The 66,331-nt window shown below is 38.3% G+C and overlaps 1 protein-coding gene across 1 annotated transcript; it reads left to right on the forward strand.

The window, feature by feature from the left end:
* Nucleotides 1-32,931: 32,931 nt before the first annotated feature.
* Nucleotides 32,932-40,285, forward strand: LOC131237385 (uncharacterized). Its single transcript, XM_058235116.1, has 4 exons — nt 32,932-33,317; nt 34,117-34,235; nt 36,115-36,495; nt 39,771-40,285. The coding sequence occupies exons 1-4, from the start codon at nt 33,188-33,190 to the stop codon at nt 39,846-39,848; spliced, it is 708 nt and encodes a 235-aa protein (XP_058091099.1). The 5' UTR covers nt 32,932-33,187; the 3' UTR covers nt 39,849-40,285.
* The last annotated feature ends 26,046 nt before the right edge of the window (nt 40,286-66,331 follow it).

Here is a 66,331-nt window from a genome sequence, read left to right on the forward strand (position 1 = left end):
AAGGGCTCCTCGATATCCTCAGAATTCAAATCTCAATGATATCGGTAGACCTTCGATGATATTAGATTGGGACACAAATCTATCCGCCAGCAAGTTTTTTAGGTTAATCCTTCTCGGATCGAGGATCACTTGATAAAATTGATATTCAAATATTGATCATATCGAGGCTAGGTCGATGTCATCGAAATAGGACATAAATTGTCTAGCAAGCTGATGGAAAAATTCTTTCGGATTATCAATGAATCAACACTGTCATCGATATTCAAATTTCGATGATATCGAGTGATGCTTGATCATATCTTATACCTGATTTGTTTCAAAGGCAAGCGCTCTCACATTTTCAAATGTTGAGGAATCGAACCTCGTGTTAATGAAATCGGAGTTCAAATTCTAATGATATCGAGTGATGCTTGATCATATCTTATACCTGATTTGTTTCAAAGGCAAGCGCTCTCACATTTTCAAATGTCGAGGAATCGAACCTCGTGTCGATGAAATTGGAATTCAAAATCCGATGACATCAAAGCCTGTTAGATTTTCTCGACCAATTGGCAAAAAGTTTTAAAAGCATTTGACAGTTGAGTTCATACCATCGAGTGGACAGTCGATGTTATTGAGAGTATATGCTTGATGATATCGACACTACTCGATGATATTGAACTCTGTCAAAAATGTGACCATTTTATATCCGTTGGAACCTTTTGTCTATTTAATGAGATCTTGCCTTTGGTTGTTGGTAGAGAAAATAGAGAGTACTTTTAAGTGCTTAACCCCGAATCATATACCCTAAGCCATTTCTCTCATGGGAGTTCATCCTCCAATCTACCCTCATCATTGATATTTAATAAAGTGGATTGGGGAATGAACTTCCGCATTCAAGAATCCTACAGCCACCATCTTAATGGCAAATCATTAAGCTGGGATGCCTTGAATACATAGATGATTGGAATCGCTCTATCTCCTTTATAGGAAAACATTTAATAGAGTAGGATTCCATCATAACCATGACCCAACCCGTCACCTTATATTGGTAAATCATCTGAGTTGCGGTTCAAGGGAGCTGAAGATTCTTCGTTATCAAAGGAAGAGATCTTTATCAATGTGCTTAATGGGGCTCCTTTACTTATCTGTAAGTCATCAGAGTCTAGAGGACCCTTGTGATCATTCTTTTATAGGATTGGGTCTAAGGTGTTTCTCACCTCTTTCAAGCCCTCATAGGAGGCCTCCGATAGGAGTGTACGTGGTGGGAGCTTTGTGTTGACCCTTGCTCTATGAAGAGAATAAACTCTTAGGTCCTTGTGTAGGTCCTTGACCTGTGTGGTCTAAAAGTTGGGTACTGTGTGTTGAACCTTGCTCATGGGAGCATAAATTGGTAAGGTTCCTTGTGTGGATCCTTGGCCTAAAATTTGGGTGTTGTGTGTTGACCCTTGCTCCTGTGTGGGGCATAAACTTGTGTCGTGTAGACACGTTAGAGTCAGCCTAGAGTAGGTTGTACTGGTTTAAGGTGAACCTGATTTGAAACCTCCGGTATGAAGTGAACTTGTTGTGAAACCTCCGTTAGTGAGATCCGGTACACTCAAGGGTTGAGTGTGTCCACCGGAAGTGGAGTAGACAAGTAGTCAAACCACTATAAAAACAATTGTGTTTGAGATTGACATTTTCTTCTATTGCTTGTGTGATTTCCCTAAATGTTTTCATATTTGATTATCTGAGATCACACCTCACATACAGTCACATCCTTCATAAACTATGATTTACATCTTGTTTATCTTTTAAATAGTTTTATGACTAGATCCTCTATTTTGGCTTGGAAGCCATTAGAGTTACTTTGAAGAAATCCTGATATATGCATATTTTCTCAGGATAATATTGATAGGATTTTAAATTACCATAAAAATCTAAAAAGTCTTATTCACCCCCCTCTAGGACATATTGGCATATTCTCACTTCAACTAAAGCGGTCATTACCGTAATTTCATATCCAAATCCAAGGGCAAGGGCAAAAGAAAATTAAAGAGCTGGAACTATGGGATTTTTGGACACATGAGAAAGGATTGTAAAAATCCTAAAGTGAAGAAAGAAAATTCAGCGGCTTCTTTCAAGGAGGCAATGTTGTCACATATGATAAAGAAATAAGTGGTGGTGATATTTTGTCTATTTCCATGATTGGTCACTTACACGATAATTATAAAGACAAGTGGATACTTAACACAAGGGCATCATATCACATGACTCCTCATCGGAGTTAACTCGCCAATTACAAGGAATGCGATGGTGGACAGAACAATGCCTATAATGTTGTGGCTATTGGTACGGTGAGCATCAAGATATTTGGTGGGATGGAGCGTACCTTGACTGATGTCAGGTATGTTCCTGATATGAAGAAAAGTCTAATTTCTCTCGATACACTTGAGGCTATAGGGTGTAAGTTCACTGGTGTTGATGGTGTCCTTAAAGTTTTAAAAGGGGCACTTGTGGTTATGAGAGCGTAAAGGCACGAAAACCTTTACAGGTTGATCAGGAGCACTTCAGCAGGAGGAACGGCAGAAACTATTACAGATTCCACGTCTGTACATATGTGGCATGCTCGTCTGGGTCACACGAGCTAGCGGGGCATGAAGATACTATCTGATCATTGTTTCAATCCAGCTTTTAAAAATTCTAATTTAGATATATGCGAGTATTATATATATGGCAAACAATCTAGATGATCTTTTAAAACTGGAAAACATGTATGTAAGGAAGTGCTTGATTATGTGCACTCTAACGTATGGGGACCATCGCCGGAGCTTTCCATTAGGGGATCGTCATAGTTTGTTTCATTCAATGACGACTACTCCAGGAAATTTTAGGTTTACTTCATGAAATGTAAATTCAAAGTTTTCACCATATTCAAATAATGGAAGGCAATGGTGGAAAAACAATCATGGCAAAAAATAAAGGTTTTAAGGACTGACAATGATGGAGAATTTACTTCCACTGAATTTAATGAATATTGTAAGGATGAAAGGATCATTAGGCACAACACAGTGCACCACCCGCCAAAACAAAATGGTGTGGCTGAGCGAATGAATCGAACTCTCTTGGAGAGAGTCAGATGCATGTTAAGTAATGCTGTATTAAGCAAAGACCTATGGATAGAGGCCGTTAACACAACCTGCTATTTAGTAAACCGGTCCCCTTCTATAATAATTGAATGTAAAATCCCAGAGAAAGTATGAAGTAGTCATAAGATCAACTACTCAGATCTACGCATATTTGGTTGTGAGGCTTACTCTCATGTACTGTCAGTTGAGAAAGATAAGCTAGACCATAGAGCCAAAAAGTATATTTTTGTTGGCTATAGTATTGGTGTGAAAAGTTAAAGGTTATTCAACAAGGTCGAACGCAAAGTCATCACTAGCCGTGACGTCAGGTTTGATGAAAGCTCCCTATTCCACAAGAATGATCAAGAGGAGCAAGAGGAAGAAGAAAGGTTAACCGTAGATATCCAAGTTGACACAGATGATACTTAGGTAGAGACAGATGCGCAGATAGAGGTACAAGATCAGGTGGAGCAGCCACTTGTGAGAAGAAACCCACTGCGTGATCGTAAACTACCGGTAAAATACAGAGATGAATCTAATATTGCATATGCCCTCATTACAAATGAAGAGAACCTATCTACTATTTAGGAGGCTCTTGATGAGCCTGATGCAAAAAAGTGAAAGGTGGATATGGATGATGAGATAGACTCGTTGCACAAAAATCACACATGGGAGCTGGTGGTGCTACTGGTGGGCTGAAAAGCGATTGGATGCAAGTGGTTATTTAAAAGGAAACAGGATAGATACAAAGCAAAGTTAGTAGTGAAGGGTTATGCTAAGAGAAAGGAATTGACTTCACAGAGATATTCACGTTAATGGTTAAGCAGGTGTCTATCAGATTCGTGTTGGCGCTGGTTGCCCAATACGATCTCAAGCTTGAACAGATGGATGTTAAGACTGCATTCTTACACGGGGAGTTAGAAGAGCAGATCCACATGAAACTACCAGAGGACAACAAAGTTAAAGGGGCAGAGAAAAATGTTTGCAGGTTAATGAGGCCGTTGTACGGCCTGAAATAGTCGCCTAGGCAGTGGTATAAAAAATTTAATTCTTTCATGTTGAGTCAGAAATTTACTCGGGGTGAATACGATCACTGGGTCTATTCACTGAGTAATGGCATATTCATCATCACTACGTGAAAAATAGAAAAAAAAAAAAGGATGGATTTAGAGATGGTTCTGGACCGTCTCTAAAATTGCTTGGTTTAAAGACGCTTTAGAGACAGCCGTAAACCGTCTCCAAAATTTTAGACAGCCCCTAACCATCCTTAATATTGTCTTAAAAATTTAAACATCCACAAATCATTTAAGACAGTCATTGACCGTCTTATATGGGTCATCTGAGACGGTCATTGGCCATCTGCATTAGAGACGGTCCTTGACTGTCTTATATGCGGTCATTAGCCGTCTTTTACTTGCAATCTGAGATTGTCAAAGACCATCTCTATTAGAGACGGTCCTTAGCCGTCTTACAGCCCTGTCAAAGACCGTCTCTATTAGAGACCATCAAAGACCGTCTCTATTAGAGATGGTCAAGGACCGTCTCTATAAGAGACGGCCCTATACCGTCTCTATTAGAGACTGTCAAGGACCGTCTCTATTAGGGACGGTCCTAAACCGTCTTATAGCCCTGTCAAAGACCATCTCTATCAGAGACTGTCAAAGACCGTCTCTATTAGAGACTGTCAAAGACCATCTCTATTAGAGACGGTCCTAAACCGTCTCTAATGCTCAGGTCAAAAATGAAAAAGCTCAAAAAAATTATGAATTTCGAAAAAAAAATAGTTGAGAAGCTTAGAAAAATAATTAACAATGTTTAAGAAAAATTTAAAATTTGAAAAAAAAAACTATAATTTTATAAAAATCTAGATTTTGAAAAAAAAAAATAAGAACTTTGAATAATGTTGAGAATTTTGAAAAAGAAAACTTCGATAAAAATATGATATTTTGAAAAAGAAAATTTAAAACATTAAACAAAATTGTGAAAAAATTGATAAAATGTAAAAAAATATATTTTTAAAAAAAGAAAACTAGATTTTGTATTTTGACAAAAAAAATTGAAAAGTTATATAACAAAAGTGAGATTAAAAAAATGATATTTTGAAAAAGAAAATTTAAGAAATTAAACAAAATTGTGAAAAATTTTACAAAACTAGATTTTAATGATTTAAAAAAATATATATTTTAAAAAAGAAAACTAGATTTTGTATTTTGACAAGAAAAATTGAAAAGTTAGATAACAAAAGTGAGATTTTGATGATGTGTTGTATATCCTTGCCGCCCATACGTTTCTCCAACCCATTTTTGGGCTGGGAATAAAAAATTATGTAGATTTAAATCTTAAGTGGACCACACCATTGGAAAGAATGATAATATAGTACCTCACCATTAAAAATTATAAAGAGCCCATCGTAAGGTTTTAGTGATGTTTATTTGTAATCCAACTTGTTGATAATGTAAAGGAGATCTAGATGAAGGTAAACTACAAAGATCAAATTGATCCAAAACTTTTGTGGCCTTCAAAAGGTTTTTAATGGTTATTCATCATTGTTTTGATTGGAATGGCCCACCTGAGATTATTGAGTTCTTGTGATTTAAAATCACATCCTAAAATATGATGGAAAAATATATGGACGGTGTCGATATACATAAAATATATCAAGGTGGGCCCTACACGGTTAGAGTAACACCCATGAAGGAGTTACCTAAATAGTGAAATGGTACTATAAGGTCACCTCATGGGAACTTCCCGTGAGGTTTATCTGTGTGGGCCCCACCATGATGTGTGTAGAACATCAACACCATGCATTTGATGTGTCCCCTTCAAGTCCAAAAATCAGTCATATAAAAGACTTAGGTGGGCCATGACATCTAAAACTATGTGAAGACATCCCTAAAACATATAAAAGCATTTGGTGGGGCCCACATGAGTTTTGGATGTGTATGAAACTTGGTCCGACTCCTCATCCAAGTGGGACACACATAATGAATGGACTGGATCTATGAACCACATCTAGGTGGGCCCAATAAATGATTATGAATGTTTTAATGAGAGGGTAAATCTCTTAACTATAGTATGTGGTGTGGCCCACCCAAGTCATGGATTAACTTTATTTTTAAGCTCGTGGCCTACCATGGAATGGTGCATCTGATTGACAGGGCATATCCAAAGTTCAAGTGGACCCACCATAGAAAAGAGTGGGACAGTGACACCCACTATTGAAACCTTCTTAGGGCCCACCACGATGTTTATTTGAGATCCAATCTGTTTATAAGTTAATACAGACATGGATGCGGTTGAAACTTGGTCTGATCCCTCATCCAAGTGGGACACACATAATGAGTGGGTTGGATATGTGAATCACATTTAGGCAGGCCCAATATATGATTATAAATGTTTTAAGGAAACCCTTCTCTACTACATTTAGGTGAGTTACTCATTACCCTTACCAGAGTAAACTCTGTGGGGTCCACTATTATTTATTTATTTTATCCACTCCATTCATCCATGTTAACAAATAATTTGAGGTCTAAAGAACAAAAAGGAAGCATATCCAAAGCTCAAGTGGACCACACCACAGGAAATAGTGTGATTGAACCTCTACCATTTAAAATTTCTTATAGGCCATAGAAGTTTTCGATCAAGCTGATGTTTGTGTTTTTTATTCATTCATATATTTTTGATATTATGAACAACCTTTAACCATTTTTGGACAATCTAATCAGTCCAGATTGAAGAGTAATAACTTGAGATGTTTAAATCAAAATTCACTCAAATTGTTGATCAATCTTGTTTGCCCAATATCTTTCTTATATGTAACATGATCGGGGCGAGTAACTAGTCAATTTGAGGGTAATGATCCGTAAAATAGAGTGAATGGACCAGACATGTAAAATGGGTTAAATATTCTAGTCAAAATTGTGACCCAACTTATTGACACCCTGAGACTCTAAGAATTAATGTTAGTAAGTTTTGTGGGGCCTATCATGATGTGTGTCCAACATCAACACCGTGCATTTGATAGAAGTTTTGGATCAAGCTGATGTTTGTGTTTTTGCTTCATTCATATCTTTTTGATATTATGAACATGTTGGATGGAAAATAAACATTATTGTGGGCCCAAGGAAGGTATCAATGGTGGAAATCATTATTCCACACTATTTTGTGTGGCATGGTCCACTTGAGTTTTGGATTTACCGAAAACTTGGGATCAACACACATCATTCATCCATTTTTCGAGATCATTTTATAGAATTATCTAAAAAATGAATCATATCCAAAGATTAAATGAACCACACCACAAATAAGGGGAATAGATTGGCTACTCCCCCTAGACCATCCAATGGCTGGTGGTTGGTGCTGTGTGGGCCCCACTATAATGTATGGCCCCACAAACCATTTTTTTTTATTTTTTTGCTTTTGAACCAGTTAGATTTCAAATAAACATTACGATGGGTCTTAGGATAGTTTCAACGGTGGGAATCACCCTCCCGTTGTTTTCTGCGATGGGGTACACTACAGATTTTTATCTGTCTCATTCTTTTGCTCGTGACTTAAAATGATATCTCAAAATGGATGGACGATGTGGATATAACAAATACATCATAGGTTTTTATATTTTTTAAATATTATATATATATGGAAAAGGTTTTATATGTCAAGCTCATGGGAACTCCCCATGAGGTCGAGCTGTGTGGGCCCCACCATGACATGTGTCAAAAATCAACACCGTGCATTTGATGGGTCCCCTTTAAATTATGGGATATCCCTAAAATCAGCCGTATACAGAACTCTGATGGGCCATACCATCTAAAATCATGTGAAGACATGCCTAAAATATATAAAAGCACATGGTGGGGCCCCACCTGAAATTTGGATGCGTCTGAAACTTGGTATGACCCCTCATCCAAGTGGCAACACATAATGGATGGGCTAGATTTTTAATGGTGGATGTCCAATCACTATTGCTTTCGCATTGTGTCGTCCACCCAAGTTTTAATTCACGCTCATTTTTTGGGATCGATGATAAAATTATGTTGAGAAATGGATGGACGGCATGGATGAAACAAATCGATCATGGTGGGGCCACAAAGCTATACTAGATCCAAAGCTTAACTTACATTTTCATTTTTCTGTTTTTCACCGTGAGTTTTGTATTTAATGTAAAATAGTGGTGACTTATACATAACAATAGTGGCTAAGATATAGAGTTATCCAGACCATCCAAAAAATTGGTATAGTTCTAAATGGTAAATATTTATACATTTTTAGTATATAATACAATCTTAACCATCCAGAAATCGGTCCCATACATGTATGACCGTTAATAAAGTTTGTGTTATTATTTAGTGGAAAACTCACATCCTAAAACCTAAATGTATTCTCAAATTCCTAAACCTAGACCTACACCTAATCCTAATCTCAACTCCCTAACCTAAACCTAAACCTTAACCTATTCTCAATTCCCTAACCCTTAACCTATAACCTAACATAAACCTAAACCTATAACCTACACTTATAACCTAAACCTATAACCTAAACCTAAACCTAAAACCTAAACCTAAACCTAAAACCGAAATGTATTCTCAAATCCTTAAACCTAAACCTACACCTAATCCTAATCTCAACTCCCTAACGTAAACTTAAACCTAAACTTGAAAACCCAAACCTAAACCCGATCCCGAACCTAAACCCGATTTCCTAAACCTAAACCTTAACCTATTCTCAATTCCCTAAAGCTATAACCTATATACTATAACCTATAACCCAAACCTAAACCTTAACCTAAACCTATAACCTAAACCTAAACCTTAACCTAAACCTAAACCAAAACCTATAACCTAAACCTTAACCTATAACCTAAACTTATTACTTATAACCTAACCTTAACCTGAACTAAAAACCTAAACCTATAACCTATAACCTAAACCTAAACCTAAAACCTAAATGTATTCTCAAATCCCTAAACCTAGTGTAACGCCCTAAAATTCGGGGGTCGAGCATAACTCAACTCCCGAGTTTCAAAACATCACTTATGCAACATATTGAATGATGGATGTATGTTGTCTGTATGAGTGCATAAAACATGGAATAAATTAAGCCAAACTGCAAACATAATTCAAGGATAAGTGAAAGACGCAAGCGGAAGACTTAAAGAAACATATGTGTACATGAGCAAGTCCCTGAAATACGTATACTCTGCCAGGTCATAATTACAAGTGTTGATTTCAAAAATATAAGTATCGAAATAACATCATCTATTACAATTACATAGAAAACCCAGAATTTTCGCATATCAGGACATGGCTCACATGAACCCGCCTGAGAACTGCATAAAAGAAAACGCGTCATCATCATCCTCATACTCCTGCTCTACCTCAGGGGTCGCATCATCATTTGCATCTAAGACAGTCTAGTTGGTGTTGAAACACCGTCCCAGAATGTAGGAGTGAGTGATCAACTCAGTAGAACTATACAGTAAAAGTTAACATGCTATCAAATCAATCAAGCAGTAATGATAAGGTAATACAATCAACCACGTCCTAACTATTCTTGTTAATGTAAGGATGTATGTAGGAATGATGCATGCTCTCGCCTGCACTCCCTCAGCGTCTTCATCTTACGGTACGCATGACAACCTCCCGCAGTGCCAACAACTCCAACGCACATGCAATGCGGTACATGAACATGATTACCAAGTTGTTATTAGTCCTTTTCATACAGCAGGATTGGGAAGCTAAGGTACCTTCCTCATATCACTTTCCAAACAGCGATCCATTCTAGGGTCGTCAGTCCTAGACAATCTCATATGATCATATGGTTTTAGGTCGCTGCAAAGGCTCGTCACCAATCAATGCATGCCTATCATACCTTAGTTACTACCCTAAGGCTCGTCGTCTCAATGCAGTAGCAAGGTATGCTCGAGGTCACTACAAAGGGCTCGTCACCAATCAATGTAAGCTGACAGCACGAATATAGTGTCTTATACCACCATAATCGGCTCACAAGTTTGGTGTGCTCACTGGTCACTACGGGGAGGCTCGTCACCCCAGCGTAGGCCGACAGCTCCACCACGGTGTCCCATACCACCATGCCCAGCTCATGAGTCTTAGCGGATCAAGGTACAATGGTTAACGGGATTGCATTGGTAAGTTGGGCACCCTAGATTCAAGCAATAGTGTCCATACATGGTGTACATCCACCGGGACAATCGGGTTACTTGACGAACTCGACTAGCACGAGCGCACGTTGAGTTGAACGACATAGAGTGCGCAAACACTCCGTGTGGCCAAACCACTGTCGAAAACCCTAATACGACTCGGTTTCGTCAAACATGTCTTACGTGGCGAAAACGACCTCGGCCATGAACTCAAGGATTGTTACCTATTTCCTGGACTATTCCATAGTCCCAAACATGTTTAATTATAACAGAGATTCATAATAACAATTTAGAACAGTAATGGAACAACAATTCTAATCATACAATATGGAAGCATGTGATGAATATCAACTTAGCATGAATTACACATAAGTAGTGCTTGAAGTTAAACAACAAAGAATGTGAATTGCATGTAGGAAATCATACACATCCATAGGGCAGTTGAGAATCTCTTCTCAACGCTCATAATAGGTTAATATATTACACACTTAACCATTCAGACATTTCTACAAACACTTAGACTACATAGTCCAACATACATGATGTATGTTGGTGATAACACACATTTGGACAATTCCTTTCGCCAAGGAGTTGACACACATACAACTAGCACAAGTACACGACAATTAATCATGGCAAATACATGTTCATATTTTATACGTATACGATACTTCCTACATATACATAGAATACACAAATCACAATATAACACATACATATCAGGAACGCAAAATAAACATCATAGTTGGCATGTGAAATTTCATCCATAACAATAATAAACCATTATCCAACATTGAAAGCCTTGAAAACCATAACCTATACAAATAGTCTGCACCTTAAACCAGAAAAGTACAATAGATCTGATTCAGATGATAAGTCTTCGTCAACGGCGACTAGAAAACCTAAGGCATGAATAGAAATGAGCTACATCAACACTTAGACAAGTCTAAGCTCTAGAACAGACTAGGGTTTGATTAACTTATCCAAGAATAAACTTAGAATCGCCGGATTAACAATTCAAAAGTGATGGTTTAGGTATGCAGAATAACAAGAAAGAATCTCAAGATGATTCACCAACTTCTCTCTCACTTTCTCTCTCTTTTCCTCTCTCTTTCTTAGTTAGGGTTAGAAAATTTGTATGGAATAGAGAGTAAGGGTTTTAAGGTCTTTATATAGGCCTAAAATAGATGAAAATAGCCCCAGGGCCAAGGTATACTTAAGTTATAACCAAATCAGGTCTATTCCGATCAAACGGAACACTTCTGGTGGTCCTTTCTCCACGTGCGGTTGGACTTAAGCTCACTGACCATGGATCTAGGTCAAGCTGAGTTTTCGTACCGATTGGCTTTACAGATCAACCGTGGCGGACCACACTCAATTCAACGGTCACCGAAACTCGATCAGGTCCACCGACACTTGGACATGTCTGGGCCATCTTCCCTGATCCGAGGGTGAAATTGGGTCAAAATCCAACGGTCAGAAAGCTTAGAATCGACGCGCAAGCGACACGACTCAGATTTCATAAATTATATTTAATTTCTCAGCTTTCTCACACTCTTTACTCCGGACTCAAGCAAATCGACCCAGGACATCATCTGGACTTGATTTTTGAGGTGATAGTCAAGCCCAACAAGATGACCAAAATTGTCTAAGATCGACACTATCGGTCTTTCGACGTGCGGTCCAGGTCAGATACAAAGTTTCCAAGTACTCCTAAGAACAACTGGATTTAGCATTGAATCCTAGATTTCGAGGTAACATAGTGTTAACGATTCTACAGGTTTTGAGTCCTGCAGATCAAATTTAAAGTGATTGATACTAATTTCACAAGCAATTGAGTTTAACGCTAATTAACCCACACATAGCTTCTAAGGAATTCGAGGTGGCACTCGAGTCTTTGCACGAAATTTTTCGAGTCATTACACTTAGACCTACACCTAATCCTAATCTCAACTCCTTAACTTAAACCTAAACCTAAAGTTGAAAACCCAAACCTAAACCCGATCCCGATCCCGAACCTGATTACTGTAATAATGTAGCCCAATCACATGGCAACAAACAAGAATATATCCCTTTTAACATATGCCCCTTTTTACAAAGCTTTAATTTTTATTATTGTTTCTATTAACTTGAATTGAAACACTTTTTTGTATTATTTTCTTACATTAGTTTTATTTTAATGATCAGTTTTATTTTTAAAAAGTGCCCACTTTTTATGAAGAACTTTCTGCAATTCTTCATGATTCTGAATTATAATGTTTTGTTGGTTAAATATTTTTTTATTAGATGAAAGACACAAAAAGAAAATTGTTGCTGATTTTTTTCCTTTTTTTAATTTATGATGTTAAACTTATATGTATTTTGTGTGGATAAATGTAATGTGGATATAAGATTGTTTGTGTTTGGATGGATGTAGTTTATGTTTGGATGAATGTAGTTTATGATTGGATGAATGTAGTTTATGTTTCGATGGATTTACGTAGTTTGGGTTTAGATGGATGTGAATGTGAATATAATGAATATATTATATAACAGGCGTAATGAAATATATTGTAACAGGTGTATATTGACCGTCTTAAATTTGAAAATGTTCTTTGAAGGCTCATAAGAGACAGTCCATAGCAGTCCTTTTTAAGGATGGTCTATGGCCATCCTTTGAAGGCTCATAAGAGACGGTCCATGGCAGTCCTTTTTAAAGACGGTCCATGGCCGTCCTTTGAAGGCTCATAAGAGACGGTCCATGGCGGTCCTTTGGACCGTCCTTTTAAAGGATGGTCCATGGCCGTCCTTTGAAGGCTCATAAGAGACGGTCCATGGCAGTCCTTTTTAAGGACGGTCCATGGTCGTCTTTGTAAGCTCATAAGAGACGGTCCGTGGCAGTCCTTTTTAAGGACGGTCTATGGCCATCCTTTTTTCGTCAATAAGAATGACGATTTTCAACCGTCCTTTAAGTAATACAACATGTCAAAATATGACGGCCCATGCGACGGTCTATGACCATCCTTTTTGGTCATTTAAGACGGTTTTGGACCATCCTTTTTTTGCTGTTTTGGTGTAGTGCATCCTAGTATTGTATGTTGATGATATGTTGATTGACAGTCATTATATGTCTGAAATCAACATACTGAAGAGTCAGTTATCAAGGACATTCAAGATAAAAGATCTGGGGGTGGCAAAGAAGGTTCTCGACATAGATATTCATAGAGACATGAAGAGGAGCGTGCTTTGATTATGACAAGCAGAATACCTTGAAAAGGTGTTGATTAAGTATGGGATGGACTAGGTAAAGCCAGTGAACGTTCCCCACGTAGCTTACTTTAAGCTTTCCTTATAACAATATCCTAAATTGAATGAGGAGAAGTAGGTTATGTTTCATGTGCCTTATTCGAATGCGGTTGGCAGTTTAATATATGTCATGGTCTGTACGAGACCAGATATTTCACAGATAGTCAGTGTTGTGAGCAGATACATGTCAAACTCCAGTAAGCAACATTGGGAAGTAGTGAAATGGGTACTTCGATACATTCGAGGTACGAAAGACTACGTCTTAACTTTTGAGAAAACAGACAAAATTGGTAGGGTATGTGGATTCTGACTACGAAGGCAATATGAATTTTATAAAGTCTACTTCATGATATTTGTTTGTACTAGTGGGTGGAGCAATTAGTTAGATGTCGAAGCTTCAATCCGTGGTGGCTCTTTGCACAACCAAGGCAGAGTATATGGCAATGATGGAAGCATTTAAGGAAGGTATTTGGTTAAGAGGCATGATAAATCATTTGGAACTTCACCAGGAGGCGTGCCAGTTAACTGTGATAGCGAGAGCGCTATCAATTTGGCTTAAAATTCTATTTATCACTCACGAACTAAACACATTGATGTTCCTCACCACTTTATCCAACAGGTGCTTAAGGAAGGAGGCGTAACACTGAAAAAGATTCACACCAGCGTGAATACAACAGACATACTCACCAGGGTCGTTCCTAAAGAGAAGTTCAAGTCCTGTGCAACTTCTCTAGGCTTGGTAATAATGTAAAAGAAGGACAGAGTATGCATGAGAAGTGTTGATTGAAGCTATGATGTGATGCAGAGATAAGAGAAGAGGGCAAGAAGATACATGTTTGAAGATTGAAGACATGGTGGAGATTGTTATTAAACTAATGTCTTAAATCTTGAGTCCGAGATCCTCGACCAGTCGAGGGACCGGCTCGACTAGTTAAAGGTCCCTCCAACTAGTCAAAGCCTTCCTTTGACTAGTCGAAGGTTACGCAGACTGCGCATGAACTGCATAAATTTGAGTCGGTTTCCGGACTTTTCCAAAGTCAGTGCATAAATGGAGTTTTCTAAACTATAAATAGGGGTCCCTAGTGCCTTTCTAATGCATGTTAAGGCTTTCTAAAGCATTCTAAAGGGTTTTTAAAAGGGTTATAGGGTTATCAAAGGGTGTAGCAAGGGTGAGATTCAAAGTTGTTCGAATCGGGTAAGTCGTCCCTCTTTGTAATTTCTATTTTCATAGTGGATTTCTGTTGCTTTGTGTCGTGGTTTTTTCCCAAATGGGTTTTCCACGTTAAATATTTGTGTTCTCTTGTGATTGCTTTGTGCTCTTGGATTGCCATCCTAGATCCATATCTATGTGATTCCGTAGCACAAACCCCAACAATATGGTGTGATAAATTTAAGTATGTGGTGTGATAGAGCCATGGAATGCCATTAGCCAATAACATGTATGCTGATTTGGAACCTTAGATAATTTCATGCATCATTAAAATGTCTTAAATCTCTCAATGTTGATTATGCATTTGAGTTGAAAATTTTAGTTGTTTTAAACAATTTATAGCAATGGCATTTGAGATGAATCTTGAAAGTAAAATACAAGTAGTGAGATGCCAAGGTTCTTCTTTGGAATCATTGAGTTCCAAGGGAGTATGTTTAACACATAAGCACTCTAAGAGGTAGATAAATTTCCATTGCATATTTTTTCCAAGTTTATTTTTTATAGTTTCAGTCCATCATTTTAACATAATGTGAGGATTTCATTAAACAAGACAACCATTTTGCTCGGTTCTGTTCTCCTAAGGTTTCTGATTTTATTTTGTAATGATAGTTTCCAGACAAGAAACCTAGTGAAGATTATTTGGGTAGTTCCAGTCAAGATCTTCATCGTCTGAAGTATTCCTTGGCCTGCTAGTTTATATATGGTAAGATTTATTTTTATTTTTATTTTTACATATATTTTTATTTTTACATATACAATAGAACTTCTTGTACAAGATTGGGAATACTAATTAATTTTTTTTTTCAGGTTGTAGGCAAAGATAGATTGAGCTAAATGGAGGAATCTTTTTTTTTCTTTTTTTGTTATTTTTGAAAAACTGCTTTCATTTTGATAACATGTATACAATTTAGGTACAATTGGTAGATTTACTTGACTCATAGGTTTTTTTGACTATATAAATTGTTTTGATTATCAGTGGATGGTCTTTTCTTGTTTGACAGGGAACTTTATTGGCACAAGGATCTCTAGAAACATGTGCTCCCAATCTGACCTACAATCAGATTGTAGCACACTTTTTTCCCTTATATTTGTCATCCCCTGCTCAATAAATTGTTTTCTGTATTAGAAGCCTCACTAAATTCTAGTTATAAATGCAGTTGCAAAGAGACTACGAGTGTGTGTATTCCCCTTTTTTTTAAAAAAAATCTAAAATGGGTCTCATTCATTTTCTCACAAGTCCTCTCAAGAGTAAGCAAAACATAAAAATGCCCCATTTCGGATTTTTTTTCTTTTTGAAATGAATGGTCTTTTTTTGGGTGAGAATGCAGCTTGTTAGTCTTTTCTGTTATGCATCATCTTAAACAAACTTGCATTTACTTGATACATTGGTCTGGGTATCAACCTTGCCACTACAGATGTTTATTAGGGATTCGTGCTGCGGAATCACACAAATTTGGATCTAGGATAGCAATCCAATGGTCACGAAGCAAACACAAGAGAACATAAAGATTTAACGTGAAAAAACCCTTGTAGGAAAAAACACAGCACAAAGCGACAGATCTTCACTATGAAAATAGAAATTACAAAGAGAGAGGACTTACCCGATTCGAACAATCTCGAATCTCACCCTTGCTACACCCTTTAATAACCCTAGAACCCTTTTAAAAATCCTTAGAATACCTTTATGAAGCCTTAGAATACTTTAGAAAGGCCCTAGGGACTCCTATTTATAGATGGGGAAACCCCACTTACGCTCCTCCCTAGAAATTGCCTCAAATTTACGCAGTCCATGCACAAACCGCTTACCGTCTACGTAACCCTTGACTAGTCAAGCCTAGGCTTCGACTAGTCGAAGGACCCCTTTGACTGGTCGAGCCTGTCCCTCGAATGGTCGAGCATCATAGAAATCTCAAATATATTGTCGCTGGACTTCGAGTCGAGCGGGCTTTGACCAGTTGAAGGGACCTTCGACTAATCAAGCCAGTCCCTCGACTGGTCGATCAACGCGGTGAATAAGATTTAAGACATCTGTTTTACAACAATCTCTACCATGTCTTCAATCTTTAACTGTGTAGCTTCTTGATCTCTTCTCTTATCTCTACATCGTATCATAGCTTCAATCAACACTTCTCGTACACACTCCGTCCTTCTTTTACACCATCGCCAAGCCCAGAGAAGTTGTACAGAACTTGAACTTCTCTACAGGAACAACTTTGGTGATCATGTCTTACGGATTCACATTGGTATGAATCTTCTCCAGTGTTATGCCTCCTTCCTCAAGCACCTGTCGGATAAGATGAACATCCAACTAATTACTCCACCCGCTAGTACAAACGAGTAACCTAAAGTTGACTTTCTAAAATCCACACTGCCTACGTAATCTGAATCCACATGCCCTTCTAACTTTGTTCCTGTCTTCTCAAAAGATAAGATGTAGTCTTCTTACCATCTCACCATCATCCAATGTTGTTTACCGGGGTATTTGCTTACAACACCGATAGCCTGTAAAATAATTGGTCTAATACAGACCATAACATACACTGCCAACCGCATTCGAATAAGGCTCATGAGATATATTTTATTTTTCCTCATCTGTTTTGGGACATGTCCTGAGAAAAACTTGAAGAGAGACACATAGGGAACGCTTTCCGGTTTTGCCTAGTCCATCACATACTTGATAAATACCTACCCAAGGTATTCTACGTGAGATAACCAAAGCCTACTTCTGTTTTAGTCTCAATGCCGAGAACCATCTTTGCAGCCCCCGATCCTTCATCTTAAATGTCCCACTTAACCGAGTCTTAAGTACATTGATTTCAGACATGACATGATTAGCGATCTACATATAATCAACATATAATTCCTAACTCACCACGAAGGAATCAAATTATAAACCACTGCCTAGGCGACATGTCATGTAATGACCTCATGCAAACTTTTTTCTCAGCCCCTTTAAACTTCAAACCACTCTGGTTGCTTCATATAAATCTGCTCTTCCAATTTCCTTTGCAGAAGTTCAGACTCTACATCTATCTTTCCAGCTCGAGATTGCATTAGCCAACCAGCGCTAATCACGGATCTAATAAACACCAATTATATCATCGGCGTGAATATCTCTGAGAAGTTAATCCCTTCTCTCTGAATATAACCTTTCACTACCAACCTCACTCTGTATCTATGGTGTATCCTCTTGAAGATGTACCTGCATCTAACCACTTTTCGGCCCACTGGAAGCTCCACCAGCTCTTATGTGTCGATCTGGTATAACGAGTCCATCACATTGCTTATAGTCATTTTCCACTTCTCAGCACCAGGCTCACCTAGAGCCATCTGAATAAAAGACGAATCCCCTGTGATATTGGAGTCCATGTACCTCGTCAATATCCTACGATTATGATGTGTGATTCTTCTCACAGGTGGCTGCTCTATCTACTCTGTATCTTTGTCCGCCCGCCTTAGCCTTCATGCATTGCCCACTCATGTAGCCGTGCCCAACATGCCACACACGTGCAGAGGTGGAATCCACTACAGTCACTACAGCTCCACCTGTTGAAGTGCTCCCGATCAACCTGTAAACATTATCGAGTCATCGCTTTTATAATTACCCGTGCACCCTTAGATACTTTAAGGGCACCATCATTACTTGTGAACTTATACCCTATAACCAAGAGTACACTAAGAGAAATCAGGTTCTTCTTCATGTCAGGAACGTTCCTCACCCCAGTCAAGGTATGCTTTGTCCTATCAAACATCTTAACATGCACCGTACCAACAGCCACAACATTACAGGTACTATCATTACCCATAAATACATGTCCACCATCGCACTCCCTGCAGTTGGTGAACCAACTCCGATGAGGAGTCATGTGAAAGGATACCCTTGTGTCTAGAATCCACTCACCCTTACGATCATTGTATGGGCATCTGATCGTAAACACAGATAAAACATTACCATCACATCCACTTGATCCATCGGATGTGATAGCATTGGCCTCCCTGTCTGAGACCTCAGATTCTTCTCTCTTAGATTTAGGATTTGTACAATCTTTCTTCACATGTCCTTCCATCCTATAGTTCTAGCACTTTACCTTTCCTTTGCCCTTACCCTTGGATTTGAATCTAGAACCTGTACCTTATTTAGAATTTCTACTCCTTGAAAGCAATGCATCAGAAGATATCCTCATGTCGACATTAAGCTTTCTCATAGCCTTTCCTTGAAGGGCTGAGATAACGGTGTTAACACTCATGGTTTTATTCGTGGTGCACATTGTTTCCTTAAATGACTCATGGATGCCGGAAGAGAATTCAGCAACATATATGCTTGTTCCTCATCTTTCATCATTTCCTACATATCCAGTAATTTGCAAACCAATTTATTAAAGTAGCTAATATGAGCCCCCAGATCTCTACCCTTTGCCATCTTGAAGTTATAACACTGCCGCTTCAAGTGTAGGCGATTTTTAGAGGATTTTTTCACATAGATATCATCTAACTTTGCCCATAACTTGGCTGCAGTTTTCTCCCTCATGACATTGTAGATAACCTCATCCGTGAGACATAAACAGATCGATGATAAGGCCTTCTTATCAAGAGTATTCTAATCATCATCAGTCATAATAGACTTTCACTCCTCAAGAGCACCATCTTCGCCTTGCTTGATTAAGGAACTGATCATCTTGATCTTCTATAACTCAAAGTTATTTTTCCTTGAGTACTTCTCAATATCATACCTAGTGCTTACCATTATTGATAATCCTGCAAATTCAGATTTGTGCCCCAATAATTGCTCTGATACCACTTGTTAGGGATTTGTGTTGCGAAATTACACAGATTTGGATCTAGCATAGCAATCCAATGGCATGAAGCAAACACAAAAGAACACAAAGATTTAACATGGAAAAATCCTTGCGAGAAAAAATCACAACACAAAGCAACAGATCTTCACTATGAAAATAGAAATTACAAAGAGAAAGGACTTACCCGATTCGAACAATCTTGAATCTCACCCTTGCTACACCCTTTGATAACCCTAGAACCCTTATGAAAACCCTTAGAATACTTTTAGGAAGCCTTGGAATACTTTAGAAAGACCCTAGGGACTACTATTTATAGATGGGGAAACCCCACTTATGCTCCTCCTTAAAAATCGCTTCAAATTTACGCAGTCCGTGCACCATCTGCATAACCCTCGACTAGTCGAGCATGGGCTTCGACTGGTCGAAGGACCCCTTCGACTAGTCAATCCTTTCCCTCGACTGGTCGAGCATCCTAGAAATCTCAAATACACTGTCACTGGACTTCGAGTCGTGCAGGCTTCAACTAGTCGAAGGGACCTTTGACTAGTTGAGCCAGTCCCTCGACTGGTCGAGCAGCGCGGTGAACAAGATTTAAGACATTTGTTTTACAAAAATGTTGTCATTCTCTGTGATAGTGATGGGTACGTTTTCCATGCTGCTTTGCTGATAGCATTTTAAATTGGTATTTTTGATACGTTTTCCATTCCGCTTTGCTGATAGCATTTTAAATTGGTATTTTTTATTGTCTGGGATTCATCTCTCTTATGTATATGCCATTTTTTCTAGGTTGAGAGAAAAATCAATTTGGTTTATGGTGGTGGAAGGAAGTGTAGGTTAATGGGTCTAATTTCTCATACTGTTTTTAATGGTGGATGACATATTCTTGGGTATGCATATTTTCCATTGATTTCCTTTTTTGTAGAACAATAATGCAGCCTGGATGCCTAGTGGTGTTGATAATAATCGGGCTATAGACCTTTATCCTATATATGCATTGACATATGCATGTGAAAAGTTTGGAGATCTATTATGAGCATCATTTCTTTGATTTCTATTTTCTTCCTAGAATTTTCAGGAGGCATTTGTTGTTATTGTCAGGGCTCAAAGGAGAATATATATTCCTTATAACAACAAAACAAGGAAAATTACCAAAGCTATGCCAAGAAACTATGGTAACATCCATAGATAGTTGTTCTTTTCATAATGGGCATGTGAGGAATTCCATCCCTTTGAAACGGAGAAATGCAATCTCTCTTGTCATAATAAGCCTGTTTCAAATTGCTTAAGATGAAAGCCTTTAAGAAGCTCTGATTTCGTTCTTGTTTCTCCTTCTTCTTTTTTTTTCTTATCAACTTGGTCTTGTTTTAATGAAAATGTAAGGCTCCATGTGGACTTTATGGCATTGGGTTTGGATTACAAAACTGATAATTCCACACCCATTTTTAAATGCACTTGGCTTTTTTTTTTTTTCAAAAAAATATTTTTCATTCCTGAAGATGATAACCTTTACAGAGCAGAGCACAAAGGAAGTTTTTGGGCCCCCTCCCTAACAAAAATAAGAGAGGGGACTTATTGTAAGAGGACGACCGTCCACCTATTAACAAAAGGCCATAAAAGGAGAGAAAAACTAATTACAAGATCTGATCATTCCTAGCCCGACCCTGTCCAAGACGATCATACCGCAGACTTGAGCAGGAAGGGACCTCGGATTGAGGAGGATCGTAGATTGTTGAAGGGTGCTACCTTGACGAGCCATGGCATCCGCAGGTCCGTTACCTTCCCTAAAAGTGTGAGTGAAAGAGAAGAGTCCTAAACGACATAAACGATTAATTCTAGCAATCCACGGTTTCCATTTCCAAGGACAATTTGACTGAGATGAGAGGCTATCAATCAAAAATGCACTAGGTTGACTTCACTCCGAAGGAGCTTCATACTTGAAACCGTTCAATAAATCTCAAAGTATGTGAGGCCCTTCTCATTTTTTTTTTCCATATATATATCATTTATATAGAATATTTGGATTTTCTTGAGTTGAAATGATCTGAATGCAAGAATCATTACTTGTTCATTTACAATGTATATGATGAGTTAATAAAGATAAAAATTGGAGAATCTATATTTCTAAACTTAAAATAGGAGGCCTATTTCAGTTTAACATCCATATTGGTTAAATGGCCAGTAATGAATATGAAGTGTTACAACTTACAAAAGATTTTCTGATTATATATATATATATATATTAATGGGTATTGGTTGTGTCTATAGGAGTTGAAGCAACACTCTAGGTCCCGTGCATGAGACCATGGCTTGCGCCTTTTATGATTTATTTGTGCTGGACTCCATTCTTTTCTAAAGATGATTAAAATAGATGTTTGAGGTACCACTTCTATATCAATTTTTTAATGTATTACAATTTTTTAATGTGTAACTGCTACAGTAGGTTTGAGTGTAGATTCCCACATATGTGGTATTCAAGCACTGCCATGGAGACCATCCAAACTGTGAGACGCAGTTTGTTTGGAGAGTATCTTTAAAATCAGGCTGATCTAACAACCTGACATCCAATTGATAGTTATCAAATGAATCGTTATAAAATAGTGAGAGATCCAATTTCCAAGGACAAAATCAGATGGTAACTATCATTTCTTAGACTAATGATTTGTATTGCAGTATAGCCATGCTAGATGTACAGTTGAAGAGTTGCAATGATTCGTAAAATGATGGTGTATCAACCTAGGTACACTGCACTTCCTCCACAAGCTTGCGAAGGATGTAGCCCACAAACTAGAACATTCAAAGCTATGGTATGAAGTCGAGTACCTAACATATAAACTGCCACATAGGATGGTATCCTCTCAGTTTAGCATAGATTGGGTGGTGATGAATTATGGATTGAAATGGAGTTATCTAGCTCGATCGTAATTCATAACCATGAAATTTTAGCGAATCTGGAACTTTGGTTGGTCAACCTTAACTGCAGGCTGTGAATAAACTTATCGATTTTGGTAAATATGGCGAAGACTTTATTGAGTACAACTAAGCTCTTGCTTCAGAAAGGACATTGAAATTTACTTTGATTTACCACTTTTAGATTGCTTTCTTTTAGTTCTGGATGATATAGATTATTGTTTGCTATTGATTCTTAGACTAATTTCTCAAATTGGATTAGTCTATTTCGCTGTACTCCTTTTTTTTGTTCATGCAAACTACCTAGATATTACTCATCTACTGCTTTATGCAATGTGTGGCCTTTCAATCTTATTAACAACATTTTCTCTTGAAAACAACAACAACAACACCACCTTATTCCACTTGAATTCTGTTGACATCTAACTGCTAAGGCTAGGAGAAGGCAAATGGGCAGTTTAAATTCTGGATGTTTTGAGAAGTTAAGACTTAAACATGGGTAGGGATGTAGTGTTTTGAAAAGGTGTCTTAAATGTGGGTTGGTGAGAGCTGAGGAAAACTTCCAGTTATAAGAAAATATGCAACCAAAATCAACATTCAGGTGATATTTCCATCAATTGTTTGAAAACTTAGTGATTTAACTTTTACTTTTTAATAGCATATTTATATCAATTAATATATTTGATTAGATTCTAATTGCTTTTATATCCAAATTAATATTTTACTCCTTCCCAAATCACATTCTCCTCCTTTATATGGAAATGATACCACCGTTTTATTCACTGCATTCTTGAAAAGGTATGCATGCAAAATTTTCCTGTCTTTTTGTTTTGATTTTGTTGTAAATATTCATATAAATGGTCATCCATCTAATTTGTCTTCTAAGCTACTCCAATTGATAGGACCTTAATAAATTCATTAATTACAATCGATGCATCTTTTGTTTGAACTCGTTGATATACCTCAATGAATAGGATTAGCATTCTTTCTACTGATGTAGTGGATATTTTATACCAGCTTTTGAGTTGTATATAATTTTATATTATGCTCATTTCAACATAACTTGGAGTTTGTGATCCATTCAAAGGAATTCTCAGTGATAGTGTTAGTTGTCATTCAAAGAATTTCTAGGTTATTTTTGTAAAATACATTTATGCTGTACATGATAATTTCATTTTTCTCACACTTAGCAGTAGTCGATAAGTTCCCCTTCCCACTGTAGGTATATAGATTTAAATCTAATTGTGATATTTGCCGTATTTAAATGTAATTCTTTCTTTATCTGATGAGTTTTTTTGTGTACTGTAGGTTGGAACGGCAAATATCAGACAAGAACATTGAGATTGGCATAATTGGTGCTGATCGAAAATTCAAGCAACTCTTCTTTTTGCACTTTTAATAGATGCAAGGATTGGCTTCAGTGTACTGTTTCTGTCAGCACCGAAACCAGGTGGCATTGCCCAGTGTTGGGCCATCTCGGGTTGATAAGGGCCAATACAATCATCTGAAACAATATATGACCACTTTAATGGAACATCTGGATCCTTCTTCTTCTTCTTCTTCCTCCTCTTCTTCTTTTTTGAGTTTGATTGAAACCATTGTTCAGATTGTTGTAATCATGTGAAAAAGGCATTTGATTTCCGAAATTTAATTTTGAAAAAACATTATTTTCGGCCTGAATCTTCATTTAGACCAGATGGAGGGTCTGAATGATCCTCCACGATAACAAGGGTGGAATGAATTTCCCCAAAATTGTTACTTATAAAGTGCACAGTAATTTAACCTGAAGGTTAACATGCTCTGGCTCATAAGGTTGTAACTTTTAGGGCCCTTAAGGTTGTAGCTTTTGCACATCTTGGCACTTTTTTCTTCAATAAAATTAATATTATCTTTCCAAAAGAAGAAGAAGAAGATAATGATGGTGGATGATCTCTTATGTTGTTTCAAAACTACCAATTGCCACCCATGTTCCTAGATAAGCACATGCATGAAGTAACTCAATGAAAAGGCAACCAGTCCGGTCATTTACATTTTGTTCAGCAGTGTCATCAAGGTGGGAGTGGACCACATGGAGGATTTTTATTCATTTTTAATGTATTCAAGACTATTTTCAACTTATTGTTGTAAATATTATATTTTTTTTATTATAAAGTAATATAATTTTTGTTTAATATTCAATTTTAATTGTATTACAACATTTTTTAGGTTTCAAATATTTTTAAAAAAAAATACAGGTTCCAATTGAATTATATATAATAAAAAGTACTAGCCTGCGTTGCGGATTGCACAACTTTAATTTAATCGGGGTCTCTCAAATCTCTACAGCCATTCGGAAGACTTTTACCGGCACTTGCATAGACTTTTATCGGCTCTTTTTTGTGATTTTTTTTTTTTTTTTTTTTGTTAGCTTGTTAGTACACCCCCACTGTCAGTACAGACTTCACTGTTAGCCACCCCCACTAGGGATCAATACTAAGACCTCAATGTTGAAACAAGGTATCTTTCACTCAGTCTACCACTTGAGCCATGGATCAAGGTGTGGTTCTTTTTCGTGATTAAATGTAGTTAGAAACCGTGTTTTGGAATACTTTTACCGGCGCTTGAACGGACTTTTTGCCAGCGCAAGTCTACTCAATTACGACGACCGAAAAAGCACCAGTAAAGGATGATTAGCGGTGGTAAATATTTTACCGATGCACCCCTTTGCCGACGTTTGTCTGAGTGCCAGCAAAGGTTTTACCGGGAAATGTCTTTTTTCTTATAGTGCTTCATCACACATGTGGTCCACTCCTCAAAGAGCTGAGATCATATTTAGCCCCTACTAGAGATTTTGATGGGGTTTCTCCTTTTTCTACATTTCGAATAGATCTCAAAGAGACTTTCTCAGTTGGAAGATGGGCAGTGACACATTGATAAATTCATCAGGCACAAGTTTAGCTTGTGATGAATTATTTATATTTAATTATGGAATATGGTCTAATCACAACGGCGATCCATATAATTAATAATTGAAATGAAGTTTTGAAAGTGTTATTCCCATGCATCTCATGAAAAACCCAATATAAGCATCCATTAATAAAATAACTGAGGTGACATTGGCTTTCCAAGGTAAGCAGAACCATCACCTCCCACAAGATGTACGGTCTATATCAGATGTTGCACTTTTCTAGTCAACCAGGACCACCCATGTGTTAGTAGTTGATTGAATGGATGGAAGCATCCAATCAAAGTGAAGATTGATACTCATGGAAAATCAGGCTAGGCCCACATGATGGACAACCCAGATTGAGGAATAGAACTTTCACTATATAATTAATGTGGACCATATCCATTTTCCTAATTATTAATTAGATGGTTAGGTGGTTATTGTCCCCCACGATTGAAATTATTCGTAAGAGGCACATGCAATTAAAGTGAACTCTACATTATGGATGGCCTAAAGATTAATGATCACACCTTTTTGCTAGTGTAATGAACATAGACTGTCCTTTTAACCAAGGATTTGATTTTTAGGATCATTTACTCAAATTTGGTAAATCTGAAATTTAAATTCAGACAAATTCCATGACATTTGCCAAACATAATACAACGCACACACACCCCCACACACTCAGACCGTAGTGGGATTTCACCACCTATGGATACTTGAACCCTTGACCAGGTGTTGAAACTCCTAAGAGTCTACCACCGGAGCAAGAGTAAGGATCTGAGATCAACCTTCCTTAATACAAGCTCTGGACATAGTTAGTGATGGATAATTCCAATGTCATCTAAAAGAGATTTTCTAATTTAATGCAGGATAATCATAGTCCCTGGAATCCTGAACCGTGGAGAGTATTTCTGAGACATGAATTCTCAGATAAAGAGATTTCGACTACCATGTTTAGGGGAGTGGATTAGGTGTTACCGTGGGGCTCACCTTAATGATGTATTAATTATATATCCACGCAGTCCATCGATTTTTTTCCAGCCCATTTTAGGAATTGTTCCCAAACATTAAGTAGATCCAAACAATAGGTGGGCCACAACAAAGGAAACACTAGTGATGGAACGCCCACTGTTAAAAACTTCCTAGGGTTTACAGTAATGCCCACATTAATGTTTCTTTTCCATCCAACTCGTTGATAAGTTCAAACAGACCTGGATGAAGCGAAAATACAAAGATCAGCTTGATCCAGAACTCTTGTGGCCCACAAAAAAACTTTTAATGGTCATCCAGTAGTGTGATCCATCTGAGATTTGGATCTACTTAATTTTTGGGTTCACATCCTATAATGATATAAGAAAACGGATGGATGGCGTAGATATACAAAAAATTCATCAAGTTGTGCCCCGCACGGTACGAGTAACACCTAATCTACTCTCTGTCTAGCTGCCAAGCATAGCCATTTTAAGCAATTGTGTTTTGGGTACGAGAGAGAGAGAGAGAGAGAGAGAGGGAGGGAGGGAGGTGTAATGAATATGGGCTAGGGCTTGCTTTCACTCCACTGTGGGCCCTACTTCTATAGAAGAGAATATTTCTGCCAACTCACAATCTGTGAGCAAATCTTTTTGAAGCATCATACGTGAAGGATGATAATTGTGTCCTCCTACCTGTTAAACAGAGCCCGTCCATCTCAAAACTCTGTGGGCCCTACCGCAATGTCCATCCAAATCCACTCCGTACATCAGTTTCCCTAGCTGATGTTAAGATATAATTCCAAAAATGAGTCAGATCCAAAACTCATGTGAACCACTCCACAAAAAACAGGAGTTATTGAACACTTAGGTCCCAGAAATCTTGAATTATGATGATATGTGTATTTTCCTTTCATCCCCGCGTTGGATGGCATGTAACCATCATGGTGGACCCCCGTAGTGTTTCAATGGGACCACACCCTAACATGAGCCGTAGAAACTGATGTACGGTGTGGATGTTTGAAGGCATCGTGATAGGCCCACCGAGTTTTATGATGTACGGGTCCGGCAGGTTACCGGATGTAATTCACGTCCATCCGTCAAAAAAGTCAGTCGGATTTGAAAATAGTCGAAAGAGAGTGGAATCGAATCAGTTCCTTCACAGCTGCTAACGGAGACTTTTTTTTTTTTTTTGATTTGTTTTTTCTTTCCACGGGCCTACGTTGCATGTTGGTACTTTCATCATGAGCTGTTAGGTTTGATTAAAATCGCATCCTGTGTTTTGGGTCTGCAAATTCACCTTTGCCGTAGGAATTCTACGGACATGGTTTGGCCAGTGGTCAGTGCTCTGTGGGCCCCACCATGATGTATGTGTTTCATCCACGCCGCCTATCCATTTTTGTAGATCATTTTATGGTATGAACCCAAAAATGAAGGAGATCCATATCTCAAGGACTACATCACAGGAGACAGTGTTGAATGAACACCCACGGTTAAATACTTCTTGTGGGTCACAAAAGTTTTGGATCAAGCTGATATTTGTTTTTTCCTTTCATCCAGATCTTTATGACCTAATCAACAGGTTGGATGTAAAATAAAAATTACAGTGGGCCCTAGGATGTTTTTAATGGTGAACATTTAATCACTGATGTTTCCCTATGGTGTGGTTCACCTGATTTTAGATCAGTTTCCTTTTTTTTTGGGTCAATACCTAAAATTATCTGAAAAAATGGATGGACAGTGTGGATGAATTAAATACATCATGGTGGGGCCCACATTTAATCACCACTGTTTCCTGTAGTGTGGTCCACCTGAGACTTACATCTACTTCATTTTTGGACTCATCGCCTAAAACGAGCTTAAAAAATGAGTAGATGGTATGGATATACAATACATACATCAAGGTAGGCCCCACCATCAGGGCCGCACCTAATCCGCTCGGTTTACTTTAGTTATGAGCTAGTAGAGCATGAACATTCATATGGGTGCACACAGCTCCCATCACCATCAGATCACGCATGTCAAAATTCAGAAGCTCCAATCCGTGGGCCCACTTTAGTTGGAAATTATCCCCAAAGCAAAATCTATTCATCGATCCTAACCGTTGATTCTATGTTAAATCTAATTAATGGAAATCCTGACCTTGGATTAATGGACATTATTTGTTGAATTTGGACCATTTGGCTACTACTTTATTTTAATGACAAGGTGCCAAGCCCAACCAATAAAACCATAACGTACGGTCCAGCCAACGGCTAACTTCTATCTTTTTATGGGCATGCGACATCCAACGATAACCTTATACAAAAATCAAACACATCCTCTCATGAAGTAAACCCCAGATTTTATTTATTATCATTATTTATATCTTTTGTTTTAACTGTCCATTAGGTGGCACCCATCAAAGAATTTTTCTATTATCATGCAAATATATTTATTATCACACATCAAAGGTGGATCCCATAATTTGACTATTTTGGATGGAGATAGCTGTATGCATGTAGAGTACATGTGCTCATCTTACTGGAATATAGTAAATTCCAAGAAAAGGGGTTTCCTACACTCACATGCAGATAGGTGGACGATTGTACCATTGTCAAACGAGGGCGTAATGGTCTAGTTGCCATGATTGTATCATTTTCAACCAGTGCAATAATTTGATCTGAACCATGAAGATCGCCTAGCAGAAAAATCAATCCAATCCGTTCATCAGGTGGGCCATACATCATTTCGGCTACATATTTGTTTTTGTAAGGTATGGCCCACGTGATCAGTAGATAAGTCTGATTTTCCAATCAAGTGTCATTCAAGGTGGAGCCAACCTTTAAGACGGGTTGGATGATGGATTTTGTAAGTCTGTTATCATCTAACTGACACATAGCATCAGGTAGATGAAAACACTATGGTCCAGCTACTTGGGTGTGTGATCCAACATTTCAAATGGGGCCACTTTGTGTATGAGCTGTAAATCACATGGTGTTCTTTTAAAGTCATAAGAAATATAAAGTGGAATTAATCTCCTAAATGTTTTTAAATGATCATTTAACCTATTTTATTTCTTTGGTATGATTTTTGCACCGTGGCTTACTTTTAATTTTGCAAATGAATGAATGGTTCAGATCGACAATAGATTACCTCATGTGCACTTAAATGGTTTGTAGCCTAACCTAAGATTAGATATTGCTAGCCCTTAAAATGTTTCAAGTTACCAGCGGAGTGGATGATGCAAGGGTGAATATGACGAAATCGATCACCGTATTCCTCAAGAATAACTACTTCAAATCCATGAAGCTTCTTTAAACTCCTCGCATAGATTTCTCGAATTCACGAGAAAAAAAAAAAAGACAAGAAAATAAAATTAATATTTATGAAAATTTGTAAATTAATTAATTAATGGAATAAATGAATCTACAATCCTTTACATATGGATATCAAACCTTAGAAGAAATTTCGAAATTAAACTATAACTAGAACTCCGTAAAATTCGTAACTTATTATAAAAAGTAAATTTACTATTTATAATAAGGGTACAACATGGCTTAACCAATTTATTCTCTTAATTTTTCTAAACACTTTTCATGCTGGACATAACTACTAAGGTGATGAAGAGTTATAATCAAACTAAAACTTACTATAAATAATAGAAATGAAAATAAAATTGATTTTCAATCGTCGATCTGATAGAATCTTGCAAATTTGGCGTGTGTAACCCGAAATAGCCGGGTTAGTTGGCTAAAGTAGCTTCTCCTACCCCAAAATCATATATGATATGTTGAGTAACTCATTCTGGTTTATGTGATATGCATGTTTTAAGGTTTTGATGGTCTTGATGACTTCCACCTCCAATCAAGCCTTCTCTTATCCATCCTGGACATGAAAGTGTCCGCGAACCGCTCTACATCAGTGGACCATTAACTTATGGCCCACCGGTGCCATGTTTGTAGAAGAGCTTATTATAGAGCTCCACTCATAGGACACCATGGTTAGCATACAAAATCTAACCCATCTTGAAGGGATGCCCTACCTAGAAAGTGGGACACCTCAGAAGTAAGGACAATCTAACTCCATCACACGAGTCACGTGAATTTGAAAGTTTTTCGGTGGATGTCCATTGATTTATAAGGTGTGGCCCACGAATTACTATGTACTCGTGATTTTTATGAAATCCCATCATCATGGTGGTACTCACATGATGCACAGGTTCAAATGGCATGTGAACACAGCCACCTCCATGCAACAGGTGAATAAGTTTCATATTATATCATAAAGATAATTATAAAATACCTACTTAATATAATATTTATATTTCAATACTTTTTCTCAAAAGTTTTTAAGTAAGTTATACCCCATTAATTTAAGTTAGCTTCTTTTTCTTCTTCTGTTTTTTTTTTAACAGAACGTCGCCGTGGGAGAAAAGGGGTCCATGTCAGCAACTCAAGCGGGCCTCACTGTGATGTTTATGTAAAATCCACTCCAACCATCAAGTGTGTTACCCTGTATTAGACTTAGGGTCCAAAAATTGACCCCATCAGTGACTTATATGAATCACAAGATTGAAAGTAGTATGCAAGATAATATTTATTTTCTAACTTATTTTCCTTGGTGTAGCTCACCTTAATGCACTTAAATTGTAGCCTCAACTAGAGTGAATTTCATATAATCATCACCATGAGCCTTGAAAAAATCAAGAGTGGATGTCTCTATCCTAACTCTTTCATATGTAGTGTCTCACTTGAATCGCAATTGACCTTGTTCTTTTAGCCCTAATAGGAATAGGTATTACAAATCTAAGAGTCAGATCTAGCATATGTATCAAGATGTTCCCGGTAAAAAAACATAAACAAAAAGAGGCGGCATTCCTCTCCCAACAGTTAAGAATAGCTCTTTAAGATATGTATCAAATGTAAATTTTATAAAAAGTAGGTGCTTTTTCGTAAAAAAAATCATATCATGAATCAAGAATGAAAAGATGAAGATTTCTATTCCCACGATCGGTTAGAAAGAAAAAATATTAAGGGAGGACTCCCTCTTCAATGCCAAGAAAAGCATTTTGAGAAACGACTTTGAACTCTCTTGCTCGGGTGGAAGACTCTCAAGAGTTTCAACTCCCGGTCAAGGGTTCGAGTAGCCATAGGTGATGAAATTCCACTAGCGCGAGTGTGTGGGGGTGTGTGTGCGTGTGTTAAAATTTTTCTTTTTTTTTTTGAAAAAAAATAAAGGACTTTGAACTCTCTGCTAAGTGCTCGCAAAAAATTCATGTTTTCATTTATAATTTGATCCATGTCATTACCAAGTCCGTCAATATTACTACATTAAATGTAGGGTGTGTTGATATGTTCCCGTCACATGAATTTTCGGTACGTGACAAGCAGAGGATCTGGATTTGGGATAAGTATCATAATGCAGATGTTCTAGCATTTAGGTTTTTTTTTTTAAAAAAAAATATTCCCTCTCATATATAAAAGGTAAAAAGAAAATGATTTTTATTCCTTAGTAAAAAAGAGAGAGCATATTGAATAATCCTATTCAAACTAAGACTAATCATTTAAGAATTATCCCTTCCATCATCAATGCCGGTCATTTTTCTTTACCGAGCTAGACTCCTACGATAGTCCACCACCATTTAAAAAAACGGTGGTGACACATCCTCCCTACATGAGGCATCATGCCTAGCTATCCAGCCATCCAAATTGTGGGTCCCATTTTGGATGGAGCCTATCTCTAAAATCATACTAATGAAACAATCCTACTTACCAATGTAAAGCTGCTATCAGTCCTAATTAGAAGGAAGGAATCGGACGGCTGTTGTCACCTTCTCAGATGATTATTTTTTCTCTGTACTACATCCATAGTTGTTTCAGCCACTTAGTCCGTCTGGATTGTTGTGAAACCATGCCATGTGTACGGATGGAGATGCCATATGGACAGTTGAAGAGCTTCCACCATTTACTGGATAGTTGTAAACTAACATTGGAATCTTTCTTCGTTCGAAACCGTTTTTTATTTTGAAAAAGGGAAAAGAAAAAATATTAAAAAAGGAAAAGCAATGAACGGCGCTACCATACCGTACGCTATGTACCTACAGTGGTTACTTTCGCAAGCCGAGAGACACGTGAGTGGGACATAGATGAGATCCAAACCGTTCATCTGGTAGAATGAATCATATTAACCAATTTAGAGAAATATGAATAAAATTCATACCTCATATAGTACAAACCAAAGAAAACAGTTGGAACGAAAGAGCCACCATTATCTTTCCCTAGGGTTCACCATCGTATCTATATCCCATCAAATCCATTCATCTGACATAAAACATTAGGATGAAATAATAATCCAAAAATCACACTATTTAAAAGCTCAAATTGGCTACACCACTCGAATATAGATGTTTTACATATAGTTTTTTTGGTGGCCCACTTGATTTTTCAATCAGCATAATTTTTATAAAGAAGGTAAAAATTGAGGTGATGTATCTGATGAACGGCATGGATTTTATTTATGTGAATTCATTCCCCCAATTAGAGAAAGCAAACCAAAGTAGGTAGTTGGCGCAAGGTACGCAAGCGTTGTCAGGAAAAGAAAACCCGAGTACCTTTCTCTGTGGCATCCACATTACACATCTCCCGAAAATGTGTCGACCCATCTCTTTCCTGTCCTCCACTCACACTCAGACGCTGCTCTGCTCTCCTCTCTTCCTCTCTGTATAAACCAAACTCCCACATTGCTCTACTCAAATTTCAAAACCCTTCAAAAACCCATTTCCTACTCTCCTCTCTCTTCCCAAAAAACCCAAAAAAAAAAAAAAACAAACAAACAAACAAAAAAAAAGAAAGGAATTCCATCTACAATGGGAAACTCCTTCATTCCTCTTCTCATTTCTTTCCTTTTCATTCTCAAACACTCCCTCTCCAAAACCATTGTTGTGGATGGTCTCTCTAACTGGAACAGTTCATCTGTTCATGTAGGAGACTCTATCAGTAAGTAGTACTGCTTGTTTCTTTTTATTGGTTATTAGGCTGCTGTGATAGTTCACCACCATTTTAAAGATGGTGGTGACTCATCCTCCTTGCATGTGATGTGATCTCATGTAACATATATCAGACCATTCAAATTGTGGGTCACATTGTGGAATGGGTTATATCTCTGTAATTACAGTGGTCAAGCAATCTTAACCATTCAATTGATGGCTATCAAGTGAATGGTCAAAATTCAAAGGGAAAAATCAGGTGGTTGCTGTTTACTTGTCAGTGTAATTTCTGATTCATGATCCATCCACAGTTGGGTCAGAGGTTTAGATGGTCTGGATTGCTGTACAAGTATGCTATGTGTCGGGTTGCAGAGTCACCACCATTTTGTAAATGGTGCAAACTTCTTCTTCTTGGGCTAGACTATTATGATAGTTTAGCACCATTTAAGATTGTTGTACGGAAATCCAGTCCCTCCAAACTACTGACCCATTTGTGGATGAAGCATAACCGGAGGAAGATGATAGTAACTATCTGTTTTCTCCCTTCAATCCAGACCACTCACTAATTTTACTTTAACCATCCATCTGATAGCTATCAATTGGATGGTGGATTGGTTCTAGAGATATGCTCCATCCACAAAGTGTCCCACAGTTCGGATGGTCGAGATAGCTGCAAATGAGTCCCACATGTGAGTATGGTGTGTGGCCACCATATTCAAAACGGTGGTGAACTATCATAGTAGTGTATCCCCTTCTTCTTCTTGACTGTATTTTTTGCAAGTAACATTAACACTGTCTTTGATAATCAGTATTCAAGTATAAGCAGAGTCTCTACAGCCTCTACATTTTCCGCAACAGAAGAGCGTTTGATCTCTGCAACTTTGCACAAGCGACGCTTCTCGACAATGGCAGCTCCCAATCCTTCATGGTATTATAATTTAGCATTCTTCCTTTTGTGGCTGTTTGTAAATTTCTGTTCAGTATCTGATTATTTTCTTCTTCTCGGAAAATTACTAAATCCTAATTGTTCTTGATTTCATATCTAAAACCCAATTGAGAATTGGATATTCACTCAAAATCTTGCTTACTTTGGAATAATAGTTACCAAAATCTATTTCTCAACACTTACGGCATGTTTGGGTGCCACCCATTGTTCATTTTTGATTAAATCTGCAAGTGACATGCAGATGTAGAGAAATATAACATGTTTTTATTAAATCCAAACAGTTCATCAGACTCGCCGTCACAAAAACACATGGGTGAAATTTCAGGCGGTTGGATAGTTGAGTAGGCTAAAATTCATATTTTATAAAAGGCGTTGGTATGTCAGCACCTGTCTAGATTAAAATGTGTTAAAACAAAATTTTAATGGCATCCAAGCACGTGCTTAGATATTTCTTTAGGTCTTTTCTAACATAAAGCAAACACCATTTGTTTGTAGCATCAAAGAGCTGCTGATATTAATCGAAGTTTTAAAGCTGGACTGTACTAGCCCATTGGACTGGTTTGGACTAGAACATGTGGCCTGTCCTGCCGAGATCCCTATAGAAACTGTTTCTCGATTTGAACCGTCCGGGTCACATGGGGTTTTAGGGTCCAACCTTTCAACAATTCAAATGGCCTGTTTGGATTGGAACCAGTTAGCATTTTTCCTTCTAAATCTTATATGTTTTAACCAATTATAGCATCATGGTGATGCCACAGGTTGAACTGGTTTGATCATCGGTTGGACTAGTTTGGACCCGACCACCCGCAACACGGGTGGATATCCAATCTAGGTCTTCAAACATTGATATTGATTCTTGTGTATGAAGTGCTTTTTTCCTGTACCCTATCTCAAGGGTGCCCGCTTTAATTCAAATGGGACTTCATATGGAAATCACATTTCACATTTCACATTCCACATTGAACAGAATGGAGAAAGTCTACCAAGTCAACTTGAAATGGAAAAGTGAGCTTGTTCGAAGGAACGATTGAAACAAGAACAATGGGCATTTGGGGCCATTTCTAGCCCATCAAACTGGTTTGGATGCGGACTTTACTAGCCCATCGGTCTGGTTTGGACCGGAACTGGTGACCTGTCATGCCCAGATCCCTATAGAAACTGATTCTCAATTTGAACCATCAGAGTCACACAGGTTTTAGGGTCTAACCTTCCAACAATTCAAATGTGCAGTTTGGATTGGAACCGTTAGCCTTTTTTTTCTTTTGAATCTTATACATTTTAGCAATTTATAGAATCACAGTGACGCCATATGTTGAACCGGTTGGACCGTCGGTTAGACTAGCTTGGACCCGACCACCCCCCGACATGGGTGGATATCCAATCTAGATTTTTCAAACATTAATATTAATTCTTGTGTGTGAGGTGCTTTTTTCCTATACCCTATCTCAACGGTGCCTGCTTTAATTCAAAATGGCAGTTCATATGGAAATCACATTCCACATTGAACAGAATGGAGAAAGTCTACCAAATCAACCCCAAATGGAAAAGTAAGCTTGTTTGAAAGATTGAAACAAGAACAATGGCCAGTTGGGGCTATTTCTATCAATGGCCTAATGTAAACATAGTGAATTCCAAATGGATCCCTTCACCTATTGCGAGCATAGTACCTGAATGCTAGCCACAACAGATAATTCTAAGTGAACTGACTAATGTTAGCTGTGACTGATGTTTATAGTCCAATAAAAAAACAGAGTAGATTTTGATTTTGATGACTAGTTCTCATCATCGAGTATTTGAGAATTGAAGTAAAAATCAAGTGGATTTTAATAAATCTTTATATTTCTTATTGCATTGGCTTCAGTGGCACCCATCGCGCCCTGGCTTCTTTTATTTCTCTTCCAACAATGGATCTGCTGGAACGTCATGTAAGCAAGGTGAGAAGGCTTCTATAAGGGTTCTCAAGAAAGAATTGGTGGAAGAGAAGACAGCATTTCCGCCTTCCGCTGCTCCGTCGCCGACTCCTGGTGGGGGCTTACCTTCCATTCCAACGTACCATTGGCCATTCCACTCTGCTTCGGTTAGTGCACCGAGCCCATCACCGCCGCCAAGTAATCCAGCAGTGTACTCAGATGGTGGAGGTGGGATGCCTTTCATAAATAGTAACCCGGCCGTTCCGCTTCCGACTGGGGAGACGGATTCAGCTACTATCCGGCCGTTGCCGATTTCAGGCAATGGAGACAAGGTAAGAGCATTTCTGATATTTCTACTATCATTCATATTTCTGCCTATTTCTTTGTTTGTTTTTCCTCCATTCAAATTTTATGAGAAAGAAGATGTGGACTCATGTTTGGTGTATCCCATGATGTGAGATGTCCGCACCATCTTCCTCGGGGGATAATTACTCCGAATCCACGAAGAGAGATAGAAAATAGAAATAAATTCTAATAAAATTGGAAATAAATTGATTGACGATAAAAACGAATTTACAATCCTTTAAATAGTGATAACAAATCTAGGAAGAGGTTTCAAATTCAAACTCCCTAAATTTTGTGACTTACTATAAATAGTAGACTTACTATTTATAAACGGTCATGATTTCCACTAGACTTCATGGTTTTTGGCCAAAAATAGTATGTTTCATATTTGGCCTAAGTTGTTCTCCTAAATTTTCTAAGCATTTTTCATGTTAGACACAACTCCTAAAGCTCAAAGGATGAAGAGTTATAATCAAACTAAAACTTACTATAAATAGTAAAACGAAAATAAAATGGATTTTCGACCGTCGATCTGATGGAATCTCGCAAATTTGGCGTGAGCAACCCGGCGTAGCGGGGTTGGGTGGCTAAAGTAGCTTCTCTTACCCCAAAATAATATATGGTATGTCGAATAACTCATTCCGATTTGCGAGATATGCCTATTTTAGTGTTCTGACGGTCCTGATCACAAAAGGCACATCTTGGACATGAAAGTGTCTGTGACCCACTTTACATCAGTCCTGGCCACTCATCATGTAAGGCACATTGTGAGCAAGTACTGACCCAAAGATCATGTCCATCCATTCATCTGGTGGGCCACCCATGTGCATTGAAAATGGCGTACTGGTCTTCCCCCCATTACATTGTATTTTTCTCATAGAAAATTGGCCTTCCTGATGAAACCAGTCCAACTTTTGGGCTAAGGAATGATCATGGTCTGATCACTGGGCCATGTTGGCAGGTGTCCCGCAAAACCCCCTATCGAGTCGAGTGCTCATTCCCTTTTTCATAAAACCAGTGACTAGATTATAGGCCATTTTTCAAGTGGTTGGGATATTTCCATAATCTGAAATCGATCAAGCAATGTGGGATGAGCCCAAAAACAAGATGATGATCGAATGTGGAGTGATAACATTTTATTTTATTTTTATCATCCATGCAGTGGCCACAAACTTATGGCTAGCATTGTATTATCTGCTTTATTTGGGGCCTCTTGATTCCCATTCAGCATCATGGTTTTGATGGTTTCGATTGATTCGCACCTATCCATGTGTATGGTTTTTGTCCGCGTCTTTTTCCTATTGCTGCTATGAAAGTTTGGTGAATGAAACTCAACAAATGGGTCAATGAAACATCACTACCATAGATGAGCAACTTCAGTATGGTGATTAAGAGTTTGGTGTGTGAGCCCCACATGGATGGCCCACAAAGAAAAATGCAAGGAGATTGGAATGTGGAACCCTCTGATCAATGGTCTGTAAAATCGACCATTCTTCAGTCAATAACTTAGGGACCATGTGGGGCTAGACTATGGTGTTTGTCACTTTTCAATTAACCTATCTATCAGTGATTTGCATGTGGAAAATGCATAGATCCAAACTAATCGCTTGGTAAAAATCACAACAATGCTGACTATTTTGGATGCCACAAAAAGGGAAATACATGGTTATAGTGGAAAATAACAATTAGAAAATTCAAGTTTCTTTGGGGTTTCATTTTTTACTAGGAAATCCTCAAACATGAAACCTCTTGCTCTGATACCAATTTGATGCGGGATAATTAATCACTTGCTCTAAAAGCTCGAACTGATAGAGCATGGTGAATTAATCCCTTTATTATAGACCAGGCCCCACATCAATGGATTAGGTCCTCGGCCCAACCCTCGTCATGGGCCCCAAATCCATGGGTTCCACAGGCTGCCCACCCCGAGTCTTCCCCCACCCCATATGCCACCCCATTCGAGCCCGGTGTGAAAATTCCCCCCGCATTAGGCCTGCTTGGTAATTGTTTTGGATATTGTGTATGTTTGCTATGCCTACGAAAAGAGAAAAACAACAAACATCCTAGCTGTATCCATCCTCTTTGAAAACTTGTGACAATTTTACAGTGAGAGTCGTCCGGTCCGCCTTACCAGATCAACGGTTCTCCATCTTACAGAAAATTTTCATGGCTGTTGGGATGCTCATATATTTAGCACATTTTGATGGCACTTCATAAACTCTTGCTGCTGTCTTATCCAGAAAAGAAATGATAAATTTGATAATCTCCAACATCTCTATTAGTATACATGATGTGAATCCAGGGCAATTGGAACCGTTAATCTTGCACGGGCGGCCACATAGGCAGGCCATGACCCAAAAAAGATAACTATGATATGAGCATCCTAGCAGTTGGGACTTGGGAGTGGATTAACTTCACCCAATTTTGCTTTTTCTATTCAAACTTTTCCTGGCAGCTGAAGTGATGACTGATATAATCAAACCATTATGATTTTTGAGCTATGGCCCTGTAACATGGTGGCCCACCATGTCAATGGTTCTGATTACCCAAGAGATATTCTGTTTAATTGGTAGAGGTTTTGGAAATGGAGGATCACAAGCTGTCTAGGAGTTGACATATTCTGGTAGAGTAGTGTGGTCGATCACACACACACACACGCACGCACGCACGCACGCACGCACGCATATGCACATCAACCATACACATGAATTGGGAAATGCCGGACTTGATTTTTCCTGGCCACGCTCGAGCCGTTAGAGGATGGTGTATCAATGTACATCGAGGGACTTTAAAAACAATATCTATTTTCAACCGTCCATTTGATGGCCACTAATTGTTTGGATAGGACCTGCTAATTTTTGGGCCATGACCCATCTAGTTTGGGACCTATGACTTGGAAGATTGTGGATCAGACCCTTCAATCTAGTGGGCCATGTCATGTATATGCCCTGGCACAAACACAGGCCAGTCCACCGTTCAGGTGGCCAGTGTAACTAAAAAATGTGGAAATAAGAAAGAGTTGGTGAATGGCCTATGATCAATCTGCATATTGGCCCACCTCATGACTGGCCCACTTGATTCTTGGGCTAGGGGAAAATACATTATAGATAGAGATAGAGGTGAGATCTAAGTGCATGTAGCACTATCAAACATCCAGCTAGCAAACATGATTCATTCATGTCTTTCAATCGATTGTGTTTGAAAAGCAATAAAAGGTAATTTGATTGATGGGGTTTCTGATGATTGATGTGTGATAATGCAGGTGGTCTTGTGGTGGGCCCTTCAAATTCAAACGGTTCTCCTTTGCATGGATTGTGTGATATATCTCTGGTATATCTAAGCCTAGTTTATCTTCATTTAGATATGTTTGTCTTCCCTGTATCGATGTAATTTTTGGGATGAATTGGGAAATGATATGGTAAAGAGGGTAGAACAGGAGTATGGTACATCCATCTCTCTCAAAGTGTACGTGACAATCCGAAAAGGCCATCAGTCGGCCCTACTACCAGTGGTGCTTTATATCCAATCAGCACCATTGGAATCTACAGGAAAAAGAAATATAGTCAACAACAGTATTCAACTACTTGGGCAGAAATGCAGAAAATTCAGGAAATGGATATCTGTTAGGTATGATTTTTTAATGGTTTCCAATCCATGATGGGCCAGACTAGATGGACGGTGCTGATTGATATATTCCACTGCTACCTGTACCAGGGAGAGGTAACTTTACTACATGCTGTCACCACTGACTTATTGTATAATTTCTAATATTGTGCATACTTCTATGTTTTTATTTGATGCTCTGCCAAAGAGTGATAGCTGATACGCAGCCACTTGCAAATTTTTCACTTGTTATTCATTGACTGAAATTAAACCGTCCAAATTGTGGGCCCCTGTGGTGAAAAGTGCTAACAATTGATTGGTGCGCATTTGCTTTTTTGAATTTAGGCCGTTGATTATTTTTATTTTGATCGTTCATCAAGTGTCCATCAATCTACCATTCATGTAATCAAAACAGTGTAATTTTAGATGTAGGACCCATCTAAATAGGTAACCATAATTTGGATGGTTTATTTTAAGTCAGTTATATGCCAAGCGTGGAATTTTGTAATGCCAGCGTATCAACCATCACCTCTGCCAGAGTATTAAAGTTTTTATCTGATAAATTACTTGTGGGCCTTTTCTATATACTTTATTTTATTTTTGAATGGAATCCAGCTTAAGACCGTAGCAGGAAAAAAAAAAAAAGGTTTATTTTGCTAATGTGACACGCGTGTAGGAGCCCTGTCCATCCACACGCAACCATGCATAGGAATATGGAACATGTGACTGATCAGATCTTTCCATAAGGTGATCTGCACTATCTGGATCTCGTGACCTAAAAATTATACAATTTCAACACATCAGGTGGGCCACAGGCTACAGAACAAATGGACGGCCAGAAAAATAGTTTTCACCACTAATTTTTTACATTGTGGAGGGAATGGAACGGCCTCAATTTTTTAGGCAGAAGATCTGAGCGTTGTTTCCATCCAGATGGAAAGCTCAGATCTCGCACACAATTTCTATATTGGCATATGTGCCTGCGTGTACATGGAACGGGATCCACGCGCGTGGAATTAGCATACCTCATGCAGAATATATCGATTAATAGATTAGACCCATTAAAAAGCAATCATATGCTTTCTCTCAATATTACTTTATGAGGTTTGCCAGCTATAGGTGGAATTGTAGGGTTCTGATCATAATCAGATAATCCAAGCCGTTGATTTAATTGTCCCTGCCATGGACAGGGGATGCCTAAAAAATCTTCCAGATTGGTATATTAAAACCCGTAATTTTACGGTGAAGGAGAAATATAGTGATGATTCAGATAAAAACAAATTAATTCAATGATCAACGGGTTGAGATCTTCTAAGCTGCGTGATTTTTGGTAATTCTGTCCAAATTAAAGCCCATCAGATTAACGGCCGTGATCCATGAACTCTGGTCCCACAATCACAAAAACTTGTGCGTCCCTGAATTGTGCACATGGTAGCAATTGTTAGATTAAAATGAGTTTTAAAAATTATTAGAAAAAATAGATTTTGCCTTGTTAATGAACTTGCTTTAATTTTGTTATAGTAAAGTTGTTAAGAAAACTAAGCTTTTATATTAAAACCTTCATTAATCCTTTGTATTGGAAAAAAAAATGTATGCCATGAGAGCAACTTCACATCCACGTGCGGCCATGGTGTGGTGTGGTGTGGTGTGTGTCTTTGATTAGACACTTTTAGTTTTCTCGGCATATGTTTTGTACTCATGCATATGAAGACAGAGTTGTTGTACACGTATCTAAAATTAATGAGCCGGCATGCGCCGATATGCATTTATTATGCCGCTTGCATGCACCTCGAGCCCCAACGGCTACCTACCTTGCCTTTATAAAGACATTTTCTCTCCATTGCAAATCATCTGAAAATTCTTTGTTCCCTGAAATTTCCTTCTGTGTTCTTTCTAAGCAAATCAGTTTGAGTATTCTTGCGTTCTCATGGTTGTGATCAAAAGTGCAATTGATCTAATCCATTCATTTTTGAGGAAAGTTGTTGTATTCTAAGAGCAAACTTGTTGGGACCCAATGCATCAGAGATTGTCTTCCTGTGAAGGCAACTCTGTCTTTAAGACAGCGACAGTAACGTAACTAAGCACTTCAGATTCTTCCGTTATTATTCTAGTTTATTATTTCTTAGAATTTCTGCTATATATTTGCATTTTAGAACTAACAATTTAAAGATAAATTTCTCTCTAAAAAATCTCGACACTATAGCTACCATTTCTGAGACTCCTAGAATTAAGATTTTTTATGGGAAAAACTTTAAGTGATGTCAGCAGAAATTGGAGTTCTATCTAAGTACCCTTAAGTTGATCTACATTATCAAAGATTCTGCTCCATCACATAAGGCGAATGAACTAGTAGCATCTTTTGAACTACCGAAATGGAAGAATGACATATATTTGTATTAGAATTATATTCTGAATACAATGACCAACGAGAACTATGATATTTATTGTCATCTCTCCGTTGCCAAAGAGTTGTAGAATCATTTTGAAAAGAAATTCAAAACGAATGATGTTAGAACAAAGAAGTATATACTTGGTCATTATATTGATTTCAAAATGTCTGATGATTAGTTTATAGTAAATCAGGTGCATGATTTACAGAAGATAGCTCATGAAATCTCGTCTAAAGGTATGGTGATTGATGAGGCTTTCAAGCTTTTGTAATAATTAAAAAACTTTCATCATCTTGGAAAGAGTATAAAAATTCCCTGAAGTATAAGAGAAATGACATGATTTTGAATGACCTCATCCTCTAGGTACTTATAGAAGAGGCAGCTGAAAATTGTGATAAGTATTCTCTAGATTTAAAATCTATAACTAAAGCTCACCTTGTTGAGAATAACCAAAAGAGTTAAGAAAATCGAAGGTCTGGACTACAAAATTATAAATAAATTAATTAATTTAAAAAAAAAAAAAAAAAACATCCATGTGACCAAAGAAACAAGAAAATAGACAAGAACAATAAGAATAATGAAGGATGATATGTGTTTGAGAAAAATGGATAATTTACCAAGGAATGCATATTCTGCAAAGGCGATAACAAGGAAAAAGAACACGCACATATTTTCGAAGAGTTTGTGAGAGTCATCACTGAAGCAATCATTGCTTGTGGCTCAAATGATTGGTGGATTGATTCAGGTGTCATCAAGTATCTTTGTTACGACCATAGTGCATTTTCCTCCTACAAGAAGGTAGAGGATGCAAAGAACATTTTCATGAGAAATTCGTCTAAGGAAAATGTCATTGGCAAAAGAAAGGCGAGCCTGAAGCTCACATCTGGAAAAGTGTTTTCTCTTCTTGATATGCTGCATGTGTCGAACCTTCAGAAAAATCTCGTCTCTAGTTCTACTCTTGACAAGAATGAGTTTAAGTTAGTTTTCAAATATGAAAAATGTGTTATCTCTAAGAATGGTACTTTTGTTGGGAAAGGCTGTGTAATTGATGGATTGTTCAAACTGAGTGTTATGAATGATAATGGTGTTAGTTCTTTTGCTTACTTAATTGGGTCTTTTAATATGTGGCATGTAAGAACTCTATTTAGTGGGCCTTACTGATCAACGGTCTGGATTGTCATTCAGTTGGACTGGATGATTGAGTAGACCAGTGGGCCCCACTTCAGGTGATGCACTGCGCAGTCTATCTGCGCAGCTTTGCGTACTAGGGCTGGAATGCTATAGCTGTCTTACGTAGACAGCAATTTGAGTTGCACTAGGATGCTACAATGTGGAGCGTGGGAGAGAGAGTTGTGATGGGTTTCAAACTCTCTCTCCACAGATTCTATAAAAGAGAGCTGGGTCCCCGATCCTACACCACAGCAGAAATTCTAGTCCCATCTACTGATTTGCAGAAAGGGTGTGAAGGAGAGGAAGATCCTAAGCTCTACAGGTATTCTGGTATTCTTATCCGGCTCCCATGGCGGCGTCTCAGTTAGGTAAGTTATCCGATCCCTAATCGCCATGTCCCATGCACAGACAGATCCGTGGGCCTATTCCACATATAGATTAAGTCCCACAGTTGGTATCAGAGCAAAATGTGCATAGGTATGGATGATCGAATTCAGCTATTATAGATTCAATTTGATTATTAGGGTTTTCGAAAATTGGAACTCATATCAGCAATCAGCAGATTCGAAATTAGAATCCCATATTTGTAGAAAGGGATTTTGATATTCGAATCCCACATCTAGAGATTGAGGATTTTGAACCCTTAATTAATTTTTGGAAATTTCAAATCTAGAAACCCCAAATCCGGACCGTAATTAGGGTTTCCAAAAATCTCAAATCTAATATTGGGGATTTTCGAATCCCTGAATTCAGAGACCATCAATTGGGAATTTCGAGTCCCAAATTCATTACATGGGAATTCCAGAAATCCCAAATCCTTAATTAGGGATTTTCGAAATCAAATCCCCAAATAGAGATTAATTAGGGATTTCGAAATCCAAAAACCCCGAATATAGTTAATTAGGGATTTTGGACTCTAATCCCCAAATCAAGCTGCATTGGGAATTTCAGCTTTAGGGAATTCCAATTTTCAGATATCATACCCGATTCCTGATTGCGATTAGGATTTGATCCCTAAATCTATACAGTTGAAGATCAGAGTCCCATATCTGAACATCAGGGAGTTCATTGCTCCTAGGGATGTTAGTAAATCCGATTAAAGATATCATCAATCGGGGATTTGGGATTCATATCCCATCTTCTTTCTTACCAAGGAACTTCTTGACGCCATTAATGGCTGACGTCCATCGATATCCTCCTCCATTGCTCCGGCAGCCATACTGACGATTGCGATCTCTTTAGACAGTGGATGATCGACCGCCGATGACTATCTTGTTCATCTTCCTTGTCCGTGGTCACTGGCAGTCTCAATCCTTCGACATCCTCTTTCCTTTTTCTTCTCCCTTCCAACGTCCGATCGATGAGAGAGAGAGAGAGAGAGAGAGAGAGAGAGAGAGAGAGAGAGAGAGAGTCTCATTAGGGATTTGTTTCCCCTTTTCGATTAAAGCTTGGGAAGAGTCTAGGGCATTTTGCCATGTTGAGAGGCAAAAGTCGAGATTTCTTCCATTTTAACTATCGGGTAAACGGACCCGATTTAAGTCTATTCGGTTCCACCTTGTAGACCCGTGAATGGATCCGGCAGAATTATTATTTTTTTGGGTTGGGCCCAACACTCATGCTGGCCCATTCCATCATTCAGGTTCCACTCGAATATTCCACTTGGGCCTGATACATGCGCTGGGCCCATCACTTTTATCATGGGATTTTAGATCCATTGCATTCGGTGGGCCACATCGGTACATCATTCGCATATAATTCTCAACAAGCCCACATATTATCCATAAGTTCAGTTTACAATGAGCATGTAGTCTGGTTCACTCTTTAGATAGATAATTAATGACATATTAAGATTATGCACTGATCCGTCCATCTTATAGCTACCCATGGATGGATCTGCACATCAAACTATAAATGTAAGATACTAACTATCCGTCATGTGAATATCAGAGGTCAAACTAGTTATGCTCATTATATATGTATTGATCATATTAAAGTTCTAATTCGGCCCTATAATTGGCCCATCACACATCATTGGAGTTGATATGGACCATTGGATTATATAATGTGAAAATTATCCGCATGTTTCACTTTAAGATTCCTATATTTTCCAATGATCAATACCGACTATCTTGTGGGCCATATTAGACTAATTAAGATATAATCCATTAAGAGGCAGGATTATAATTGCAATCCTAAGTCTATATTTGCAATGTTGGATTCGGTTGTGTTAGCCACCATAGTGACCTCAATCGATGAAAATTTTACAAGTACAGACTTATAACATTGGGATAAGGAGGATTGCATACAGTTGCGTTCATATTTTCATGCGTACGGTAACGAAAACACAAACGATTATCGTTTGGCAAACACGTGAACGGGTGAAGTAAATGGTGCTGGTGATGTAAAGCTGAAAGACTCATCTCACCCACAGGTGTTAAGTGTCTCAGTTTTACATGACTGACATCACTTAGCTTCATATTCAGGAGGATTACTAGCATGTCATTATTACCACCCATAGGAGGAATGATGATAATGTAACAGATTCTCACTAGGATGTGATGGTTGGGCCCATCTTCATCCTAAATGATTCAGTTGATGCCTCCCTTAACCACTGAATTGATTTAATTTGCCTGATATTCTTTGTTTATAATCATGAAATTGGTTTGTGAAACTATGAACTAATGTGAGTATATATGTATTTCCTTTATTTCAGTCTCAATTCCAACCAATCAGAATCAAGTCCCCACCCTTAATGGATCTAATTACGCTCAATGGAAGAACATTATTAAAGTTGTACTGGGCTGTCTTCAATTAGATCTTGCCCTGATAACACCAGAACTGCCACAGCCATCTGATAATGCCACTAAAGCTGAATATAATCGATGGGTTGCATGGTTTAGATCAAATGATACATGCCTGAAAGTCATTAAGTATTCAATTTCTGAATCGATGAAGGGTGTCATGCCTGAAACAGATAAGGCTAAAGTTTTCCTGACTGAAATGGAAAAACGATTCAAAAAATCTGATAAATCTGAAGTGGGCATTCTTTTGAATAAATTGACTCGCTCGTCCTACGATGGAAAAGGCAACATCCGTGAATACATTGTAAAGCAGATCGAAGTTGTTTCTAAGATCCGTGCTCTAGGACTTGTACTCACTGATGATCAACTGGTTCATTTGATCATGAACAACCTACCTCCTCAATTCGGCACGTTCCTGGTAAACTATAACACTCTGAAGGACATGTGGACATTGGATGAACTCATCACTCAATGCGTCCAAGAAAAAGACAAAATCAGGCAGATGGTAAAAGTTCAAAATGTTAATATGGTGACTTCAGGACAAGCGCATGGGCAAGGGAATAAAGGTAAAAGGAAAAGGAAACAAGGTTCTAATAAAGGATTCTCTGGTCCTCCATCTGGAAACCATGAGAATCAATCTGGAAATGGATCTAAACGCAAACGGGTTAAAGGCAAACCGTGCTTCTTTTGCAAAAAGGTGGCTCATCTAAAGAAAGACTGCGAAGGTTTTAAGGATTGACTCATAAAGAAAGGTAATCATTCTGTTCTTGTCTGTTTTGAATCTAATCTGACCGATGTGTCAACGGATTCCTGGTGGATAGATTCAGGAACTACTATTCACATATGCACTTCTATGCAGGAATTACTACAGGCCAGACCACCAATTGATGCAGAGCGCTCAGTATACGTAGGTAATGGGGTCAAAGTTGACGTGGAGGCAATAAGAGTCTATAGGCTTAAGTTGAAGTCTGGTCATTTTTTGAATTTAGTAAATACATTATGTGTGCCATCTATAAGGCGCAATTTAGTTTCAATTTTCTGTTTGGACAAGTTGGGATATTCGTTCCACTTTGGAAATAAAAGTTTTAGTATTTACTTTAATTCGATTAAAGTTGAAACATGCTCTTTAGTAAACAACTTATACCAGTTAGACTCGATTGCCTCTCACGTCTATAATATTAATACCTTGCATAGAAATGTAATGGGATCCAAGCGAAGACTGGACTATGAGAATTTCTCCATGTTGTGGCATAGGCGGCTATGTCATATATCTCATGAGAGATTCAATAGGGTTGTGCGAGAAGGAATTTTACATTCTCTAGACTTCTCTGACTATAAAGTATGCATTGATTGCATAAAAAGGAAACAAACTAGAACAAGAAAGAAAGGTGCAACTAGGAGTGTAGATCTATTAGAGATTATACATACAGATATTTATGGACCATTTCCTACAGCCTCATGGAGTGGCCACAAATATTTTATTACCTTTATAGATGACTACTCTCGCTTTGGGTACCTATACCTTATCAGTGAGAAATCAGATGCCCTGGATGCTTTTAAAATCTATAAGGCCGAGGTTGAAAATCAACTCGATAAGAGAATTAAAGTTGTCAGATCTGACCGTTATGGTGAATACTATGGCAGATATGACGAATCAGGATGTAATCCAGGGCCATTCGCTAAATACCTGCAGGATTGTGGCATTATTGTTCAGTACACTATGCCTGGTACTCCAGAGCAGAATGGAGTTGCTGAGAGACGTAATCGCACCCTTATGGATATGGTGCGAAGTATAGTCAGCAATTCAACATTGCCAGAATCTCTGTGGGGTGATACTATCAAAATCGCAGTTCATATATTAAATAGGGTTCCCAGCAAAACAATAAGCAAAACTCCTTTTGAGTTGTGGAATGGGAGAAAACTAAGTCTCCGATATCTACATGTTTGGGGTTGTTCTGTTCAGGCCAAAATTTATAACCCGCATGAAAAGAAGCTTGATCCTAGAACGATAAGTTGTTTCTTCATTGGATACCCAGAAAGATCAAAAGGCTATCGATTCTACTGTCCTTCCCACTCCATCAGGATTGTTGAGACTGGGAATGCTAGATTCATTGAGGACACTGAAAACAGTGGGAGCACGAACATAAGAAATTTTGTATTTGAGGAACAAAGGACTGTGACTCCTGTCATAGTCAATCTAGATCACGTGGACATTAATGATGCAGTCGATTCTGCAGTCACTGTAGAGCACCACGTAGAACCTCACATACAAACCACTGATGAGAAAAATCAAGATCAGACCCAACAAGTTGAACCATTAAGAAGATCTGAAAGAGAGAGAAGGCCTGTAAATCGAGACGATTACATCATATACTTACAGGAACACGACTTTGACATAGGGGTGGAAAAGGATCCTGAATCTTTTACACAAGTCAAACAAAGTGCTGATCCTTATCGTTGGTTTAATGCCATGAAAGATGAGTTGAAATCCATGCAGGACAATAAAGTATGGGATCTTGTATAGTTACCCACTGGAATAAGGCCGATTAGTTGTAAATGGATATTTAAAACCAAACGGAACTCCAAAGGTAATGTCGAATGATATAAAGCCAGACTTGTTGCTAAGGGTTTTAATCAACGTGAGGGCATTGACTTTAAGGAGACTTTCTCAATAATTTTCAAGAAAGACTCATTCAGGATCATAATGGCTCTTGTAGCTCATATGGATTTAGAGTTACATCAGATGGATGTAAAGACTGCATTTCTCAATGGGGATCTAAATGAGAATATGTACATGTTGCAGCCCGAAGGTTTTGTAATTACTGACTCAGAACATTTGGTTTGCAAACTTAAGAAGTCCATCTATGAGTTGAAACAGGCATCGCGACAGTGGTACCTTAAGTTTCATGAAGTAATTTCTTCATATGGCTTTGTAGAAAACACCGCAGATAAATGCATCTACATTAAAACCAGTGGGAGTAAGTTCATTATGATGATTTTGTATGTTGATGACATTCTGTTAGCTAGCAGTGATACCAGGATGTTGAGCGATACCAAGAAATTCTTATCTCAAAGGTTTGAAATGAAAGACCTTGGTGAAGCTTCTTACGTCATCGGCATTAAGATTCACCGTGACAGAACACTTGGACTGCTCAGCTTATCACAGAGGGCCTATATTACTAGGGTACTCGAAAGGTATGACATGCAAAATTGTGCTTCAAGAAAGTCGCCCATTATGAAGGGCGACAAATTTGGTTTATTTCAGTGTCCAAAGATTGATTTAGAAAAGAATCGAATGAAAGAATTTCAGTACACATCAGTAGTAGGGAGCATCATGTATGCTCAAGTCTGTACGTGACCAGACATTACCTTTGTCACTGGAATGTTGGGAAGATATCTATCTAATCCAGGAATGCAACATTGGATAGCTGCAAAAAAAGTATTATGGTATCTTTAGAGAACGAAAGACTTCGGACTACATAAAGAAGATCTGATCAGTTAGAGTTGATCGGATATTCAGACGCAGACTTCGCAGGCTGTGTTAACACTAAGAAGTCTACTTCAGGATACATCTTCATAAGAGTGGGAGGAGCTGTGTCGTGGAAAAGCGTGAAACAGGCTACCACAGCTTCATCCACTATGGAAGCTAAATTTATTGTCTGCCATGAGGCATCTAATCAGGTACTATGGTTACAGAGTTTCTTTTCAGGTTTGCGGGTACTGGAGCATATCCCGAAACCATTGAGAATATTTTACGATAATTCGGCTGTTATTTCCTTCTTTAGTAACAACAAGCATTCGTCAAGGTCGAGGCATATCGACATCAAGTATCTTGTTGTAAAGGAAAGGGTTCAGAATCATCAAGTGTCCGTGAAATTCATCGGCACTAAGCAGATGATTGCAGATCCGCTCACTAAAGGGCTCCCTATCATGCCATTTTAGGAGCATGTAACATCCATGGGAGTCATTGATCCCACAAATGTTTTCAGTTAGTGGGAGTTGAGCGTACTTTAATTTTCACAAACACTTAGAGATCTCGTTTTATACAGTTTGTTTAGATGATTTTGATATAAAGATTTATTTCTGCTTCTCTATATATGTGCGCAAATTTTGAGTAAGTAGAACTACAATCGTGTCTCGTTGGAGACATGTAAAAGCTTCAGGACCTCTTAAAGATAGGCACATATCATCACACTAAAGTGTGTAATCCTTATACCATATTTCCTAGTTCATGATCTATGTCCTTAAGATTGAAAGTACTTGTGATTGCGCTTAGTCTCACTTCGCCTGAATTAAATGTTGTGACGACTACCTCGTTTCGATACTGATAGTCTTAATGGACCAGATTGAATAGCATTACTCATATTGTCCAACTGTTTTCATTGGTTAACCATTTGGATATTTTCTTAAAATGTCAAAACTTGTTTACAAAATTATCATATATATGACTATCATTGACGTTGCTCAATGAGGCCCAAGTGGGAGAATGTAAGAACTCTATTTAGTGGACCTTACTGATCAACGGTCTGGATTGTCATTCAGTTGGACTGGATGATTGAGTAGACCAGTGGGCCCCACTTCAAGTGATGCACTGCGCAGTCTATCTACGTAGCTTTGCATACTAGGGCTGGAATGTTATAGCTGTTTTACGCAGACAGTAATTTGAGTTGTACTAGGATGCTACAATGTGGAGCGTGGGAGAGAGAGTTGTGATGGGTTTCAAACTCTCTCTCCATAGATTTTATAAAAGAGAGCTGGGTCCCCGATCCTACACCACAGCAGAAATTTTAGTCCCATCTACTGATTTGCAGAAAGGGTGTGAAGGAGAGGAAGATCCTAAGCTCTACAGGTATTCTGGTATTCTTATCCGGCTCCCATGGCGGCGTCTCAGCTAGGTAAGCTATCCGACCCCTGACGCCATGTCCCATGCACAGACAGATCCGTGGGCCTATTCCGCATATAGATTAAGTCCCACATGGCATGCTAGACTAGGTCATGTGAATTATCACTCTCTTGAAAGCATGATTAATATGGGGTTTATTCTTAGAGTGGAATGGAAAAAAAAACAAAATAAATGTGAAATATATATATATATATATATATATATATACAATCTAAGCATTTCAAAAAACCATTGAAAAGAGTTGAAATGAACAATCAAGTCTTAGATTTGATTCACAATGACATATGTGACTTTAAAAATATTATGAGTCGTAAAGGAAAGAAATACTTTATAACATTCATAGATGATTATTCCAGATATGCAAAAATATATCTGATCAGGAGTAAAGATGAAGCAAATGATAGATTCATAGCCTTTGTGAATGAGGTTAAAAATCAATTAGAAAGAAATTAGAAGATTCTTAGAACTGATCGAAGTGGAAAATACATTTCTACGACTTTGCATTTTACTGTGAATCAAAAGGGATTATACATAAGGTAACTGCACTATATTCACCTTAACAAAATGGAATAACTGAAAAGAAAAAATAGAACTCTGATGAGCATGGTAAATACTATGCTTTTCTAGTTCTGATTTTCTCTTCAATCTATAGGGAGAAACCCTCCTCACTGCATGGTATATTATTAATTGTGTACCTCATAAGCATTATAATAAAACCCTTATGAATTGTGGAAGAATAAACCTCCAAACCTAACATATCTCAAAGTGTAGGGGTGCCTAGCCAAGGTAGGACTACTTTTACCCAAGAAAACAAAAATTATGGGATAAAACTCTTGATTATGCATTCATTTGTTATGCATAAAAAAAACAAGGCTTATAAATTCTTGGTTTTGAGGTTTCATAATCATATTGATGTCAATTCCATCATTGAATCCTTAATATGTTATTTCTTTGAAAATATATTCCCAGCTAACTCTAAGATTATTTCTTCCATGAAAGTAACAGATTTGGCCGTAAGGATTGATATAGAGAATTACACAATAGAATAGCCATTAGAACCTAAAAGAAGTAAGGGGTCAGAATTGAGACTATCATTGGACCCGACTTTTACACCTTCCTTGTAGAGGATGATCCATCCTCATATGCCTAAGCTATAAAATCTCCTAATGCAACATTTTGAAAAGAAGTCATTAATAGTGAAATGAACTCAATATTGCACAATAATACTTGGGAATTAGTAGACCTACCTCTAGGTAGCAAACACATAGGTTATAAATGAGGTTTTTAATACTAAGCTTAGAACAAATATCTAATGAACTATATTAGACCAAATATTGTATATATAATTGATAAGCTAAGTAGATACACCAGTAATCTTGGAGAAGATCATTGGAATACCGTAAATAGATTACTAAAATACTTAAAAAAATATTTGCAGCTATGGTCTCAGGTATATTAGATATCTAGCTATACTAAAGGAGTATAGTGATACAAATTGGATATCAGAGTCAATGGTATTCAAGTCCACTAGTGGCCATTTGTTTACTGTTAGAGTAGTCACAATATGCTGGAAGTCTAAGAAGTAGACTTGTATACCTCGATCTATGATGGAGTCCGAGTTTATTTCTCATGCAATTATATGAGAAAATGATGAATGGTTGAAAAATATACTTTAAGATATGCCATTGTGGGGTAAACCAGTGGTAGCAATTGCGCTGCATTGTAATAGCCAAGCTATGATGGCTAAGGCAAACAATAGGACCTATAATGGAAAGTCCAGACATCTACGTTTGAGACATAACTTAGTCAAGCAATTGATTCGAGATGGCATTATTACAATTAACTTTGTAAGGTTTAAAGAGAATCTAGTTGATCCGTTAACTAAAGTACTACTTAGAGAGTTAATGATGAGTACATTGAAGGGAATGGGGTTGAGTCCCATTTAGATAAATTACCTATAATGAGAACCCAACTTATATGACTGGAGATCCCAAGAACTAGGTTCAATGGGTAACAACAAGTTTGCTTTGTGTAATTTGGTATTGGCACTGTATGTGAAAATTGATAACCCTATTCCTATAGTATAGGAGTATCATGACCTGTAGCGAGGAAGGATAGACTATGTCCTTAATGACTTTATAGCTATGATACAATGGGATGTCTAGCTGTAGGTACATCTCTGATGGACTCACCTATGAGTGTGTAAGTAGAGCCGCTTCCTATGAGAATTGGGACATTCTCTAAAGCACTTATGAAACTAGGATGAAGCACATGGCCATAATGTGCTGGCTTAAAAAATTCAAGTTCCTCTAAAATATTGTGCGTACGATGTGTTTGGGTTATTTGTGTGTGTGTGTGTGTGAAAATTTATGTTACTTTCTCCAAATAATCTGAATATATTTAAACTAGGCAAGGTTCAAATCTTTTAAATACATTTATTAAAGCACTTCGTTTTGCTGATTTTCCCAACTGGTTTTATATTCGTTTTCTTGATTTTTCAAATTGTGAGGGATTATTAGATAAAAATGAGCTTTAAAAATGATTTGAAAAATCTAGAAATTTTAGATTTTTCCTTTGTTAACCGACTTGCCTTAATTATGTTTAGTTTTATTCCACATTAAAATGTTGTTAAGAAAACTAAGCATTTATATTAAAATCCTTTAGTAATCATTTGTATTAGAAAACAAAAGTATGTCATGGGAGCAACTTCACATGTGCGTGGCCTCAGTCGTGATCGTGGACATGATGTGGCGTAGTGCAGTGTGGTATGGTGTTGTGTGATGTGTCTTTGATCGAACACTTTTAGATTTCTCAGCATATATTTTGTACTTATGCACATGAAGACAAAGAAGAGCCGTTGTATACTACCTAAAATTAATGAGCCATCATGCCCCGACATGGATTTATTACGCCGCTCGCATGCACCTTGAGCCCCAACGACTACCTACCATTTCTTTATAAAGGTATAGAGACATATCCTCTCCATTGCAAAATCATCTAAAAATTCTCTTCTCTGGATTTCTGTGTATTCTTTCTGGGTAAATTAATTTGAGTATTCTTGAGTTCATGTGGATGTGATCAAGAGTGCACCAAATCTAAGACGTTCATCTTGGAGGAGAGATGTTGTATCCTATGGGCAGACTTTCTGTGACCTAATACATCGAGATTGTCTTCCCATGGGGGTAAATCTATCTTTAAGACTGACAGTAACATGCCTCAGCTCTACAGATTCTTCCATTATTATTCTGGTTTATTATTTCTTGGATTTTGTGTTATATATATATATATATATATGTATGTATGTATGTATGTATGTATGTATGTATGTATGTATGTATGTATTTTAGAATCAAAAGAGTTAGAGCATGTTTGTCACACATTGGATAAGAATTTTTTCACATGGGTGTGTTTGAAACATGCACACTTATTTGGAGGTGCAACCAGAACCAATTACACATCTACATAACAAGGTCCTACAAAAAACAACCACCATCCTTGAATATCTAGAACATTCATTTAAAAGCCCTAATGGTGTATGGTCAGCCATGAAAGAACCTAATCAAATATTATCTCCCCTCAACCAAAGGTGAGTTAGAAAAAAGAAAGTTCTCGTGGACAATTTTTAATATCATGTGGGATGATCTATGATGAGTGAGTGGTCTTACATGAAACATTTATATGGGGGTTTCTTGATAAAAGGCATTATATGGAGGAGCTTTAAGAGTATAAGCTTTCGAGTAACCTCACTTTTTTTCCGAAACCAATTTCAATTGAGACATACAAACATGAAAATAAAAGAAAAGTAAAGAAAAAGTAATAATTATCTATGATTATTCTAAGAGTATAGATTCTTATGTATTCAATTTTTAAGAGGCTTGTTTGGATAAAAAGTGGGAATCTCATATTTCTCTTATCATGGTTACGTAGTTTCCTTTGCTAGAAAATGCTAACTATCAAGAAGTTTAATGATTACTTTATAAAGATGAATTCGGTGCGTTGTGCCTTTACATATTGTATTGTAAACTTCAAAAGGCGGGTATAATAGTAGACTCAGATGGAGCCAATGTAAAACTATTCAAAAAATGAAAATGACAAAAAGAAAATAAAAAGCTACTTTTTTTTACTAGGTCTAAGTCCAACTTGTTAGACTATATGTTAAGGTCAACCTAGTGGATAACTTCCAACCTTTCTTGTGAGTGCAACATTCAACTCATCTAATAGGTTATCCTGATCATGAGGATCATCTTGTGTAGAAATCTGCCATATACACTAACCAAGTGGACCACACTTGTATTTTTCTATTTATTAATAGCTACATATGGTTGTTGTGGTGCAATCCACCTTATGAGCAAATTACTAGAATTGTGCACCGGAAAACCGTTGCACTCAATTCAATCAAATTGGACCAGTCTTGTGATGGAGGGTCTAGATTTGGTACACGTGTGTGTGACTAGGATACGCGAGCGTGCTAGAGTCTACTTGACTCAAGGGTTGATTGAATTGTTAGTCTACCTTCTCCTAGACAAACATATTGGGATTGAAGATTAAAAGTCCTCTCGGCCACCAAAATTGCACTCCATTCAAGCGATTAGTGAAAGTAAAGGAGGCTAATCCTTCCGAATGAAATCTTTTTGCCTTGTGACAATAAACATGAGTTTACGAACTTAAGGACTTTTTCTTTCACCAACACTTTAAATCCAAAACAATTCTCAAATGAACAAAGATACACTTTCAAATTAAATGAGATAAAAATGTTGCCAATTTCATTGATATTTGGAATTAGTGTTCATTACAATTGATAAGTTGTGAGACAACCAAATGAATAAACAAGGAAAATGATAAATACCTGATATGCCTATCGAAACAGAAGAATCAAGGTGAGTGTGATCAACCAATCAGAACTTAGTTGATCACGGTCTACAACTCGAGGTTACAAGAAGACTATCTCTATTCCTAAGGTACTGTAGGAGAGCTACTAGGTAGTAGTTGTAAACTAAGCCATGTTAAAGAAAATATAACTAAAAGATAAATTAATGTGTTTGGCGTAGGGCCCCGAGCTCTTCTTCGATTGCTACTTTTATAGATCATTGAGGCAGTGAAACCCTCGCTAAGTTTTCCTTGTTACTTTTGTATCCTTTGTGTTCATGCCATTGTTCTAGATATGGGAATCCCTGATTAATCCAAAATTGTCGGGCTGCATTGGAAAGAAATAGTTCTAACTCAATTCGAACTTGTTAGCTTCCCGAATCTTCTTCTTGTAATTTGTCCTTTGCAGAGATCTCTGTGGCCCACTAAAGATCAAGCCTAGGACCACCAAAGTTTCTCTGGATTTGGGCCACCAGATTGAGTTCCAGAAACCTCATGGGCTGATCCAGAAAGAACCCCTATAAAAAATCAAGGTTACTCATCCACAGGATCCTTTCGCCTTGATGGTTTAGAATGCTGGAAGGAATAGATGGATAAGATCCATCACATCAAGGTCTCCTAGGCCTCTAATTGAGGATTGATCATACTAGATTTTGGATCCAGTTCTCCCATTATCTTGATTCTGATTAATATATGGGGCAAAGGGCCTGATCGGTCTAATGTGTCTATTTCCCCTAATTTAGGCCCACACTATGACTGAGTTCGCTTGGACATTGGTCCAATCTTTGAATCTTCAGAAACTTCTCGAACGCTACAATCTCTCCGAATGTCTCTGAGAAGATTTCCCATTTTAGAATGACTGTGAGAGACAACCTCACCGAGAATATCATAGTTGTATTCATGATAAGATATGTTTTCTCGACAAGTCTCTTATATACATGGTAAGCACATTGCCTCATTAATGGGCATGATAATCATAGTCATGTGGCCTATGCTGATTTGCCCTCCAAAAGACAGGCATAAGAGCTCGTGCCTTCGCATTTATAATCAAATGTGTATCGTCGAAGAAAACGCGAACAACAATACTCTCGAGTGAGAGTATGTTTTGCATGCACTAATTACGGTTATCTGGTGTCAACACGTGGTGGCCTGTAATTGGTCCACATTAATGTCACACCCCAAACTCGGGCACCCAAGCAAAAGCCCCCAAACACTGAGGTTGGGGTGTGGACCTTAAATAGAAACGCACTTGGAGGTCATTGCCCCCATGCCTTTATGGTCAATTTAGCGACTAAATTCACAGCTAGAAATCAAAGTCACGTATATCAATACAATGGTAACAAAAAAGGTGGGCATAAATAACGAAACCAAAGAGCAGCAAGGTCATTATCCAAAATGAGATCAAGTCTAAATCCCTCAACTGGGGATCATATAACCACATCAAATAGAAATACACAAAACATAAGCTAACAAACAAAGAAGAAAATGAAAAAAAAAAAAAAAAAAACTCTACTGCTCTCAGCTCCCTGCTTGGCGCTAAGCTACGATCCAAGCCTCCTTTACACCTAAGATCCCTGCATATATCAAATTGAAGGCGTCAGAGGCCTACGTAGTGAAGAAATACCCCTAAGATTAACACGCGATATAATAACTAAATATGTATAGGAATAAAGTGAAACAAAACATATCATATATAATTCTTACGTAACACTCATATATGAAATGCAACGCAATGACATAGCATATGAATCACACAGGGTAAGTTCTATCTAACATATAGGGTGAAATCAAAGTAATCTCAAGGTTGAGGGTGTGCATCTAGCTGGCATGCAATAACCCTTAATGGCTAACCCATTGGTAAATTAAGGAAAGACGCGGTCATATTGACTATCCACCTGGTAAAATCCATAATAAAAAAGGACACTCTTTTAAATGATGATTGCTGATCTTGAGAGCAGTAAACTGTACTGAACAAGCAATATAACAATAAGGGCCAGTGTGTTAGTTTCTTGAACTATGGTTTCTTCTCCGGCATCATTGTTGGAGAGTGAAAGTCCGACCGTAATGGAGATGCATCCAATAGCAACGTCGGAGCAGACTAGACATGAAGTAGATGAGGGAGAGATTTGGAATGTTGTATCGCGGAATAATAGAGACGAGATTAGGTTTTCAGAAAGGGCAGGACGTATCCTCATACCCAACTCTGTTCGTAAAGGACTTCCTGGAAGGATGGGCACCAGGTAACTTCGCCAAGGTTTTTGGATGGGCAAGGTCAGTGATGGATGTGGTGCTACCAAGAAATAAGACCACCAGATCTTACAAGGGTTTTACGCTAGTCAGGATGAGTACGGATGATGTACTCTGTAGGGCAATCCAGATGTTGAAAGGAGAAGGTTTTGGAGGTGTCAAGCTAAAGGTTCAGAAGGCTAAATACAGACCTGAGTTTAAATTCTAACAAAGGTGGTCCTCTTCAAGCGTAAAGTCGATCAAAGGTCATCTCCCCCGTTTAGCAAGGGCAGCAGAGTGCGTCATTAATCAGTGGTCGTCCTTCCTTCAAGGAGGCCCTTCTAAAATCGAAAGTGACCAGTTCACGATTGCGAAATCAATCTAACAGAGTAGTTTTGGGTCATCTCTCAAGAGCAGGGAGTGTTAAGGAGGGAACAATTAAAGGGGAAGATAAGTGGGTTCACATAAGCAAAGACTCCTTTGTCGATCCAAACAAGCTCTGTAGGAGTTGGTGGTCGCTACCACCATCTCACGAGCATCGATCTGTCAAGTGAGGACCTGGTTGGACGATTGTCTCGCCGGAAACCTACAACATTAAACCTATAGGTTTCAATGAACTATGGATAGAGCTGAGTCTAGGGGCGAACTCAGATGCTCTGATCATGGCGGTAGCTATACACAAAGGCGGTCTGATCTCCACAATTCAGAGGTGGGATGAGTTCTCACAGTTTGAGATGGAAAATGTGTGGACACTGATTTGGTCGGTACCTTGAGCTCTGGAACGACAATTTCTTCCAAGTCGTAGCTTCTCGAGTGGGCTTGTTGATCGAAATAGACCCGAAAACAAAGACAGGAGAGGAGATGGGAGTGATTAGGGCCATGGTTAGGCGGTGAAAGGGTGATTCAATCCCCCATTTCATCTAAGTTATGGTTGACGATAGGAAGCTTTATTTGCTAGTCCAAAAGGAGGCTAAAGACCATCTTATCCCTCGATGGGGAGATCTTTGGAGGGTAAAGGTTTCTTCGCCCAATTTGGTGACTGCAAGGGAAGCCATGGAGAAGGACGAGGGAGTGCAGTCTGCATTCTCCCTAAGAGCACTAAACAAAAATTCAGATATGTGTCAATCGCCAGTGGGAGTTTGCAACATCGGTGTCAGACCCAAAAGAACACGTGTCTGGACATGATGCTGGCGTTGATCGAGTGTCTGACGAGATATTATGAGCTTGTCGCTTTGGAGTAGGTTTCGGGCAAGAGCGTCGAGGAGGCTCTAATAGGTGGCAACTTCAGGTCCTATGTGTTGAGGTGTGGAGCTAGCACACCAATGCACCCATTGTAAAACGGAGGTCTTTCACCACGCTGCTTGACCGGTCGAGGAGACTGCTCGACTGTTCAAGTGGACCGCTCAACTCGAAGTCCAGCTAGCAAGATTTTTTGGGCTCAACCAATCAAGGCCCTGGCTCGATTAGTCGAGAGTTACACAGATTTTGCGTGGATTTGGTGCAGACTGCGTAATTTTAAGGCGGTTTCGTAGAGGTCCAGAACGGAAGTTTTCTAAACTATAAATAGGGGTCCTAGGGTTATTCTAGGGTATGAAAAAAGACTTTCTAAAGCAAGGCTAAGGGTTTTTTATACGTCCAAGGTGAGTATATTGCTTATAATCTCATTTTTCTTCATAGTGCAAGTTTGCACCCGTGATTTTTTACCCTTGTTGGGGTTTTTCCACGTATATTCTATCTTGTGATTTGTTGGTACGTTTGGATTCTACTTCTAGATTATATTTCTTCCTGTTTATCGTTTGTGGGTGAGACCAGAAATTGGATCTCGGTTCACTTGTGTTGTTGGCGGTCCTGAGCGGGAGGCTCGGGATCGCTTTATTGATTTTAACGTCGCTATCTACTCCATAGCGGAGGCTCTGAAGCACTTGAGCCAACCAACGCCTCATCAGGACCTTCCGTATATTCCAGACCCTACTTCTGAACACTAGTTAGTTCCTACCCTCTTAGGTTTGGAATCCTCTTCTCTAATTGAGTGGTGTGAGTCTTAGCCGAGAGAACTCCACTGTTCTTTTGCTCCCATGTTAGGTAGGCCTCACGTGTGAATACCATATGGACCTCTGTTTTCCTTTGATCGAAGGCGATTCCTTTCCACCGTTGCTAGAGGGTGAAGACTGCTGCGATTCCGCCAACAACTTCTTTCCTGGTCATCTGAGAACGCAATCTCGCCCGTATCCCTGTTGCCTCAACTCGCGTCACCTATAATTGAGTGGTGTGAGTCTTAGCCGAGAGAACTCCACTGTTCTTTCGCTCCCATGTTAGGTAGGCCTCACGTGCGAATACCATATGGGCCTCTGTTTTCCTTTGATCGAAGGCGATTCCTTTCCACCATTGCTAGAGGCTGAAGACTGCTGCGATTCCGCCAACAACTTCCTTTCCTGGTCATCCGAGAACGCAATCTCGCCCGTATCCCTGTCGCCTCAACTCGCGTCACCTATAAATCCTATGACAGATCAGATGCTAGTAGATCTATTCCATGAAGGTATGGATAAAGGAGTCATAGAAGTGGAACCCCTGTAGGTCAGGGTGGTTAGATCATCAAAAGAGCAGGGAAGCAATCTCAAGGAGCAAATGAATAACGTAGATCAGAGGGCTAAGCTGATCGAAACAATCCAAAAGAAGAAATGGATAAGGGATGTCATGGGTCACATTGGTAGATCCATTGGAGTCTCCTTCGGTGACCACCCAGAAGACTACTTAGTCTTGTTCCACTGTATCGAGGAACGTGGCCGATCATTGCATCAAATAAGAACTCCTAGGAAACCTCCCTTAAGGTTCAATAGCGATAAGGAACTTCAAAGTCTTATTCAAAGCCCCTCTTCTATCTCTCGGTTCGATCGCACTGGCGGGACTCAAGTCCTACGGGGAAGCTCAGTTCCTAAATGAAATTATTTTCTTGGAACATTAAAGGTGCGTGATCAAAGCAGAAGCGAAGACTGATCAAGGAAATTTGTGGTAGAAGTAGAGAAAAGGAATCTGTTTGCAGGAAATTAAGATACAAAATTTCAATGACAAGCTGATGAGCACTCTTTGGAGTACAAAAGATGCGAGGTGTGTCGCTTTAGATGCCATAGGCAAATCTGGTGGTATTCTGGTGGCATGGAAATCCTCTCTCTGGTCCTTGATTAATAGCTGGAACGATGTTTTATTTGTTTCAGTTATCCTGAAAGATATCTCATCTGAGTTCTCTTGTCTCATCACTTCAGTTTACGGCCCCAACCAGTATGCTAGTAGATCTGAATTTTGGGAGGAACTGAATGCTACTAGGCAGAGATTCAGTGGGTCGTGGTGTATAGGAGGAGACTTCAATATCACATATTATGCTTTTGAAAGGTCTTAGGGAGGTAGTGTTACTGCTGGTATGCGTCGCTTTTCGATGTGGATTAAAGACCAGGTGTAAGCCCGAGGCCCCGACATCTGGTTCATACACTGGATAGCCGTTGATTGTAGGTCCATTAGCCCCGAGAATATTTTGACTTGAATAAAATGTTATTCTGTTATCAAGCCACAAGCCACATTTCAACCCGATGTCCGAATTTTAATATACGAACTTAAAATTAAACAATCTGAGAAATGACAATTACGTCCTTATTTTATTTGGCGATTGGGCCATCATCGAGTTTTCAAAATCCGTTAGGTCCGAGAGCCTAACCATTATGACCGTAGTCAAGTTACTGAGTTACTGGCGAAAACGACATGTCAATATGACACCCGGATTGTAAATTATAAATAGATATGCACATGTATATTTTGATAAAATCACTCAAATGACCTCGATGTTTTTAAAATCCTTGGAATACTTTAGTTCAAATTACGTAAATAACATTGTTATATTGTTACCATAAGCTTACACTTCTCAAAAACATCACAAAACACCTCCCAAACCTTCTTTTTAGACAAACTAATTTTAAAACCAGTTTCAAGTCCACAAACATAAAAACCCTCTTTCAACAACTCATTTCTATCACTCTCTTTCTTGTTAAGTTTGAAGTTGAGAAGAAGAAGAAGAAGAAAAGGAAATAGAAGCTGAGTTTGAGAGTTAATCATCTGATTGTTATAGGTGAGTGCATAGATTAGGAGAACGCATATATGTGCGTTGGGTTTTCCTTGAAAACCTTATTGCTGAATTTTATGGTTTAGTTCGAAATCCCTTGAAAACCCTATTGTACTTTAGTTGAAAACCTCTTGAAAACCCTATTATGGTTTAGTTGAAAACCCCTTGAAAATCCTATTGCTGGATTTTCTGATTTACTTGGATTTTCCTTAAAAATCCTATTGCTGAATTTTATGGTTTAGTTGGAAACCCCTTAAAAACCCTATTGCTGGATTTTATGATTTAGTTGGATTTTCCTTGAAAACCCTATTGCTGAATTTTATGGTTTAGTTGGAAACCCCTTGAAAACCCTATTGCTGGATTTTATGATGTAGTTGGATTCTCCTGTACAACCCTTGAAAACCTTATTGCTGGATTTTATAATTTAGTTGGATTAAGTTATTGCTGATTTAGTTGGAGTAAGTTATTGCTGGATTTTCCTTGAAAACTCTATCCATGTGCCCCTCCTCGCTACTTATTTGACAAAATGTTTGAAAGAGCTATCCTTCCTCCTTTTGATGTAGTTAACTCTTGAGAAAAAGCATACTTGTGGCATGAAGTCTTATAGTGGAAATGAATCTTGAATTGGATTTAGATTGGTTAAGTCATGTGCATATCATATGCATGGTTCATAGTTGTTGTATCATTGTATGTTTGAGAGTGACTGATTCATATCATGGTATAGTGATCATATTAGGTTGTGTTGCGACACACGATGTGTCTATGATTAGTATGTGAACCGTCTAAATACAGGATACATTACATGAGACCCCTATGAGAAACTTAAATTCATGAGGAGACCACATGAGGAAGGTCATCTTATGCTTTCCTTGAAAAACATGATATATTGTGATTGTGTGTGGACTCATGCATACGGTGATTGTAAATGAGATGAAACATACTTTGTTATGACTTGAGTTGGACACCACCAAAAAATGTGTAATTCAACATAACATAATTAGAGGGTCCGTGGGTGAAAGTCCCTAAATGTCGATTGGTACCATTGGGAGCAACTAATGCCTACACCAGGTGGAAGAACAGAGCGTTAAAATGCTGAAATATCAAAGTAAGTGGCGACTCCCACCGACGCGTGTCGATTGGTTGAGAGGTTTGACCTAACCTGCTTATAGGCAAGCAAAGATAGGTTCTGTGTGACGAGCTCGTAAATTATCCACTATTGTTTTGCCAGGTGACTTATGATTTCTCGTTGTTAGGCAGATAGTGAGTTTCAACATAAGTGGGTTAGACTAGTTTGGCCTAAGAATTATGTAGTCCCACCTCTTCAATTGACCACGGTGGAAAAGCCTGTGCAAGTAGGTAGCAATCATATGTAAGTCCCACCTCTGTTTCAAACCTTAGTGATCCAATTGAAAAATGTAAAAAAATAAAAATAAAAAAGTGATTTCGAATATGAAAAGTGGCATAATGCATCGCATCTTTATTTTATTGTTATCGGTCCAGTGGGCCTGTGAATGATATGAGCATGACATGTAACATGCATTTTCATTGCACACACACGCACTCAATGGGCTTAGTAGCTCAAGGTGTCCTTTCTATTTTTTTTCAAGTGCGAGTAGAGAGCTGCAGGAGTAGAGGTTACAAACTCCAGTTGCCCTTTTTGTTTTGTACATATCAGTGTATATATATATATTTTTTGTAGTATCTTGTATATGTACATCAGGTATAGTAAATATGACATGGTTTATGTTTTGGTTTTGCCCTGATGTGCTCGTTGTATACAGTAGTACATGTTGAATATGATGAAATTTTGAAAAATGATACGTGCTTGTCGTCTTTACTTTCAGAAATCCTCCTTGTGGAGCCCCGCTTATGGGACTTAGTATGCGATAGTTGGAAGCCCCAAAATCGGAGTTCTAGGAGGTTGTCAACCAAAATTTGGTGTATAGCAATCACAGATTACTAACACTAGATTTAGGGTCGTGACACCAGGAGTTGGTGGATCTCCCTCTGCTTGGCGCTAGATTCACCCGGTCAAATGGGAGGGAAAATCCAATAATGTCGAGGTTGGACAAATTTCTGGTTTTGTCTAACTCGTTGGAAAGGTTTCCACTTGTATCGCAGTCCATTCTCCTGAATCTTACGTCAAATCATAGCCCCCTTATTCTAGCAATGGACAATTAGAAGTGGGATCCTAAACCATTCAAATTTGAAATATCTTAGCTTAAGATAGAAGGATTCCACCAAAAGATAATAGATTGGTGGGAAGGTTTCAGAGTGGAAGGCTATGTTGGATTCAAACTCTATAGCAAATTAAGACTGCTGAAAAACAAGCTCAAGTCATGAAAAATTTTAGAGCTCCTCAAAATTAGCAGAGGTCAGTTCCAAAAGAATTGAGATAATCCAAAAATATTCAGCTAGGGTCTTGGAAGATGAAATCTTATGGAGACAGAGATCTCGTACCAAGTGGATCAGAGAAGGAGATAAGAATACCAAAATTTTCAAATCTATAGCAAGTGCGCGTGCCAGAGTCAACAAAATTAGCATCATGGTGGTAGATGGGGTTCTATTAGAAGACAAGGACGCAATTTTGGAAGAGGTCATTCGTTATTTTAGCAATCTGCTTTTGGGAGAAGATTAGGATAGGCTGAAGCTGGACCATCTCTACATAGATAAATTGTCCGAAGAAGATATAGGTGCAATAAAATCTCCTTTCACGCTGATTGAGGTGAAAGGGGTAGTCGACGAGTTGGGAGGGTATAAGGCCCTTGGTCCAGATGGCTTCCCGATCCTCTTTTTCCAAATCTTCTGGGAAATGTTAAAAGAGGATATAATGGACTTGGTAAATGAATTCCACGATAGAGGGTGACTTTCAAAAGATCTAGGGGCATCTTTGATAGTGCTAATTCCGAAGATCCCGAGTGCGAACTCTTTGAAGGATTTTCAGCCGATCAGCTTACTTGGTGGCTTGTATAAAATTCTGGCCAAGGTCTTGGCATCTCAATTAAAAGGGGTGATTGGCGCTATCATCTCAGATAATCCAAGTGCTTTTATTCTAGGGCAGCAGATAGTGGATAGTGCTCTTATTGCTCTTGAATGCTTGAACTCTAGTCACAGATCCAAATCTACGGGTATTCTATGTAAAATGGACATTGAAAAGGCGTATGGCCATATTGATTGGGGATTTCTTCAGTATATGCTCATACGGATGGATTTTCGAGACAGATAGAGAAGATGGATAGGGGAATGTGTGGGATCGACGTTCTTTTTTGTTCTAATTAATGAATCCCCAAAAGGTTTTTTCAAAAGTTCAAGGGGTTTATGTCAAGGAGATCCCCTATCCCCCTTCCTTTTCCTTATAATTGAGGAGGCTCTTTCTAGAATGTTGAGTAAGGATCAAGCCGAAGGCGTGGTTTCTGGGTTCAAAGTGGAAGGGATGGCTAACCCGATATCTCACATTCAGTTTATGGATGACACTTTCTTGTTTTGTGAAGCAGACCAGACTAAAGTGAGTAACTTGTGGACTATCATTAGGTGTTTTGAAGCAGTTTCGGGCTTGAGGGTTAATATGGCCAAGTCAAACTTGTTTGGAGTAAATATGGAGGAAGAAAAAATTAATAATTAAGTAGACTTCTTCCGATATTCGGCAGGTCGTCTCCCAACTTTCTTTGTCAGTCTCCCTCTATGCATAGGAAAACCCCCAAAGTTTCTATGTGATAAGGTTATCAATAGATTTGGGGCATATCTTGCTAGATGAAA

The sequence above is a fragment of the Magnolia sinica genome, chromosome 2, assembly GCF_029962835.1.
Source record: "Magnolia sinica isolate HGM2019 chromosome 2, MsV1, whole genome shotgun sequence".
Lineage (NCBI taxonomy): Eukaryota > Viridiplantae > Streptophyta > Magnoliopsida > Magnoliales > Magnoliaceae > Magnolia > Magnolia sinica.

What these genes read in the sequence shown, in the direction of transcription:
- LOC131237385 (XM_058235116.1), top strand. Translation starts at nt 33,188, where the DNA reads ATGGGAAACTCCTTCATTCCTCTTCTCATTTCTTTCCTTTTCATTCTC. An exon ending in TCATGTAGGAGACTCTATCA is followed by an intron (nt 33,318 to 34,116) that starts GTAAGTAGTACT and finishes TTTGATAATCAG; the next exon opens with TATTCAAGTATAAGCAGAGT. An exon ending in TTTCAGGCAATGGAGACAAG is followed by an intron (nt 36,496 to 39,770) that starts GTAAGAGCATTT and finishes GTGATAATGCAG; the next exon opens with GTGGTCTTGTGGTGGGCCCT.